Source organism: Harpia harpyja, chromosome 14 (genome assembly GCF_026419915.1).
Source record: "Harpia harpyja isolate bHarHar1 chromosome 14, bHarHar1 primary haplotype, whole genome shotgun sequence".
Lineage (NCBI taxonomy): Eukaryota > Metazoa > Chordata > Aves > Accipitriformes > Accipitridae > Harpia > Harpia harpyja.
Genome location: NC_068953.1, coordinates 8,204,651 through 8,270,941, shown reverse-complemented (window position 1 = coordinate 8,270,941; position 66,291 = coordinate 8,204,651). Strand labels below are relative to the sequence as shown.

Genomic DNA, 66,291 nt, shown 5'->3' with positions numbered 1-66,291 from the left:
CCATACCTGTGCAGCTGAGGAGTGCCAAACTGACTGTCCTGTTCCACGTTAATCTCTGTTTTGTCATGAATCACTCTTATTTTCTTCTTTTATTAGGACTCTTGCCAGAGGCCAGTCATGTACAGACAACGGAACAAATGTCCATGATTTTCCACAGTTGACAAAGGTTTGGCCACACTGTAGTTTAAGAAAGAATGATTATTTTATTTCAGTTTTTGCTTCTCCAATAACCTTCGTTGTGCTGAAGAAAAGAGGAACACATCTAATGATCTATGTCAAATGAATTAATAGTAAATAGTTAACTCAGTTTCCTAGGTATCCAGAATCACATTTCGATCTATATGAACAACACTGGCTTGCAGGTTGAAAACACATGATACTGAGTAGATGCTGTATGGCTGAGTAGAACTGAAAAGACCACAACTAACTGTTAACCAAAAAAAAAAAAAAATTAACTCAGACAAGCCACATTGATACTGCAGTACTAGAATCTGTACAAGCTGAGCTGATACGTAATTAGTAGAAAGGATGCAAAAATATAAGCCCCATTTTTTGTGTTTAGTTATTATTCTTCCCTCTTTTATTTGAGCACTTGTCTCTTAACAAACAAATAAGTACTTGGTAAATTTCAATACATATCGTAATTACAGTTAAATAGTATCTGATTTTCCAGGGGCTAACCTTTTAAATTTTCTGCAGTGCAAGAGAAGGACATTAAGGAACAGATCATACTCAATTTAGCCCAAATAGCAAAATGTATGAGGAAACCAGCTCTCATAGCAAATAATGTCTGTCCTTGAACAGCTCTCCTGAAATCTTACTGGAGAGAAGGCTAAATAAATAAGGGAATTAATGAAGAATGGGAAAAAGAGAGAATAAATAAAGTGGTAGAAAAAGAAATATAATAGAGTGGACAACAACAATAACAATCCAATCTTGTAAACTGATAATCTCCGCAGGAAAAGGCAGCTGAAACTAGGTTAACTTTGTAGCATAAGTCTACATTTCAGAATTGCTTCTGAAGACATAAAATACTGACAGAAGATTGCTTTTTTTTTTTTTTTTTTTTTTAGGATAGCGTATGTTAGTTGCCCACAGCAAAAGGATTTTGAAATCATTATAACTGATTCTACATCAGGATTTTTGTTGATAAATAACTGTACTGCGAAAACACACTGCATAAGTCCTGGCAAATGTTTGTATGCCAAAGAAAACTCCTAATGCAGACCTGGTGCATGTCTGTGAAATTGCCTGACTCCATCTTTTCTTTTAGTATGATGGAGCTGGTTTTGAATGGTGTGTCAAATACTACTCCACTATGTAACAGCATCTCCACACAACTCCTCCCGAGTGCACTGTTATTAGATGACAGTCTAGGAAAAGTTCAGTATCTGAAGTGTTAATCAGTATTGCTTATCTCTTTATCCTTCCTCTAATCATAGGCAGGAAATAAAGGATATAAAAGTGCACAAAGGATTAGTCCTGACCTTTCAGCCTGTTGGAAAATATCACTTCTATCCTTTCCAGTTATAAAGATCCTTTATTTTATGAGTCAACCTCTTGTTGCTTCAGACAGACCAAAATACCACTTGTGCTCCAGACTCCACTTCTACCTATTTGTCTGAATGAAGTGCTAATGGCAGAGCTTGGTTTTGATTCCCCGGTCACTAAACACTTCAAGGCAAAGGTCCAAGCCAGAAAACAGTAAGAGCATAACTGAAAGGAAATCATGGACCAGAGAAAGGAAGACTTGGAGGTGAATGGAGGAAAATGGGACTAAGGAAAAAATCTTATACCAAGAAAACCCAACAGTCTGCAACATCTTTCCAAAGAAAAAAAGGTAAAAAGCCTCCTGTTAGGGGCATTTGTAACTACCTTAAAGATTACATTAGCCAATGACGGGCAAGGAACAAGCTAGCACACAGAACACAGGGAAATTCCATTATATATTTTGTCCTCTCACCTCTTTCTTTGTTAAACTCTTCTTTCCCCTTGCTCCTTCTTTCTCCTTCTCTTTGTTTTTCAGCCAACTCCATAGATTCTCTACAGGCAGAAGAGAAATTTCCACCCATCATAGCCTTACAATTTCTCTCAACAGGTAACAGAGGACCTAGCAGTCAAGATTTTGTTCCTAATTGCTACTGTCATCATAACTCCACAAACCATTAACTTATTTATTTAAAAGCTGACATACAGTGTCTGGAAGCCTTCAGTCAGATAGTGGGCTACTGTGGGATGCTGGCAACGTATTTACCTGTCTCACAGCTCTGAACCCTGCATCTCGGTGACCATGGTTGCAGCATACAAGCTCTGACAGCCATACCCAACGGTAATGGGGACTGCAAAGACGCACAAGGGCCGGTGGGGAATTCTTGAGAGACGGGATTGAGCTGGGAGGATTAGCTATACTATATGGTACAAATGTTTTCTTCCCCATAATGGAAGGTAAACCCTTGCTGGTTATTGTACACATGCTACAAGCCCAGAAGAGTTCTGGCCAAGATTTGTTGAAACTTGCTTCCGTCCACAGGCCTCTCCTTGCCCTAAGGTAGGGGGACAGGGGAAGAGTACACAGTCAAGATTGCAATTCAGCATAAAGCTTTAAATCTTTGCAGCTACTATAAGGTCTGACAACTAATGAGAATTTTTAACATTTAGTACCTCAAGAAGACAGCCTACTCTGCTGGATGGAAATCCATCCACTCTCCAGAATACCTCATGACTTCCTTGCAGACTACAACTTGTCCAAGCATCCTTACAAGTTATTTAAAAACAAATAAACCAACCCCCCAAGCCGTTAAAAAAATACATTCCAGTGCTCTGGGAACAAACTGGTAAAGAACAACTCAGTGAATCGAAGTTTGCCTCACCTTAATCACCCCAAGGAGGGCAGCAAAACCACATTTGAGATTTACACAGTCCAGGAAGGTTGATGCTCTAAAAAAAGCACACTAGGTATATATAAAGCACATTGTTTTATTGCAAATGGGTTTTTTTTGCATACTACCCATTTTGTACTCTTCTGCATGACAGACCAATCTTCTGCAACTGGAAAAAACAGTATCTCCCTTTTCCTCAGTTGCAACTCTGACGCTGAGCAAAAAGCTGCTGCCCTGACAGCACTGTTATGTACAGTTAAAGGTTTCTCAACAATCAGTGTCTTCAGTGTTCCCTCTAAACTTGCGTTTTTGCTCTGGTCTAGAGTTGACACTATTCAAAACATCTTGGACACATACGTTGCATAGTACAAAGTTCATCTCTTAACATCAAATCCTCTTCTTTTATCCCTCTCTTTAAACAGTACTCTCTATAATACGTAGGTGTCTGGTCACCTTATTTCAGGCCTCCCTCCCCGTTTAATATACCAGTACTAGTGGCCTAGATCTCTAAATCCTGCAACAAGACTTTTGTTACTGAGATTAATGGTAGCTGAATTAGACCCTAAATCCTAAGTACAGAATAGTTGTTAATATTCTATCCTCCTGGGGGCTTAATGTTGATACTGCTTCTCTACAATGCCAAATGCAGTAGAAAAAAAAATTTGAAGGTCTGCTTTTATGCGCTACTGCTAGATAGTCATGTGACTGGAAAGCTAAAGCCTTCCACAAAACAAAAATGCTGCAATACTTGGATGATGAGGAAGATCAGGAACACTGCCCAAATTTGTAGGGAGTTTAGACACAGGACTTCGGTTTGACTCACTGTGAAGAAAGGACTCCAAACTCTGAATCTAGGTTAGAATGTGAAAACCTAGAGTTCACAATTCTTCTGAGACAGGGTTTTAGAGCATATTGTTTTGTAACACCACTGTTATTACTGGGAATGGTAAGATGAATCACTGCTTATATAAACAATTCCTTTGACATCAGACCTGCTTTGATTAACTGGCCTGGTCCATCTGCCTCCTGGACACACTGGAGCAGGTGAAAGATCCTGCTCATCGTTTTTTCAACTCCCCTCACTATACAACTTCATCTAAATCACTACAGGAAAAAGAACAATTCGATTTTGTTCTTCCCTTTTAGAAGAAATAAGAATACTTTACATCAGAGAAAGGAGAACCTCAGTGACAGAACACAGCATGAACCTACAGACAAAAAGAAGAGCTGATAGCTCATGCTGTTATTTTAAGACTAGTAGAGAAGTGAGTCTAATCTTCCCTAAACACAGTGGTTTCTCCCAACTCATACAGAGGAAAAAGTACAATTCTTAATCTTAAAGGGAAGTGCTTGGAACTTAATTCTTAACGGTTTCTATTTTCATTCACCTGTACAAATTGCTCAGGCTCCTTCTTTATCACTCTGCACAGTAACTTTTTCAACATACCTATGCTGTCTGTCCTGATTCCGGTGAGCTTCTCAGTACCGCATATCATAGGTCATATTCATGTATACGGTAACATATTCATTCTCCTGTGCCTTGTTTCCCTGCAGCCTCGAGTCTGTTCCAGCATCCTTGCAAGCCTGCCCAACGTTGCAGTCTAACATCAATTCTGGCTGGGCTGTGCCCAAACAGCAGCTGATTACAGGCATATGGAAGGAAAGTGACATCAATAATTCAAGCTTTCTCATGGTACCTTTGAACTTTTCAACCAGCAATATCACCAGCTGGTTGGCAGAGTTTTGGATAAAAGAAGAGGTGGGATTTCAGCTAGGCAAGAATCAGGCTCGGATGTGGTGTGATTAGGTACATCTCCAAAGAAAGACTGAAAAGGAGAGGTCATTTCCAATACCAAAACATGTCTGCTATAACCTAAGAGGCTACCAGACAAGGCACCGTGAATACTATCTAAATAAGAGCTTAGGCTAGTGAAAAGGATTAAATCATAGGCTTCTTTCTTCTGCATCCCTGGAGTTTTATTTCAGGAAGCCAAGCATGGATAGCTCAGCCTCTGCTCTCTTCTCCTTGCCAATACCAAGCTCTCTGCTGACAACAGAAAAGTAGTTTCCAGCTCAGCACTGAAAAGACAGCAAAACTGGCACCACTTTTGTCCTCATTATGCCTAAATCTCAGTCCAAATCAAGCAGAATGACTAACTCTCCTTTCAACTTGAATTTCCAAATAAAGCCACGATCCCCTTTAAACAAAACTTTTGCGGACAGGTCAAGGTTACTTGCAGCAGGTGATTATGTCCATGCAACGTTGCTGTCTAATTCAGTGATGGTTTTCCCCTTCCTAGGTCTTTCTCAAGAAAGCAGGTAACAGGGCAAACACAAATGCACACAGTCTAGTCTGTACACGCAGTCTCCCTCTGCACTCACCAGGTTGCGAAGTGTCAGCATGGTCATGCAGGATTTAACTACTCTGAGGATGACCCTGGTTCTTTAAGGCAAAGTCCCCTTCTACCCCCTATCCCCTCCCAAAAATGTTTTCCAGAGGAGCTGGAGATTAAACAAGAAAAACTCAGGTGTGGCCAGCAACCAGAACAAGTGACCCTAACATAAAATGTGATGAGTGTTGTTAAGATAAGATATCAGATTCTTAGCAGCATTAGTTTGGGTGGAGCCTGTTTTCCTATCTCCTTCCAAGAACCCCCTGGCTGTTATGTACTGTACTTTGCCTTTGCTTCTTAGTGGACGAGCCTTCAAAAACTGGGCGCTGAGCTGGAGAACTTAAGAAACACACTTTACCTAAGGTTTCTGTCACTGGATGGTCCACTTCTCGTAGCTTATAAGAATGAGGCTGTAGAGCAACATCTTAGTTAACTATTTCATCATGTTCTTTATTCATTATTTATAAATAACTCTCTATCCCTCTCTGCAAAGAGAGATCTTTTTTGTAAAGCCCAGAATGACTGATGTTATCTGGATCATGACTTCCTTATCCAATCTTGGGAAAAAAAGCTGCAGGCCTCTTAGCTCTAAACTTCTAATATGTGCATGGCGGGGAAGAGAAACCTCTCTGAAAAATCCAACCCTTCACAGTTCCTGAGGATGAAGTGACTCTAACAAACTCTATGTCATTATTAGCTGGAGCCTCTTCAAGGCTGTGTATACCCAAGGCAGAACCGGAGCCCGCTGTTTCTTTGATTTCTTTGATTTGTCAGAAGTCTCTGTCTCAGACAGTATGACTGGGTTCTGCCTGAGGAGGATGACCAAGATGAAGGTACTGATCATGTTTACTTTCTTATCAGACTACTGTCTGCTTTGAGCTACACCGAGATGAGAAAGGCTAAATTGATGCTGTGCAAATATTCCCTCTCCACCTCAGTCTCAAGCCTGTCTGCCTCAGCACCTCTAACCTGAATTCTCTGCATGGACTAAACACTGCATTTTTTGTCTTTTAAAGTGCTCCTAGGAAGATGCTGGCAGTTTGTTCATATCTTTTTAAGGGAGGAGGACATAAGCACCAGGTAAGATGAAACGTTTCCAGATTTCAGCTCTAGATCCCTGAGCAGACTGGACAGTGGAGTTTGTGGCCCGAGACTTGGGTTCAATGCCCACCTCAACCACTGATCTACCATGTAGTTTTGCCCAAATCATTGCTTCAATAACAAGACAGATTCACTTCAGACAAGAGTATGAATACTGACACAACTTGCCCTCATGCACAGCACCCTCAACATTTGGTACATGCAATGACAATTAAGTCATCTTTTGAACTAAAATCTTGTTTGCACTGCTCCAAATTTACTGCCCTTCTCTGCCCATTTCTGTCTAGACACACAGGGTTGAGAAGGCAGTGCTGGGTGCAGTAAGGAGCTGGGAAGTACACTGGCTTTGCCAGCTATGTGCTACCCAGTACCAAGGGGAATTTCCAGCTGGCCACGTCCTCTGACTTAAAAGCCCTTTTACCTTAAAGAAACTGCTTTGAGTGGGGAATCCAGCAGCAGATGGAAGGAACACAAGGCTACATTCCTTGAGAAAGTACAAGGCTCCCCAGTTTCCTAAAGATTCCTTCATTTACACAAAATACAATGTCTTTTCAGTTAGTATTCAGCCACTATTATTTTAAAATGTCATTAGAGAGTGGTAACACATCAGACCCACCTTTTCACTGCAAATTCTTATGTCAGCTACATAAAATAAAAGCATTGATGCTATTGCAGAAAAGAGAGGTAAGAAGGTAACTCAATTTTAAAGAACGGCTAAATCACATGAATAAGAGAATAGAAACTGGTCATGATTGATCAGAGAAATGACACTGCATAAATTCACAACAACCTTGTTTGTTTGGTAATAGTTCAGGTAACAGGGCTGGTCAATGAAATGTTATACCTAACTATTTTTAAGATGAAACTTGATAAATGTATAAATAGAGTCTTCTCTTGGTTTCATTCTATAGCAAGTAGAATTAACAATCCAGTCAGGACCCTGCAGCCCATAAGGCTAGTTTCTTCCTCTCTTTTGTGTTGTTGGTTTTTTGTTGGGTTTCCCCCCCCCCAGGTCTCATTGCATTAATATAAAATATCTGCTCTGTTCCTTCTGTATCACATGCTGCCTCATACTGACAGAAAACATTCTCCCTTGAGCGTGTACCCGAGGCTATTGAGAGAGAATTCCTGGCCTCCTACTGCTTCAAACCAGTAAGGCCTCAGCTCTCTCCTGCCCACTGTTTTAAGATGAGCTAGAAGGTCTCCAAGGTCCTCTTCCCCAGCAATAACCTGAGGAAGCCAAATAAACTATTCATGACTGCAAGAAGAAACCAAGACAATTAAGTTACATACGTTTAAAACAGCCTCCTTGAATATTTCAGGAGCACTTTGTTGCCCAATTGTCTGCCGTTCAATGAGGCTGGATGATCCTGTTACACTGGAAGCCAGCATCCCATGGCCCCTACCCAGAGGTCAGCCAAAACAACAGACCAACACACTGTACAGATGGTATTACACCTTGCTGGAGAGACGGACTTTATCCAGGTCTGAGCTGAAAGACTCTGCACTGTACTAAGACACAGCTCAGGCTTTCTCCTTTTAATCCCCTGACCTACCTCTGTAGTTAGTGTCTAAAAAGAGCAAACTGAAGATGCAAGGCCAGACAAGCCTGTACTAACTTTAATCTTCCTGGTTTGGTAACCAGAGCAGGTAACAACAGCGAATAACTGGTAGAGTAATGGCAACAGCAGGAACTCTGGCATGATTAGAAACCAGCAAACAGGCCCATGTGTTATTCTACTGCATCTTCACTGCTATTGTATCCTGTACTAGCTAGAGTATAACTAAAGAGGATGTGATCTTTGTGATTCCATCATACTTTCTTTTTACTGAGCACACTGAGGTGCTTGAGTGGCCTCAAATAAGGAGCAGTCCTTGTTCCCCTTCCCCTTTTCTGCATAGCTGGGAACTGTGGGTTTGATACAGAACTCATCTGAGTCAGTGAAATGCCCAGGATTTGAACTGGTTTTCAAACCAATTATATGTGAATGCAAGACTTTCCAATGGTGTGGGCTACAGCCTTGGTGTGTGGCTGCCCACAGGGCCTGTTCTCCCATGAGAAATGACTTTCTCTGCAGAAAGCATCATAGCCCCCGAAGTATGAATCAAACAATCAAAGTGGAAAGTTAGATTGTCCAGACTGAAATGATTACACCCAGGTATTTGAAAATCCCCAGCAGATGCTAACAAGCTTGCAGAGATAAAGATAGAAGGAATCATGCAGCTAAAGGGGAGGTTTCATATTACAGCTAAACTGACTTTATGACTGTGTCCTGGGATAGAGTTAATTTTCTTTCTAGTAGCTGGTATAGTGTGGTTTTGGCTTTAGTATGAGAAGAATGTTGATAACACACTGATGTTTTCAGTTGTTGCTAAGTAGTGTTTACACTAAGTCAAGGATTTTTCAGTTTCTCATGCTCAGCCAGCAAGAAGGTTGGAGGGGCACAAGGAGTTGGGAGGGGACACAGCCAGGACAGCTGACCCAAACCGGCTAAAGGGATATTCCATACCATGTGATGTCATGCCTAGTATATAAACTGGGGGGAGTTGGCCCAGGGGGGCAGATTGCTGCTTGGGAACTAGAGGGGTATCCGTCAGCAAGCAGTGAGCAATTGCATTGTGCATCACTTGTTTTGTATATTCCAATTTTTTTATTACTATTATTATTATTATCGTCTTCCTTTCTGTCCTACTAAACTGTCTTTATCTCAACCCATGAGTTTTACTTTTTTTTTTTTTTTTTTTTACCAATTCTCTCCCCCATCCCACTGGATGGCAGGGAAGCAAGCGAGCCACTGCACGGTGCCTAGTTGCTAGCTGGGGTTAAACCATGACAGATTGCCATCTGAAAGGGGCCACTCCTTCCTTCCAGTGTCTTCTATATTCCTCAGGTGTTTCCTTTGCACCAGTTCTGGTGGTCATCTTGGTGCAATTTGACCTTACAGGTTAGTTGATCTAATGCTGAGCTTCCTCTTAAATGAGTGGGCCTGCTTGCCTGCAATTGCCTGTGCTGATTATTCCCTTACTCCAGATCATAAGGCAAGATCATAAGCCATTGGTTCAGTTGACTGATTCAGCAAAATTTTAACATAGTTAAAAATAAAACTGAAAAGGACAAATATGTACTAGGAGAAGAAAGGGAGTAGGAACAAGTGACACAGGAGGGCAGAACAGCTCTTAACAGCAACACCACAAATATGAAACTCTTTTAGGACTCCTAAGCTCTGGAAGGGAATAAGGAGGAGAGTACAGGGAGGTTAGAGTACCTAGAAGAAGGTTTGGTTTTGAAACTTTGACAGATTCTCTGTCAAAAGCAGATTATCCTATAGTAGAACAACAGAAACTTTTGTGTGATATTGGGCCACTCCTGCTTTTTGTGCCCTGTTATGTTGCCTTTACAGTTTTGCAAGCACAGACACTCTTATTATGCTTTGCTACCAAAGATCTGGGACAAACTGGGAGTGGTTTGCCTAGCCAGGCATTAGAAGACACACTCAGACTCTTCTCAAGGGGATTGCCTCCAAAACTTGCCATTTATTTTATAGGATGAAGAACATTTTCTCCCACTTAATATTAACAAGCCTATCAGTACCTCATGCTCTATTCCACTGCAGATATTTAATTTCTTTAATCTTCTGTAGATAGATCCCCATTCATTTTACGAGAGGTCTCATCTGTCCCTATGCACAGGAGATAGCCTCGTAAGTAATAAATACCTCTCAATAGATATCACTTTAACAAGGAAATGATTTATAGAACTTGAGTCACGTCCATGCAGCATACGTTCTAATGGAAAGTTTCCTTGCTGTGCATAAGCAGTCTTAAGACAAGCACAGCAGTGAGCAAGTTAAACTGCTGAACCAAGTCTGTTCAGTCTTGTGAAACAAGAAAAGATCACAGCTACTATCTACTGCTTCTTGTCAAAGAAAATCTACCAGTGTTAATGGTTCCTGCTTCCCATGTTATTAACTAATGAGGCACATGGAGCTCTGATACATTCATTCATGGCTGTGATGATAGCTGCTGAGAAATAAGCATTTTTCTTGTGCGCTAAAAAAAAAAATCGCTAGGTTAAGATCTTACCCTCAAGCAGGGTTTTCTAATGGTTTAACAAATCAGCCTCTAAGTAACAGCTGAATGGGCACAGAGAACAGTAGGGAGGAATCTGCCTATGTGACATCATTAGAGTTGAAACAGACTAGGAGTGGTTTCTATCCAACCCAAGGTTAGAGTCTTTGAAAGTGCAATGCACTTCAGAGAGATGACATGATATTATTTCACTTTGAAATTCTTACATTCCACTTACCATAGTCAAAACAAGCCTTTTTCAGGATGGACCCTGAACATTGCATGACAGAAATCATAGCGCCTCGACTCTAAGTCTGCTTTTAGTAAAGTCTTTCTGTGCTTCCTGAGCCTTTCGGACTGAGGCATTGCCACCTGCTGTGGAGTCTCCAACAAGTCAACTAAGTATAAAATTAAACCAGTCTTTTTTAAAGGTTAATTCCACAGTAGGTAACTACCACTTAAGTGCTTAAGTTTTATTATTTCCAGAAAATGTGCCTCACAGGCCTAACTTGACAGAACTGAATTTCCTTGAGATGGATTTTTTTTTTTTTTAAAGTCCTCATCACTCTTCATTGGCATTCAAAATGTGTTCCTATAATGAAAGTACAGGCAAATATCATCAGGTCTGAACTGTGAGCAAAATGTCACAGCAGTGACAACTTCACAGGCCATCAAACCAATGAAGGGCTATCACACCTCCTTTTGTCACAAGCCTGCATTTCATCTGCTCTTATCTGTGTCGGAATAAAGACAAGAGGATGTACTTGTCTGTAGAAAAATCACACCCTTTAAGAATACGTCTCCCAAATTCCACTCCTGTGGCCAACAGGACAGACGCTCTTCCAAATCCAGTAATCTTCCGACTTTGCAGTTTGGAATAAAGCTCCCTCAGCAATAGCTTAAACCACTATCAACTCAATATACTGCCTAAGTTAGCAGGTTCTCCTAAAATAACACTAAGCCTTTATGTGAACCTGCCATATTCTCTGCTTCCTTGGACTCTTACCTGCATCAGGACTTGAGTTGTAACAGCTGACTCAGAGATGTCCTTGTGTAGCAGATTTGTTTTTTTTAAAAGCTCAGCCTGTTTTTCAAGGGCTCAGCACAGCAATTTGATAAAGCTACGTTCCCTTTAAGGAAGGAGACTGTGAGCAGAATCCGAGCTTCATTTTTTGAAGTCCCTGCGCTAAGCAGAGAACAGGAGATTGACTTTAAACAAATGAACAACATTCAGAGTTTTTTTAGGAATAAGCACATAATACACAGAGTCATTTGCCACAGGAGCATACAGTAAGAAGAGATCCATATCTTTTGAAGGGGAGGAGTCAGTGACAGGCTGGGCTCTGCCTATGGAGATGCAGGTCCTTCCTACCTACGGTGACTCTCCCTGCTGCTGTCAGCATGTGTTAAGGACCATTCATCTTAAAGAGAACCCCCTCACCAAAAAGCTATTTTAAAATATAAATTAGCTCTAGACACAAAAGAGCTGGAGAGCAGCAGTCTCTATGCATTTAGCTGGGGAAGAGGTGTGCAGTGGTAACAGCCACACATCAAAGTACCTTTTTAGCTACTTTACTGAAACAGGCCACAAGTGGAGGGAGCCTTTTAGCTCTCCTGTCTTCGTTGTGCTCCCAGCAACCCTCCTCCTATCATCCCCAGAGTTCAGCCAACATTTATAAAAAGCACACCTTCATGAGATGCAAGAGGAAAATGAGGAGTTTGTTTACACAGCCACGTTTCATTACAAGAAAGTCAGTCCCTCTGGAGTTCCTGGCACAGCTGACTGACCTTGCAGGTATAACTTTTGCCAGCACCAGGGCAGTCTCCTTTTCTGCTCAGAGGTGGTGGTGGAAGAGACCACTTGCTTGAATTTCCCATCTCCCACCTTTGCTGCTTTGTAGCTTTCACAGTCCCATTTTAGGCAGCAAAAGCAGAAGTTGCTGCAAAGGCAGTATAAGGAACAGCATTGCTGACCCTCTGCTGAGCAGGGGATGGACACCAGGGCCCAGCTTGAGGGTAAAGGATCAGGAAGGTGGAGTATTTCATGCATGTACACCATGCTCAGAAGGCATTCAATGGTGGCAGCCATGAACAGCATCTGGACCTCACCCAGGACACGTCAGCATGTTTCTAGGTGACAAAAGTGCTTCCTGGGACTGCCCTGGACTCCTGTAGCCCTTGGTCCACCATTACCACAAAAGACAAAACTTTTCAGTGGCTCACCCGTAGAGAGACGGCAGTGCCATGGCCCGCATGCACGGGCAAGCTGTCCTGAAGACACTCCCGCCGCCCTGCGCGGAGCCGCCTGACAGGAACGGCCATGGCGGACGGCAGCGCCCTCTGCCGCCTCCGCCAGACGGGGAAAAGGGCGGGAAAAGGCGCCGCGTCCCGCTCTGAGGCGAGGGCAGAGCCGCCGGGGAGGGCGGCAGGGAGCCGGGCGCACAGCACTCGAGGCGAAGCGTTTTCCCTAAGCACCGCCAGACCCCTTAGCTCTTGGCTGTCACGGCTCGGAGGCGAAGCAGCAGGAGAGGGCTGAGACCCTGCAACAGCTGTGAGAGGGCAGGTTCAGCCCTCCCACTCGGGAAACACGTCTCTCAACAGAGGCCATAGTGACAGGAAGCATAAAAAGCAATGAAGACTCACCTCTCAGGTGGCTGTGGAGCACCGAGCCAAGAAGGGAAGAAACTCACCCCTCCCTGCTGACATCCAGCTGTGGCCTCAGCCCTCTCTCCTGACATGTAAGCCTATGCAGTCTTGCGGCTACATGCAGCCAGTCAGTGGAAGATGACCATTCACACTGAGAAGAGCATTTACTTCAGTTGCTTACTTCCCATGCCACAGGGAAGACTAACTAAAGGATAAAGTAGTTAAATGGAGAGAACAATCCCCTTTCCCTGCAACCATTTACTATTATCATCGTAGAGCTTGCAACTGCCACCAGAGAACTCCAGGCCACCTCCGTCTACCCACCTCCACAGGCACAGCATGAAGAAAAGGCCCTTCCTCAACCAGAAACCACTACCCAGACATGTTTGGCAAGGGGCTCTGCTTGAGAGGGACCATTTCTACCCAGGCAAGAGTTGGAACAAATTAATCAACAGCAGGATGATCTCAAGGGCCATCTTACTGCTACAGCAGCATTTTCACATTGGGTTTCACATTAGTCCTCTTGTAAGTTGCACCTCATCTGGAAAGCTTGCAGAACACCCCGTCGTCATCACATCAGAGGAAGAGGTTGATGTGCTTGCTGCATGGAAATAATCCAAGCACTTGGGGCTTGTGGCTGACAGTGAAGGCATCAAGTTTTCTGTGACCAAGGGCCTGTGGCAGCTACTGAAGGAATCGGTCTTCTCCAGCTGGCTTACCTCAGGGAACCAGCTACGTTTGCAACACAACCTTGGCCTTTGCTTGAGAGAGATCACCAAGTCAAACAATGTGGTTTAGCAAGGACTGTTGGGCTTTAGAAGAAAACTTCCACTAAAGTCTGTCTCATTCTTCAGCCATGCCAATTCAACACTAGATCCCAGTCCTGCTCTTATTAAAGACATCCCAATTCATGAGGCCACATAGGCAGTGACGTGCTTTGCAGGCTGAATTTAGGATTACGGTCCAGGCATGCATTTATTCTAGCTGCACTAGATACAAACCATATTCTAAGAAACAGACCAATTAAGCTGTAAAATAATTTCATTCTCTCACTAACCAGACATGCCTCTGGCCTTATGACTAAGATGAAAAGTACTTTTCCTTCCAACATTATGTTCTTCTAATAGAATTGTTAGACAAATTTAGCAAACATTCAGTTGCTAAACATCTCAGGAAAGCTTGCATTACTATTGGGGAAAAAAAGAGCCTCAGGCCAAGCTTTTCTAGGACTAGAGAATTTTGGCACCACAGATGCAACCCTATAAAAGAGCTCACATTACAAGAAAGCATTTGACCTAGAACTCAGGCCACTATTAAACAGTGTCCCATATTAGGTACCCAATATGTATTCAGATGTGGAAAATTTGGGCTGTTCTTTAGTTGTGATCCAAGACTTTCCCCTCTTGCAGAGAAACAGGTCTGCAATGGTTAGGGAACATGCTGCCAGCATGGCTACAAGAAAGGATTTTTTTTCAAGCACTGGCAGCCAGTGTTAACAGCAGCTCAGCTCCTGCCGTGAAGGGGCACTTCACAGTGCCAGACCCCAATGAGACTGCATAAAGCAGAAGGGGAGAGCACTGCCAAAGCCTGACTGGCAGTAACATTAATAAGGGCCAATGAGCCCTCAGAGTGCTTCCAAGCATTAAGCGTTAGCTCTTGGAGACAGCAAGCTTCTACGAGATCCCAGACAAGAGGAGTTCAAGTGAAAAGTAGAGGTAGGCACAAAACTTGAGCTTGGCAGCAGCTGAATCCACTGATCAGAAACAGGCTATTATTATTACTGTCAGCTGATGGGCAGACTAAGGGTAACAGCAAGGCTCAAAAGGCAATTCCTGTAAGGGAAGAGATGCAGAGGGATTTTTTTCCCCCATTACATTCAAAAGCTGCTTACAGACGTTCACTGAAGACTCCATCCTTCATGAACATCTCATTCCATCATTGATTCTACTTGCTAGTGGTTTTCTGACAGCACAAAAAATACACCCCAATTCTGAATGTCACAAGCCTTTCCATCCTCTCCTGCTCAGCTCAGAATATAATTGAAAGCACAACACATGAGTTCCAGTCTTCCCCTGCTTTGACCCTTTGCTATTTCTCCTGCATTTTAGGCACAGCAGCTCTAAAAGGATTCTTAATGCCTCTGCTCACAACAATTAAGTCAAGCAGCTTACTCCAATGAATCCTTCAGCTGTAGGTTTCAAAGCATTGCTAGGAAAAATCTGCCATATATTAGCACACATCCTAAACTACTCAATCCCATTAACAGTCTGGCTTGTGCTTTAAGGAAAATAACAAGAAGCCTGGATAAATTTGTTTTGTTTTTAAATCTAAATTCACTTTAAGGTGTACGAATTATGACAGCATTTGTGACTTGTCTAACTCTTTCAGTGGACCCATTGGATTTTTCAAGTTATGTGGGTGAAAATGGGGAGAAGTTATAAATTGCTTCTGCCCTTTCTGAGCAGAACTGCCATGTCATTTACCCCAAGCCTGCCAGCAAATGAAATACTCAGAAAAGGCATTAGAATCAGTCCATCTGCAAGGAGCAGAAAGAAGCAGCTGGGTGCACCAGGATGATACACATGCACAGGATCACACCAGCTCAGAAGCTGCTGATTAAACCATAACTTCCTGTAAATTTGCAGCATCAGTGCCTGGCACAAGAGGTAGAAAGCAGCAGGCCACTTTTCTGTTAGCCTCAATCCTGCAGCAATAGAAACAAGGAAATAACGAAGCTAGTAGAAATAAGGAAATGGAAACTAGTTTGTCAGACCATGCTGAGTAGGAGAGAAGGTGCTCTAAAACCTCATTAGCAATAAATTAAGTCTCAAAGGAGATACTAATACTTCTAGAAGGAAGGGTGCCTGAAACACCACTTGAGCAACAGCAACTCTGCAATCATATTCTCCTGCAGAATAGAAAGTGTCACCCTAGTACTCCAGGAGACAAAGGATCCCTCCGCCTTGCTCAGGAAGATAAAGACAGAGCAGCCCAAAACAAGAGGGCTTCCAAGGAGAGGTTTCCAAAGCATGTCAAGGATGACAGCTCAGCACCCAGTCTGGGAGGATTTAGTGCTTTCTCCCTGACTCTCATAGTACTAACAAGCAAGTTAGAGGAGAGAAATCAGAGAATACTCTGATTTTTTTCTTAGCTGGAAAAGAAGAAAGTGGTGTTAGGTGAGGGACAAAGGAATCAAAAAAATTAAAGGGTAACAAACTGCTCTACGCAGAGTTTCACCAGTTTCAATTCAAAATCCATTGGCTGACTCGTACAGCAGCATTGCCAGATCAACTGTTTCTCCCTTCAGTGTGTTATCGCCCAAGTTATTTCAGGAAAGCTAGCAGACCACCTTCCAGGGACTATAATCTGAACCAGTGTCCTTTCCTGGCAACACGATGTATGGATTGCAGGACAGTGACACAATCAGTTTGCTTGCCACAGGCATCTTCTCCAAACCACCACCTTGCTTAAATGAGGCCACTTAATCTCCAGGAGTGCTCTCTGCGTCTACAGCTCAGAGGGGGACAGGTCCACCTTCTTCAAGGGGTAAGTGGGCATGAGCCTGTTTGTTGCCAATGTGAAAGAAGCTGCTGATGGAAAGAATAGATATGAGCAGACAAGGATCACAAAAGGGAATTCAGAGTTTTATTTCCAAAAAAGAGCAATGTAGCATTGAAACAAAAATCAAGTTCAATTAGTTTTCCTCTGATCTGAATGGCTACAAAAATAGATTCTACCCAAATCCATAAAGCTAGTTAACAGTACCATAACAAATAAAAACCAAAATTACTCATTCAGATACCACATACAGCAGTAACAGGAATCTAGCATATATTATTTAATGTTTTTTTTTAAAAAGTAAATTTCTAAAATGTTTCTGTTAAAACTGAAATACCCATAAGATTTTAAAAAATTGTACAAAAAATAATTTTAAACCAGTTGGAGGTAACAGTGTGCGTTTATTAAAATCCTGCACCAAGGCAGTAACATTTATAATTTAAAATCCAGCCCAGTAGAAAAGAGAAATGTGCAAACATTTAAAAGTTAGATGTACTCAGAGGCTTGTGGTGCATCAGACCTGGCGATCCACTTCTGTCCTAATGCAAGGCGGGCTCCAAGAGGAGATGTCTCTAATGAGGCACTAAAAGGGGAGGCAGAAGGCAGGCATGCATATGCATGCAAGTTGCAGCTCACTAGCCTGCGATGCAGGGAGCAGTGGTGCCCTCTCCCCACGGACGGTTTGCCAAATCAGTAGTGTTATGGCACTCAATCCACTGCCAGAAAGTCCTTGATGAATTCTGGTCAATCTGCTTTGGGATAGAAGAATGCAAGAGCCATTTTAGAAAACAGAAGTTGAAAGCTAATGAGAGCTAATGAGTTGATATACTCAACAGATTATTGCTATGAGCTCTAGCTACTTCTCCAGCTTGCTTTCTGGTAAGGCTAAGAGTTAAGCAGGAGCCTTCAAAGGATTTTTAGCTCTTCCTTTAAAGCTGATGCAGCATATTTACTTATGTGGCACAAGGTGCTGAACAGTGCTAGTACATCACTCAGCCAGCAGATTCCCATCCTGAAAATTCAGACCACAGTTCTGCACTATTGCAAACCATAAAGAAACTTCATTCTACTTTCTGCTTCCTTTGGCTGTCTCACTGGGCCTGAAATATCCTTACCCTCACCTACCTCCTCCATTACTTAGTCCATGTCCTAATGGACTTCTTGCCAAATTTCTTTCTGCATAGCTCCTGCAATGACACAAGAAAAGATTCATTATTGCAATGCAGTATCATCCCATCCACTCCCAGCTGCTGACAGAAGACCAGGATTAGGTAGTGTCCAGAGGAAGCACGCACAGCAGAGCATGTCAGGCAGTCACTTATCCTTACACACCAGCAGTTACCAATCCCACCAAGCTTCCTGCATCCGTTGCAAACAGTAGTCCTTTGTCTACACTTCCGTAGCCCCTGTCACCTGAACATCAGTATTCTAGGGAGACAAGATAAAGCCCCGCACCCACGGTGGTAGCTTAGCTCTATTGTATAGACAGAATGGGAGCAGAGATACTGAACACGTCCAAGTGACAGTGTCAAGCCAGATTAAAACTCCAGAGTCCCATCCTCGGCCAACTAAGCCCATGTGGCCTGCCCTTAGATCAGTATGGGTTGACATGAATAGAAACCTGTATGCGAATACTCAGAGTCCTGTTCCTTTGGGATGTGGGAATGTGATCTCTCCTGCTTTTCGGAGAGAAAGAGACAAAGCATTATTCATAAAAAAAATGTCAAGGGACAACATGTGAAAGAGAACCTGCCTCTCTCTTACTATTGTCCTTTGGTAGTTTGTGGGACACATATGTGACCAGATTCCAGCACAAGGATCCCTGCCATCATGTTGGGCATCCCCCTGCTTTCCAACTAGAAATGCCCTCCCTTGCCAGCCCCACCCACTAGGAACAGAAGTTGGTTGATACTCACCCTCTGCCCCCCTCCAGAGTACTCTGGATCTCCTTCAGGACTTCTGGAAAGCAGAGGGTTAAAGCAGTGAGCCAAACCAGTGGAGATCTGCTTTCAGGCAGCAGCCTAGCCACGTTCCACCTCCCGGCTGAACAGCCTTTAAAACCTGCCTCCCACAACACAAGAGGTCAGACCTTATAATATCATTGCCTCTTCAACAGTACCAGGTTTTTACTGAACAGGCTGGCATAAAGGACTGAAGCAGTCATTTGCCAGAGCCCCAAAGGAACACTCTGTTCCAGCTGTCATTTTACACAAGTCCTATTGGAAAATAAAGACCCTTCTCTTATCACAGCAAATGCAGCTATGTGGAACAACCCTGGCCTGAGGGCATGACTATCTGTCCAACACCTCACTTCTACTGATTCATGAAAACCCAGTATTTCTACCAGTCTTGTGTAACTGCAGATCCCTTGGAACCAAAGACTGGAACCCACAAAATTCCCAGCAGCTTTCTTCTTTTCCCACCCAGAAAGGCACCTGCCCTGTCAGTAGCACAACTTCATCTCACTCACTTTCATCATTGAGTAAGGCATGTTCCATCAGCCTCTCAGACTTCCTTTCTAAAAAAGAGTAGGAAAACAGCTGTTACCTAACAATATTTTCCCCTTTTCATGAAATATGTGCAGTTTTGGAAACCTACAATAGAACTGGATTTCTTTTTTTTCCCATTAAGTATATTTTGACTTTACTGAATGCTTCACAACTAATCCTTAAAGCCTTGCACATACTGAATTGTATTTTCCAGCAATACTAGTTTGGCTAACAGAAGATCTCATCTGTAATTTCAGACCCTATCTTCCCACAGCCTCTTCCTTCCAGCAGAAACTACATCCTATCCTTTCAAGGCTCTCTTGCCACATGCAACTTACTTTAGAGCTAGCAACTACTGTGTGCAGGCAGGTCACAATGTTTCCCTCATGTCTCTCCTTACTTTCCCCTTTCTTAGTTAGAGAATATCAACTGTAGCAACAGGAAAGATGTTTCAGAGTTTACACATCACCATGCTACATTTACTGCAAATATTTTTTGCTTACCATCTTCTCCATAGTCACCCGAACTCCTTCCTGATCCCCTAGAAAAGGAAAGGAGGCAGAAAACAAACACTGACTCTGAGGCATAGAGGCGCCCAGAATTCATGTATACTCTTGGCAGCTAAATTTTGTTGAACAAGGATTTAAGAAGGGCTTCATCACATGTTGGTGATGCAGAAGTCTGCAGGCACCAGAAGACTTTTCTGAACTTTTGGAATAAAATTCCTATAGGATCTCCATGAGTGTCAGATCTACTGTTATTCACTGATGTTCCAAGAGGAGAGGAGGAACACTGGGTTTCCCTTCACAGAGCAACAGTTCAGCCTCATCAGTAACACACAGCCCCTGAAGTATGCAAGAGTCAGGTGTCAGTCAGACACATCATTAGGGAACAAGTAAAGCAAGCCAGAGCTTACAGTTTATGACTCTAGCTTAGGGATACCAATTCCAGTGCTTCACTACTTTGTCCCACCAAAGGACTGGACTGTACTGCAAGTAGTAAAACCGTCAGGGACAAGGTTACATTTCCTCATGCCAATCCTTTTAGAAATGTTGTTAAAAAAGACTTCAAAGTCTCTTTTTTTTAATTTTTTTTGAAAGATGACATTCTCTATAAAATAAAAAACTTTGTTGGAAACAGTCGAGTAGATCTCACTACTCAGACACAGTCAGTGTGCAAGAGTTTTACAGACTTTACCTGGATTTTCTTACAGCATTCTCCATGCCAGACTTGTTGTGTACATGATTGTTGCTTGTAACTTCTGGCATGTCCACAACGCACCGGGGCTCCACTAACCATTTGGTAGAAAGGGAAAACCTCTCAAACTCCGACGGTGAGATCAGATAGAAACCTAGAGATGATTGGGAATTTATAAGCAATTCTCAAGTCCAAGAATACAGTTCCAGAACCAGAGGTGATCCAAAAAAAGAACATATCTAAACATCCTCTATGTTTGGCAGAAAGGGTTTGCACTTCCTCCTATGTAAATGAGGAGGAATCATTGAGGAAGATACTAGCCCAGTTTCCCAAGGATTGGTTAGCCTAGAAACTGGGCAATTTAAGATTATGCTGAGAGATAATTGTATTGTCCTGTGCTGGCACTTATGAAAAGCAGCATAGAAAGATGTAAAAACTGAACCACAAAGCAGCGATCCACCTTCAGCAGCCATAGGGTGTTGGATCCCAGTTTTGCAATTTGAGCGTTGAGCCACAGGCATGTATAGGAGGCACAATGCAGCCATTTCCCCAGTGCCTGCTGCTAAGACTCTGGACAAGAGGAGGGCGGCCACATGGAAGCTACCTATGGGGCACATCCAACCTGTTAGCTGAAAACCACTGTATTCATTAACAACAATGGAATAAACTCACTTCTGCTTCTGCTAATTCACACATCAGTACCTGTTGACAACTGGTACTGGCCAGAAACCTATAATGGACATATTTAGGTAATATTCACATGTATACACAGCCAGTTCTAAACACTAAGCCCCATAATCCCCTTTCTATTGTCTCAAACACACAACAGAGGTAGACAATTAGGGAGAAGCACACCTTACCTTGACCATATTTGGTGAAGACACAGGATGCAATGCCACTCACATCCTCTTTGCGGATGCAAGGGTAGCGGATCTGTAACTTGAGGAAGGGCAGCGAGATAATCTGAATGTCTCCCAGGTTAGTCAGGACAGCCAGGTCATTCTCACTGTAATCATCAGTCTTGCAGCTGCCAAAGTTTGCAACCGTCACCTTTCGTACCCTACAGCCTTCCAGGGCTGTCAGCTTGAGCTTCAGTTTGGAGCTAACCTTGGGTAATGTGAATACCTGTCAATAGAAACAAGACACTGACATCTTTCCCACACAATGGGCAGCAGCCACACCCAGGACATCTGCTGCTCCCTCCTTTAACAATGTTTTCATTCACAGTGAATACACACAGGTGTAATCTGAGTCAAGCTGGCTCCCTGCTAATGGGACAAGATGTAATCGGCCATAGACAGTGTTAGAATCTGTTTCTGTTCTGACATCAAGCAGTTTTACCCTTCAGGCTGCAAACTGCATTTCTCCCCCAGTTCTTTCAAACCCCCTCCATATTTGGCTACAAATTATTACAGAAAGAGAATGGGGTTTACACTAACTGGGTGCTCTTCCGCATTAAAAAGCCAGGGCCAGCCTCCAGCAAGCTACTTCAAGTCTTCTCTTTTACGCTGACCGGTTAGTGTGCAAAACAAGCAGCTTTTTAGTTGCTTCATAGAAATGCCTACCAATTCCTGCTTCTGTACTAACCACAGCAAAAGCTCTTTCCCAAAAGCAGAAGCAACTTTGTCCAAAGAGTACAATGAAATATAGGAATAAAATTTCTATGATCAGCACGTGCATCACTATGCTGAATACCCAATTTGTCAGCACACACCTGATTTATGGACTGCACCAAACAGAAACGCTGTCCTAGGTGTTTTTCAGGTACAGAAGAATAAGCACTCCCAAGGGTTATCTTTCCGCTAAGCACTGCTCAGTGCTTTAGCAGATTTTATGAACAGTCCATAGGCACCTCCTGGGTGACACTTACCTTAAATTGCTCTTCAGACACCACCAACAGCTGATGGCTTCCTTGCATATCGGGACTCTTAGAAAGGTCATGTGCTACTTCTAGAGGTTCTGGGAGGGGATTGCTCCGTCCATCCAAGACAAGTATACCCACAACAGGAGCCCTGTGCATCAGCTGAATCTCTTTGGCTAGACAAGCAAGATAAGGAGGAAAATAAACAAACAGAAAAACCAAACAGGAGTCTAGTCAGAGACACTCTATTAGAACCTCACTCACATCCTCTCAGAGCTGGAGACCTATACAATGTGGCTACAGAAACCCTGCCTAAAAAGATTTAGTAGTTAAAGTGTATTTGGACTGAACTGGTTCACGTTAAACAGTAACTATTAGTACATAAAGATAGCAGGTCCAACTGTCCAAATAAGGTCCATGTGTACTGAGGCTTGACAGTAAACTTCAGTGACAGCTGATGCAAGTTTAAATTTCTGAAGTCAGTAGGAAATGAGGCTAAGGCATGTCAAGTAGTGCTGGAGCTCACTTACTCTTCAGTTCAGTTGCTGCAGTGAGCATTGCTTAGCTCAGACACTGCTACATTTAGCTCCACTCTCACTGATAAACAGCAGTAATTGAGCTACCTTGCTTTTCTGTATGTAACTTGGTTATATGAGCAATAGCTCAGATCCATTAGGACCTTGCTTTCACAAGGCATACTTACCCTGCTCTGCCCTGACAGGTTCATCCATCCTCCTCTCTGCTGGAGGAACACGTAAACAGAAGGCATAGACTGTACCTCCATTGGTGCCTGCCCACAAGGACGGGCAGTGGCGGGAGCCTGGAGCAACAAGAAGGCTCATGAGCAAGGCACCATCTGAGACATCCTTGGATAACTGCTTTCCACTAGCTATACACATCCTCCCACTGTTTACATCCTAAATATCTTTATATTAGGGCAGACTTGCCAGGGAAACTACAGGTTCTCAGCACTTTTCCCAATACGTGTCCATCAGCAGCCCTGATAAAGGACGTGGCATGTGAGTAAAGGGAACAGGGTGCTGTTTCCATCAGACACCACAATTGCTGCATCCAGTTTTCATGTATTTATATCACATACAAGCAGCGTAAACTTGTGCGTGATATCAGTTTGGGTTCTGATGCAAAACCAGCCACCACCCTCACCAAAATTAAAAGGTTTTGCTAGGGGCAGGGGTGAACTTTAGCACAATGAGACAAGGAAAAGCTTATACTAAAAAGTCAGATGTCATTCCAGCACATTTGAAAACCATACATAAAGGCTGCATCCAAAAATGAACTACTACTTGCCTTGGGTTAGCCAGCAGCCAGAATGGCTAAATAACAATTCTGCATGACAACATATGCTCTTGTTCTATATTAGTTTTTCAGCACAGCACAAAGTAGGACACAGGAGGTGCCAAATTTTCCTGGCAGTAAATCCTAATACATTCCTTGGCAGAAGGAGGAAAAACCCATTTGGAAGAAAGGAGAGATGCTTTTTCTACTCACTGTCTCTCAAGAAGGTATCAGCAAAATATAAAGTTCGCACAAAGCCAGTGAAAGAGTCTTCTGCAGACCGGGCTTCAATCTTCCGCTGGACTGGAGCCAGTTCCATTTCCTGCAACGTGTCTTGGTCAAATTTGGCATTTGCTTCTTGCACCTTCAAAGATGAGGAGATATTTTGTCAATCAGGCACAGACATAAGGGAGAGAGTAAGAGTGGCAGCAATAGAGAGGGAAAGCACCATCATACCAGAGAACAGGTATATTCTGCATCATATGTTTAACTACAGAGAGCACATCTTCTCTAAAAATGTGACTGTTTTTATCTAACAGATAGCAGCATCAGAAATTGCCATTTTTGCCCTTATACCAATAGCTACTGACACCATAGCAGGACTGCAGGCCACCTCCTGCTCTAGGCAGTATAATCAGGACTCTGCATGCTCCAAGCTGTAAACGACAGGACCCCTAAAAGGTGGACCCCTCACCTCTGAGGCATTTCCACTACCTCCTCGTCGCTTCCTACCAGACACCCGGCTTCTTCTGATCCGCCTGAATGACTGACGGAGGGACTTCTTCAAGGATTTCACCCGAGACAGTGGGCCTTCTAAGGCCAATTGGTCACTGGGATGCAGTGTACACCTGAAAGAGGGAGAGAGTAGGCACGTGGTCACTTTTCACTGGATGGCGATCACTCCCAAGAGTCCAAAAGGACATACACAAATGTTAGAGCATGCTTATGTAATTCTTGGAGATCTTCGAGGACAGAGTCCAACGGGGTAGGGCTTCTTGCTACACTGACTGCTCTTGAGAAATCACTTATCACAACTTGCTTTGTTAGCAGTTGTAGGCCATCTTTAACAGAGGATTACCACAGACCTCCTGGGAAGAAGATACTTACTTGACAAAGACCAGTCGTTTTTGCTGGTGGTCAAAAAGCCCAAAACCATGACTGGTACCAAAGGCCACAAGCTTCCATTCAGAGTGAAGGGCCAATGAGGTGACCACAGCTGGTGGTTGACATTGGACAAGGACAAATGGCTGAAAACCAGCTTCAAATCGAACAGGTCCATCTCGAGTCTTTAATTTTTCGTGACCTTTCCATCGATAGCCCTCTTGGTCCTGCAGGAGATCTGCTTCAGCATGGTCCACAACATGTTCTGCATCTTCATCATTCAGTTCCATCACCAGTACCTGAAAGGAAGAGGGCAAACCTTGCTACAGCTTTTACAGTTCAAACAGTCCTCCAAGCTGCAGGCCTTCTCAGTAGCTGCAAAACTACAGCATCTCTCAGGGCTGATAAACAGCATTAGATAAGCTCTAAAAATACAGATTAGAGAAAGCAGAGAACCATGAAACAACATTTCCAGCAACTGGATTGATTTGCCAGTATAGAAATGAATATTTCCAATTTTAACACATCTCCCAGTTGCACTGTGACAACCTGCACTAAAAGCAAGGTTTATGATGACTATTTGTATTTCAATACCTGTCCTGCTGTACCAGCTACAGCCAAGTATCCACTGTATTTACACAGGTAGATCTTCTGGATCCCAAGTCTAGGATCATCACTGTAAGGGTCGAAGGTACCAACCTAGGAGAGAGAATACACAGTGGCTGGTCTTTGCAGATGCATTAACTAGGACAAGAATCAAAACTCCTCAGGTTTTCAGAAAGCTTGTACAAGCAATAGCTATCTTACCTTGCGAAGTGGAGGCCATTCGTCCTCACCCAGGGGGTTCATATTGTCATTGGGATCAGCATCTGTGAGAAATACTCTCACTGTGCTTAGCTTATAAAGGAGATGTAAGCAAACACCAGATGCATCCCAAAACCGCACAGTGCCATCTTCATGCCTGTATGGGGGAAGGTTAGAGAAACACACATCATGCAGGAGAACAGCACATCACCCAGATGAGGATGATAAAACAGAGGGGAAAAAACACAACCAAAGGTTAAACCACACTATTTACGAAGCCCTGAGCTGTGGCAACTTTGAGCTTCAAAAGAAAAGTTTTGGGGGTTTTTTGTGGGTTTTGTTTTTGGTTTAGGTTGGGTTTTTTTAATCCAGTTTGCTCTCGATGATCTGACACTAGTGTACAACTTAAGATTACTCTGAAAAGCACTGGAAAAAGAGCTTAGCATACAGAAGGAAAAACTCATCCTGAAAAAAATACTAATACTGGGAGGAAGGGAAAGAAATCAAGCTTTAATCTTAGTTCTCCAGGTGAAAACTGGCAACATTCTTCCAACGTAAGGGCAAGGACTTCTAACAACGTGCTGCATCAAGAATGAAGTCTGAAGAAGAGCCCACTGCAATTTTTAAAAGTGCTTAAAGAGAAAATTATACATTTTATGCGATGAGACAATCTCTTGCTAGCTACTTCCACCTCTTAGCTAGATCTGTTCATGCTGATCAGAGCAGACAGGAGTCCAAACTAACCTCTTTTTTGAGATTCAGAACAGTGTAAGGTAGGGGGAAAAATGCTTCAAAATCTGCAAGATTAAGCTCCACTTTTACATTGTTCCCTTTGAACCAGTCAGGATTACTGCCTGCACTTCTACATTGACGTGGGGGGGGGGGGGGGGGGGGGAGAATGGTAACACATCAGAACTACAAATAAGCCAATTTCATAGGTTATCTGTGGACATTACAACCTATTTGCTCAGAAGTAGCAGAATCAGTTAGCTTTACAAAGCTAGCAGTCCAGCTTTGAGAAGTTGTAAAGTTGCAGCCTTCTCCCTTCAAGATGAGCAGACTTTAATCTCACAGGAATGCCTCAGTTCAAAAGGAAGAACAGAAACTGGAAAGTGCCCCTCGATTGTTATCAGTTAAGTACATACCCTGTTAGAAGCAAGTCCCTCTGTGGAGGATCTGGAGCTATGTTGGTGCCACCATCAATCGGCCACGGCTACAAATACATTAAGGGAAGACTGTGACTTCCTAGGCAGTGACAGTGTGAAGAGAATATGCAGTCAGCAGGAGAGCATGAACTTCAGTGCAAGTGGCAAGTGAAACAGTCCATGCTGTTAGCTTTTGTTTGGATTAGATGTTCCTGTTCTGACACCAGCTGTGCTTTTTAGAAGATATTCTACACATTTCCTCAAGAAGCTGTGCCGAAAGCTTCATGCTTCTAAACAAGAAGTTTGTTACCACTGACAGCTGGGAACACTCAGACTTTCCTTCTAGCTTGTCAAAGCCTGAAAAAAATATCACATTTTAATCCCCCAGCGTGAGTAACTGTATTGGTGGTGCTCTGGGAAAAAGCCTTTCTTGACCTTATTAAGAGGCAGGACAACGTCTGTTGGGACTCATCCCTCCACAGGCAGTCAGCAGCACAGACCACCCACATTCTGAGCAGTCATGCTGTTCTTAAATGCATGGGAACACATGTACATTTAAAGCTGCCATACCATACTCGAGTAGTGAATGTTCTGCTTGCTCCCAGCACTGATAATCCTCTCCCACAGTTTCAGTGGGATGTTGGAGACATGGTGCGAGCAGGTGATGGCTGAGCAATGGAGAGAAGCCAGGTATGGAGGATGGACTGCTGGCCAGCCTGCAGTTTTCAAGTCTATAACTACCAGCTCTTCTTCTGCCAGCACCACCATAGCAGAAGGGTCATCAAACTCTGCAGAAACAAGATGCATTGAGGCTGACAAAAATGACCATCCAAGATTAATAGAAACAAGCTTCCTGTAAGGCTTATTTGAAAACTGTTATCACAGAGCTCTACACAAACATTTCTGTTGGCAAAGCCTCTAAATGCTCCTGTGTTAACTGAGCCTATTGAGGCACTAATATTAATAGATTTCAAGATACTAACAGATTTACTGCAAGTTCATGTTTCTTTACACCACACTCCTGGGACTATCAGAGCAACTTTTTATAGATTCCACTGCAGAATAAAAAATTTGTTAACAGCATAGATGGCTAAATAACACAAGTTCGTATTCACCATTGTAACAGCTAATTAACAGCATGGGGTGGACAGACATGCATACATCCCAGCAGTGACCCATTTAGTACTGTGTTAGGACCACAGTCCATCTAGGCTAAGCTGCTTAAACACAGTAATGCCTTGGGTTCTGCAGAATGCTTCTCTGCTTGAACTGACAAGTATTTACAATTCAGCTCTCTTATTTTTCATTTTTCCTGCTTCTCATATGTTGTGACAGCCTCTGGACTTTCTTTTTTAAAGAGCATGTACATAATCTAATATATATTCATACGTATGTTAGACAAGATTACAAACAAAAAAAAAATCTGTTAATGTAACTTTACAGATGACACCTGACAAGAATTTAAGATTTTTCATTGTAACTGCAATTCAAGTGAAAAAAATTTAGTCTACAAGGACATTATTGCAGTAACATTCGCGAGACAGCCACAATAGCAATTGGTGGGGAAAACCAAAAACCACGAATCAGTTCACACCAATAATGATTAACACAGCTACAGAAACCTAAGTGAATGCATAGCTGTAATGTGTCACATTGCAGGGAGTGTGATAAACAGTAAGCCATAAGCAAACTAGCAGCTTTTCACTGACCTTCCCTTCTAACCTGTACTTTCACTTCCCTTCTTTAGCTGTTTGATTACCTGGAACATACTTGCAAGGTGGCACATCTATAAGCAAGCACGTACCAACGCTGTTCACTCAGCAAAATTAACTTCAAGTAATTAGTACATGGCACCACTCTAGTTAGACACCCCAAGTTTCAGTTCTGACTAGCCACAGCCATAACACGCCACTAATCAGTTCAGTTTCTTCATGAAAAAATGTTTTCTACTCAGTTTTACTTTGCTTTCCTATGTGCCATCATTTGCAGTTGCCTACAGGACTTCTGAATAGAACAAATAATATCATACCTGTACTACATTACGCATGATCAGCCCTGCACTCTGACTGCTGCTGCCAACATTAACCAAATATACTGTTTTAACAATAATTTTTTTCCTGCAAAGGCACACATCTGAGTTCATTGCTTATGGCAAGAATTTATTTTAAGTTGCTGAAGTAGCAAACATACTAGAATTTGTCATGACTGCCATACACTCATCCACCTGCTAATTTAAAAAAAAGAAAACAGGAAGGGCTAGCCTTTTAAAAATTGTTTCCACAGCATATTCAGGGTAGTGGAAAGTCACCAGCTACCACCATGCTGCAATGCCTAAGCTTTGTGCTTATTAAATTAAGTGGCTTTGGTATACAATTAATACCTTCGTATCGCCATTGCAGGGAAGACTGCTTAAGGGCAAACAAGGCAAGCTACGTAGATCCACTAAGCTTAGGCAATCAGCCACAAGGAAGCTTGTCAACCACAGAAACCTCATTTTATTGTAAAAAAAACTTCCTCATCTAAGTGCAACAGCTTCAGCTTCCTGCAGCAGCTCCTGTCTGTAAGTCACATTAACCAGATAATTCAATCCTTGGGAAGTATAAATATAAAGCCTGTTAAGTTTGGTTACTTCATCCTAAAGGACTTCTAATCACATCCAGGAATTGAACTTTAAGTAGTCAATCTCTTACCTAAAAAAACCTCAGATTTCTTTCATCTTTAAGACTTTTGTTCCATCATCTAGAATCTCAGCTCTGACAACTTCATAGAAAGTAAAAGGGTCTAGTTTATTTAATGATAAAAGCTAAACAGTACCTCAAGTTTAATGGCATTGTTAAGCTTGAAAGTTTAGACCTATAGGTTCTGCACATTTGGAAGATGCTTATAAAAGGCAGTGTTGTGTGGGGAAAATCTATAACAACAAACATACAGGCACTTCATCTCAGTTACACTCTGAGATACATACAGTTAAATTCTGCCTACTTCTTTACTGGTTTTTCAGTGACTAGAGAGGGTCTGTTAAGGTCCAGGGAGAGAGGCGAGGGAATCCAAAAGCTGTTTCTTTATGCCTATTTTCCTGAGACAGTCCTTGCTTGGATCTGTGGTCTGCTTTGTACAATAGGCCAGAGGGAGCCAACCTGCATCTACATATTTGAATCCCCATGCCTGCACAGTGTGCAGCTGGGAACTGTCACCACCACCACTGGCAGTATACAAGACAAATAGGTTTGGAAACTAGTCTAGTAGGCAAACCAGAAACTAGAAAGTCTGAGAAGATTCAGCAACAGAAGATTTGCCTACAAGCTTCTAAAAAGCATCTAGACTTCTGCGATTTGGTCTGATCCAAATTCCAATAATGCACATTTGTGGAGCCTGAAATAGCATTTTATACTCAGTTACTTCAAGTTAACCAGAAGCAAGAACTACTCCAGCATTAGACAAACAGTTCTTCTGGAAAATCCTTTACAATTCCATGAAAAGAAATATTACAGCTACTGTGCAAGTAAGGGCAACAAAGTTCTTCAACAGAAGCAAGGATCTGACAAGCTGTAAGGAAGCTGTGGAATGAGTGCTATTCAGTTTTAGAATTGTTTACATTCATGTTCACCAGTAGTAAGTAAATTAAGTTCTCTACATACTGACCCTTGCTTCTATGTCACCCTTTGCTGATTTATTACGCAGAGCCCTAGTCATAAATCCAGGTAGTAATTAAAAGAAACAGTGTCTCAGTGGGAGTAAATTCTGTTTTTAATTATTGCCTCCTTTGAAGTGCTATTTCCAAACAACAATATTCAGATCCTCATTTCACGACCTGGTTGTGTCCACTGTCCAGCTTACACAGACATGAGCCCAAGAGATCTTTTCTCATTAATGGAGTAGCTTAATCTTTTTGAGGAATGTACGGCATTTGTAACCAGCCCATTTTTTATACCAGTATTTTACACTTCACTTTTAATTGGCAAATCTCTTTTATGGTTGGATTCAATCTTAAGGGTCTTTTCCAACCTAAACGATTCTATGATTCTCTGTTAAAAGTCTCAGAAAACCCCCAAACAACTGACCTCCTTATCACATTTCATATGCTATTTATACCAGGCAGATTTCCACATGCGTACACAGCTATTCTAATTCCCCAGTATTGCCCTTTCCTCACATACCTGCAGTAGGCTCTGAACTGAAGATTATAAAGAAGTCTATCACCCGTGATGTGAAGTCAAAGGCTGTTTGCTGACTGCCATGGACAACTGAGATACTGTGCCGGTCACCATAGCTAGCCCGGGGCATCCCTCCTTGGAATATAATGTAAGGAAGCCTTAAGAGAAAGAGAGTTAGAGTGTTGTATGATGAAGTGAGGAGTAAAGAAAACTTCAAAGACATGAAGCAAGTCAAACTTTCACAAAAAATTCTGACAACGTTACTCTGAAGGGCTCTTATGATATTGCACACTGCACCCTTTAAAATGCCTTTAAACAGGTGAGAGTGAAGGGATACACCACGAACTTACCCATTTTTTGTTGTCTGCCAGTAGATCTTGGAGATGGCCTTGCAAGGAAAAGGACCTAAGAGAACAGAGTTATTTGCCATATTTCAAGAAGTGCATCTTTACATTAAGAAGTTCTTTACTCTGCTTCACCTAGGTCACCTCAGCCTCCAAGTCAAGGGGAGCCACCTGAATTAGTAGGCACCACCACCACCTCCCCAGAGCAAGCCACATCAGACAAGTCTTCTGGGACACACTGACCACAGTACTCCTCAGCAAAACAAGGCTTAGGCTCAGGGGAAGTTTTGAACCACGTTGCTGACGGCTAATAGGGAGTGGAAGTGCTGTTGTAGAAGGTGATTAACTAGAAAGGATTGTTAAAAACACAGGCATTCCTGAAACTAATGTAAAGGTGATAGAGCTTTAGAAGTGTCTATATGCTTGAAAGATGAGGTCATCCCCATTTGATGGGCTTTAGCAAATCAAAGGCATCATTTCATGACTGCTCAGGTCAACGAAAAGTACACTTAGCTCACTATTAATTACAGAAGATCCAAGCAACTCCTGCTGAGCAGGACACTTGAACTAAAGAGCTGAATCACCAACACTTTTCTTCATAAGAGACACTAATTTCTTTGACACATTTGCTCTCCATGCTCAGAACAAACCTCAACATTATAAAGGAGTTTAAAATCCAAGACAAAAACTGGACTAAAATTGCTAAGTCTAGGCTCACAACCCATTCAAAAAGCAGCTCTGCATTTTGCCATTAGGATTAAACACTGGGGAGAACATGACTTAAATATCCCATAAAAGCTCAAAATGAGTTTTCGTTTAGACAAATATGCAACAATTAAACCTCACTTACTGACCATAAGGCACAAAGTTTTCCAGAGGCTCAGGATGCCTGTTGTCACTGGATACTGGCCACTGGGTGTAACTTCCATCATAGTGACAACTAATGAATTTACTGCCATCCCTCTGCCAGTAGAGGTTCTCCAGTTGCTGAAGAGGAAGACACACAATGACTGCTCTCCAGAGAGCTGTTAACCCCCCCCAAAACCAATGCATTCTTACTAGAAAAGAAGCTGTGTAAGGCTGTCCCTGCACCTACTTGTCTTGAGAGTGCTCTGAGAGGAGAAAGCCCTTCCTCCCCTGCTGAACTGACTTTGGATTGAATTAATACCTGGCTGCCCAGGAAATGGTGTGTCACTTTGTTATTCTGTAGGTCCCAGAGGACAATCAAGCCCCTGCTGTATCCAATCAGGATCTGGTCAGGATTCTTAGGATGCTCCCGAAGGGCTTCCACCAATTCACATGATCGCCTGTTACAGTAATCTTCTGGTACCCTGCAGAAGAGAAAACCAAGAAAAGTTTATTCCAGGTACAATCCAATAGGACTGTAATAACAGTTAAGGTATAAGAATGAGAAATTAAGCAACAAAAAGTTCAAACAGATGAGAATAAGTATGATCTTTTCACAAATCCTTCAAGCAGCAGAAAAGTCGTATGTAAGACATCACACCAGGCCTGCCACATGAACATGCACCCCGTCCTATTTTCTTCAGGGAAAACCCAAGGTTTACAATGAATTCCAGGATTGGATGCCAGGAGTGTAAAGACAGTCTGAATCACCCCCGCCCCATTCTCCTGTGACCCCTTACAGAATAAAGGTAACATGAAAATGTCAGTAGGAAGCAACATCAACGTGAAGTAGGACAGTTTTCAGCAGCACTTGAATCTCCAGAGTGACAAAATCTTCATTTGGACAAAACAGCATCCAAAGTTCTGCCAATGGTCAAAAAAATAAACAGGTAATTACAGCTAAGCACAACATTTTTTTGCAAAAGTAAACACAACGGACAGGGCACAAGGTTTGCAGATTTACTCCAAGTGCCTCCTGTATAGTTTTGCCTATATACTATGCCTCCACAGTGACAGTACTGGGTTGACCAGGACAGAAACTGTTACTTAACACATACCAGGACCAAAAGTTAGTTTCACAGGAGTCATGCAGATTTGGACAATGCTTAACACAACAGTGAGGCCCCAATACATAATCTAGGGTGACATTTTAACAAAGGATATGTCTGCTAATGGGATTCCACCTCTACACAGCAGTGCCTGTTTGCTCACTCACCGCTGCAGCACAGCCTCAGAGGTTATGGTCCTGTCCTCTAGCACTCTGAATGATGGAAGCTCCACTACAAAGATGTTGCCGCTCTCTGTGCCAAGATACAGGACTTCCCGTGAGGAATGGGGAAGGACAGCTGTTACCTGTGTGGCACTCGGCGGAGACCTGGGGATGCAAAGAGACTCTCATCAGCTGCATGCAAGAAGATTATTATTACCAAACTTGAGAAAGGTAACAACTCAACAGGAATATTTACAAGTGTCATTCATTTTATAGGCAGAGATTTTGAGCCAGGCATTATCTTCCTGAAGCAGGAAAACACTAGCTTTAAGGTAAATTATGTTGAAAGACTTCTGACAAGCACGTGGGCAAAGACCCAGATGCCTTTTTACAGAAGCCTCTTTTATTAAGTGTCCCCAAAGGGGCTAAAAATAGCTCACCCAAAACCAGCAAGATCAAGTGAAATTAAAGCCATAGCAGTATTTTAAACTCTGACTTAAGGGATGCTTAGATTTACTTAACCTTAAGATTTACAGCTCCTGTACACACAGAAGTGGATGCACAATATTAAAAAAAAAAAAATGTCACCCTTTACATTGGTACAACACTCTTAAAAGGTGGTCTTCCAGGCCCTAACCAACTCCTGTTTGGTTTCCATGATGCCCCTTTCATGGATTCACAGGAGTGAGAGTCTGTAAGAACAGGACAAGCTCTAGCTAGAACAATAGCAGAATTTTCTTGCTTGCTTGCTTATCCTCAAGACTAGCTCAAAAACACTCTTGTGGATTACCCAGCTGGCCCTTTCAACGTGAAGCGGTGCTCCTCTCGCAGCTCAGATGCTCCACTGTGCTGCTTCAGGCTCCAGAGATGCAAGCTGTTATCATCTAGCAGTGTCACCAGCTGGCACTACAAAACCACACAATATGCTTTTTTTCAGAATCACAATATTAAATATAACACAGTAAATCTAGCAATAAAGTTGCTGCTGTTCATAATTCTCTGCTAAAACAGGACTGAGGAGCCAGCCACAGTTCTTTACAGTGGTGGGTATATACTGCAGCGATGCTGTTAGCTAACAGTGAGGTATTTGGGGGGTGGGGGGGAGACGAGACGTAGCCTAAAGGCTGAAAACCCTCTTACATAGGACAAAGGCACATGTTATCACTAAGGGGGATGACAAGGATTTAGGCTCTTGAAAAAGATCAGTCTATGCTGTAAAGCTCAGCCAGGCAGCTGCAGGCTGTTAGCTCACCACCTTCTCACTCAGCATGGTTTGCTGCAACACACCCCAGCTTTGGGTGGGGCTGATACAGTCTACTACACCACACTGCTTGCATTCTTCATGTCCAACCTCATTCTGCAGGGTTGTGTCAGAGTCCTTTTATGAGCCCAGCCCTGCTGGCTGTATGTTCAAATTGAAGCATTTTACCTGCTGAAGCCACACCTGGTGCAACACTCCCCATGGGAGTTTCAGCTTATACCACTAGTTAAGCAAACAGACACCCAAAACTGCCTCAAGAATGAAATCCCTCTCAAAGAGGCCACTCGTGTTATACCAGGGGCATCAGGCAACAAAGTATGTGGCCAAGTCACCAGTCTGCCAGTCAAGGGAAGGGAAAGTGGTTAGACAGCCACCAGACATTTGGAAAATTCTGCCTTCCTATTTTTAGTTTGTGGCAATAACTGTTCAGCAATCCCCAGGAGCAAGATTCAATACCCCAAAACACAAGGGCAAGAAGCTTAACAGCAGGCAAGGTTAGCAGTATTGTTTTGAACTCCTGAAAATAATTAAATCAGTTCAGCAGCAGCTACCGTTCTAGCTGTTCAGCAGAAGACAGACCACCTACTCCTACTGAAAGGATAGGGGGCTGCAAAAGGAAAAGAAAGTTCTTGCTCCTGCAGCAGATTGTCTGAACTATTCTGGCCTTATTACCATTCCCAATATGTTGCTTGAGATAAATGACTAACAGTTACAAATAATAAAGCTACTCTTAAGTTTTACCAAGCATCTCCACAGCAACAAGTGCTGCTGAGAGCACAAAATACACTGGAATAAGCATTCCCAACCAAGCAGCATTTGAATGTACTTGCTAATAGGACCCCACTCGCCTGGAACAAACTCAGCACCTGTTTAAGAGAGGTCTACATAAGTTGCAGAGGTACTGAAAATACACTTACCTGATCAGGTATAAAGTGAATCTGCATTACAGTATTGTTTTCTTCATGTAAACCCATGAACTCCACCCCAGGAGCACCATATCTGAAAAGTTTGTTGAGGATCTACAGTATCTAAGATGACCCACAGCTACAATTAATTGATAAGAAGCTTGCTAGCAAGCAAGATGAAAAGAGATTAGTTTGAAACCATGTTTTACTCTTAGTGATCCAGACTGAAAAGAACCAATGCAAATTTACTTTAATTTTATATGCTTGTGGCAGGTTACACACATTACAGGAGAACATGGAAGTTTACTTCATCCTTTGAGCATATGCAGAAGAGGTGCCTGGACCCTGTTTTTTCTCAGAGATGTTTAGTGGTTTCCCAGACACTACAATCCTGCTTAACTAATTTGTAACCAAGAGACAGATGGCTACCACCCGCATGTGGAGTCCAGCCTCTGAACACAAACAACATCAGGAATGAATGATTAAGCAGGCAGAGAGCACACCAACTTTTCCTTTCTGGGCTGATATGCCTGTTTTACAGTTTGCCTAGCTGGTACTGTGCCATGGGAATCACCTCAGTGCCTCACGTATACACAAAAATCAGACTGGATATCATTAGCTTGAAAAAAGTCACCACCTTCAATGTTCAGGTCTTTAATGCCTGGATGGTCAAAAACTCGAGAAGCTGAAAGCATTTCTGACTTCAGTTTTAACCTCTGAAATAGAATTGCTTTAAAAAAAAAAAAAAAAAAGGAACCCTGCCCCAAATATTTAAACAACCCTGGAATTTACAACATGACAGATTGCTAACTTAAGTCAGATCTAGTCTGACCTTCTGCATAGCAAGAGCTAAGAGTCTTGTCTAATATCTGCATCAGCTCAGCTTCTGTTTGAGCTGTAGTTCAGCTCTTGGCAAGATAATCTCATTCTGATCAGACCGACATCACTTCAAACCTAGGCAAACTGTTCCAATAACCCTTGCTTGCAAATTTATACTTAGCCTAATGTTTCAAAGTTGTACATTCTGATGTGGTAAGAGAAATCTAGCCAAAGTTGTTCAAAAGAATACAGTTTGATGGCTCCGGATCGCGTTCCAATGGCCATAAGGCGGAGAAATGGGCTATAGCCCAGTGCACTGGGTTGATGGGGAAATCCATGTTCCACAGTCTGGTAGAGAGAAAGAAAAATCATCATCAACAGCATGTTTCATGGGCATTGTTGTATATAGATAAAAAAAAGAAGTTAAATATGGCATGGCAGTCTGAAATACAGCACTTAACAGCAGTTTTTTCTGTTGAAAAGTGTTCAAACATGGGTTAGATTTACTGAACAATAGCCTAAGGATTAATCTATTCCAAGAACCCCTGGCTCTGCAGCCAGGATATGCAGAAGTATAACAGAAATATTCTGAAAACAGTAACCCAAGCAGCAATTTACGTTAAGATTATAAATAACTCTGCATAAGCACAGCTTACTCAGTCACCACAATACACTCCATCATTCCACATCAACTTTACTTCTGTAAACCAACTGCTCAGCACAATTTCAAAGCCTGACACAAATACTGCGTATCGTAAGGTCAGCTTTATCTGCCAAATTCCACACAGGTCACCCTTCACAACCTCCTCTTGTTGACTGACATCAAGAAATAGTGCTATGAAGAACTATTGAGTGAACATCAGTGCTCATCGAGAAAACTAAACAGATTTCCTATGGGGCAGTCAGGAAAACTAATATAACTGATATCCATTTTCCAGAAGTAGCACAAGGAACACTGGAATTTAATGAGAACAGGAGCCTGCTAGGTAACCTCAGACTAATTCAAAGCCATCTGGTAATAAAAAGATGTCAGTCACTATCATAGGGAGCACTATGTTGCTTGGCCTTAGTGGCTTCCCTGAAGTACAATTTACACTGCACAAAGAGGAAAATCTGGAGCATGTTGTACACAGCACACTTAGCATGGCTGATGCATTTACACACTATGGAATAATATTCTGCCATACTTACAGGATGCAACCGAGCTGCTTGTAAAATAGCTCAGTCAAGCTTTCAGAAGTGCTAATGTACAGCTATTATCATTGTTTAGACAAAACAAGTATGCATGAGCGTTCAACAACATATAGCCATGTAAAGAGGGATTTGTGTGCCCAAAGATTAATAGGGCTACTTCCTGGAAAACATCCTTATCCTTGCAGTCCCAGCTTCTGGAAAGTATGTTTTTCTAAGGCAAGCTGGTCAGCTACAGAATAGGAATTTGTTACAAAACAGCATGAGGACCACTCACGCAAAAAAGAATACTTGCACCTCACTCCCATCCTCGCTCCATCACGTCTTTGAGACAGAGCTACCACATCACTTGGCTTTATGGTTTATTCAAACTAAAAGTAACACCTGGACTTTCTTTCCTGCATAGTGATTTCCCAACTTAACCTCTTGCAGGAGAATCAAATAGAGCCAGTTTCATTTCTGCTGTCATGCCATTAGCCTGAGGTGCTGCTCCCAGCTGCTAAAGTAGTTTAATGTCCTTCTACTGTTCTGGTCAAAGACACAGGCATAGGAGGATATGGCTGACTCCATAGTATGCCAGATTGCTTCAGTTTTAGCCATTTGATCACAATTAATAAATTGTAAAAATAGACTTCCTACCTCTAAATCATCAGTTACCCCAGTCTGAGGTCCTATTAGGGGAAGATGAGACATTTTAGAAGATATAAAATTGGAAATATTGGAGCATTTCCCAAGTTTCTGTTTGCCAACTCGTAAGACTGGGCAAAGGAGTAGTTACTAATTTTTAACCTTTTATATGTAGTAAATTAAAGATTAGTACTACTGGCTCCAAGACCACTGAGTTTACTTCCCTTTATGATAACTTAATCTCCAGCCTTACTTATTTATATTTTAAGAAGGTAATTTAAGTTTGTATTATTAAAAATAAATTTAGAGAAGTCAATCTTTTTAATGTCACCCTTGGAGTTGTCACTAACCAACCTTTGCTTAGCTACACATATAAAATTTCCTAGAGGAGACTGTATGAAATTAGGAACTTATCTATGGACTCAGAATTGAAACAGGGCAGTTTTCTAATCCAGCACAGGCAAAGAGGATTTTCTCTGTACCATGATAGCTACTCAGACAACACAGAAAACCTTCCTAGTTGTCCAAGCTGTGGGAGTATGAAGCTATGGTATACAATTCTGGGAAGAAGATTCAAGGTAACATGTTATCTTAACAACAAATCAGACATTTAATTGAATCAGGTGTAACATGGGCAATAGACACCATTCCACTCTCCCCCAAAACAGAGTGAGGAACTTGTTAGGGAGATACCAGTGTAATTCCATTGTTAGTTTTAGTTTCAACTTGTTCACAGTCGCTGCACTGTCATGTCACCAGCACAAGTAGGTGCCATTTTCAATGAAACATCAATTAGAAACTGTTTATTCTGAGATGTCTTCCAGCCCAGAAGATAAGGCTTTATCCATAATTCTCATAATAGAAAGCCATGACTGATAAAATACTGTACTGCCTGTTAGGAAGCTGTCAATACTAGCCTTAATATTGGCCTAATTATATCTTGGCTTTGATGTGTTAATTTGTAAACACATTAGACAAGTCAATAAAAGCTTTAATTTTCAAGTACGAGACCTATGAACTGCATAACCGAGTGTGTACCATTCAGTAATAATAATAGGTGGGTAATTTTTTCTCAAAGTCTTCCTTCAACAGAAAATTTGAAGTACCCCCCCATCCCATAGACAAATTTGCAAAAGCCATAGTATCTATTACATCCAGGAGTAAACTGTTAATAATAGCAGGCCACTGCAGAAAAATAGTACCACATGCAGAAGCACAAGAAGAGAGTATCAGCAACAACCACAGCATGTTACACAACTGCCTATGCAGTAAAGTAAATGTACTAATGGTTTCTGATAGCTTTGAATCTTCAACCAAGACGCCCACAAGACATAACAAAGATAACTCTCCCTCCTATGTCATTCATTTGTTTCCACAGCCAGGCAAGAAAGGCATCAGGGTGGCTTTTTGGCTGCATTTGACACCACCAGGGCCAGGCATTCACATTCACTATACTGATTACCCAGATCTTTTTCTTGTACTTATTTACACCCAGTTAAATCACATCAAGTCAGCTTTTCGGCTGGCCTCCTTTCCTCCCCTCTCAGGCAGCTTTCATCAGCCAATCCTTTCACCTGCTCAGCAGGTAAACCCAGCAAGGGGGAGTGAGGGGGGGGCAGAAGGCAGGAGAGGTTACAATGGAGCCTTTCAGCAGAGCTGAAATAAGAAACTAGAGTGCCCACAATGTGCCCTCCTTCTCAAAAGGGCCTTTGTTTCTTTGAGGAAAGGTAGGAGCTTTCGTTTTCATTTTCCTCAGACCACAGATTTGTCAGACTCAGTAAAAGTAAGCCTGGTGTCAGCAGCATTAACTAACAGAAATGCTTCATGTCAGTCATATTTACTGCAGGAAAAATGCGGCCAAACTTAACAGTTGTTCTCAGCCCACACTAAAGCTGTGCAGGTGAAATCCAGTGCTGTCTTCCTTCTTTCATTTCTCTCCGCTTCTCCTCTCAGATTGTTTTATGACAAAGCAGAGACAAACCCAACCACAGGCAATACAAAACCTGTACCTCTGTTAATATGTCTTTTGAAAAAACAATGAAGACTGTATGTGTTAAATCTACTTTGCATAGACACTAATTCAGATTTAAGGTAAGCTATCCATCACACCCATTAGCAAAGGGTTAGGAAGACCGAAAAGAGGGGAAAAAACACAAAGCCATAAATTAAATGCAATGTTCCCAGTTTGGTAACATTCAGCTGTAAGACAGGCTGGTTCACCTGTGTGTTACCCATCATCTAGTCTGACAATGCCAGCCTGAACATGTTTGTTCTGCAGGGCTTGGACTGAGCCAAAGGCATCCAAATACTACTTCCAAAAGCAGGATAAACTTAAAGAAGTAGACTGCCAAGTCCACATACCTTATCCTTCATTCTATCCACTGAGCTAAAAACAGATTCTTGCAACAGGTACACACAAGTATGGGAAGTTCTTACTCATACAGAGAAACAGATATGCAAAGCTAAGTGACTAGCAGAATTTAGGAGGGTGTTTTTTGAAACAAACACAAGTTTGAGGACAGTTTGAAGAGCTACTCCAGTGGTCAACTGGACCACTGGAAGTGGACCACCTCTTCCCTGGAACAGAAATGCAAGAGGGAAACAGTAAAAAGATCACGTCCTATTTATACTTGAGGGAATAAATAAACAAACAAAAAATCCATCACCACCAATTAAAAAGACTTGTTAAATTGAAGTCCATTACTGGGTCAGCATGGCCAAATACATTCCACTATATTAACACTAAACTTGTGTGGCATCATGCATTCATATTCAACTTCAGTGTAAACAATAAAATGAGGGCAGGAATCCCCAGCACTTTTCAGGTACAGACCTTCCATTTAGTCACTACCTGCATCACACACGAAGAGGTGCAAATACACCATGCAATTTCTCTGATCAGCAACTTTATAGTCCCACAAAATATTTCCCAAGCAGGTTCTTAATGAGAAGTGTTTCAAAGACCTCAAATAGCAAGTGTTTAAAAACTTGCTTGCCAGCACTAATGTGCTTGCTTTACTAGCACATTAGACAAGGACAGTCTTGGCACAGAAAGTACTATGTTTCTTGGCTCCTAAAAGCCACAAACTTCAACAGGTCAGAATTAAGGTCTGACTTTCCCAGATCTTCCCAGTCTACCCAGCTGTGAGTAGATGTTTATTGTAATAAAGGGTGGCTTTCAAATGATCCATTATCTCCAGAAATACTGGAATGGGACACCCAAGACTTGGAAAAAAAAAAAAACCCTTCATGCAAGAAAAAAGTATAATGTAAAAGATTCTGGTATAACGTAATGGTATAATATTCATTCCCTTTCCGATTCTTGTTAGAAAAGAACAAGTTACTGTGGCTTAAAAGCACAAATGCATTTTGCAAGGCCTTTAATTACCAAGTTGTTAATGACAGTAAACCATTAGGAAGTGTCCAAAGTAGTCGCCTCCCTAGAAATAAGATGCAATATTTACCTTCAGGACTGAATCAAATGGAGTCACAAATCCTGATGTCAACTTCTAATGTATTTGGAAGTCTCCCTCTGCTGCAAAACCTAGTTCTTTCAACCCTGTTTTGCATCATCCAAATTAGTCTGTCTCTGGCAGGTAAAGTTTAGCCAAACATTCTCATAAGAGAAAGGCATATTCAAGGAACAGACACCCCTGAAATAGCAAAGGTTTTTCCAAGGTATGTACAATTTTATATGCTTTTAAACAATTCTGACCCATCCTTGGGATGTCTTTTCTGAAGCTGACATTGCATTCAGCTAAATGCAAGCAACTCAATGCTGGTCTTCATTTACTGAAATTTTTACTGCATCTGCACTAGCATTTCCTCATGGTAGCAAGCAGAAAATAGGCCTGAAGCACTGTTGAGTTCCTTTTGTCTCCCCAATGGGAGGGACGTATGCATGGAAATGGTGTGGTTTAGTACCAAATCACATTAAATCATTCATCTCAAATATCCCAAGTTCCACTTTAAGCATATATCTACACTAGAATTTAATGAATCAAGGAGTTTGTTTCCTAGGCTGACTTCATTTATCCATTATACTTTTCAGCAAAATTCCATTTAAACCTTGGAAATACAAAACATGCAAATATATTTCTGATACCCAATGAAGGTGTAAGTAGCCATTAGCCTAGCAATTAATTAATACTAGGCATTTACAAAGATGAAAGCACTGTGTTCCTGGGCAGTGCTCAAAAGAAAAATGCCCAGCATTGGTAGATAGCACAGCCATTGCCGTTTCCTCTTCAGAGGGAAGGAAAAAACTAGATACAGATTCAGACTAAGATAATAGCAAATTCATTATTAATGGCCATTGTGCTGCCTAGATGCTACTGCATTTCTATCACAGACTTCTAAATTCACATTTAAAAACAGAGGTATACTTACAAAACCAAAGTATAATCATGGACAAAGAACTCTGGCTTCAGCAGCATCACAGGCTGTGGCTTATGCATATCTTTAGAAAAATGTTTATTTTCATAGCAGTACTGTGAAGACTACCTATAACATAAGTAGTCACAGCACACAGCAGGAAAAACTACAGAACACTCAGAGTATATAAAAGCTGCTGCAAAGATCTCTTCCTTCAGCAAGTGCCACTCAATAGCGTGGCAATATCTTTTTTCTTAAAAAAGAAAGCCAGAGTTGAGAACATGCTCATGAGCTTAAAGAAAACTAGTCAGGGAAAAAGGACAGAATTGAGAAAGAGAACAAACCATCTCTCCTAAATTTAACTTTTCCACCCACATTCAAGTAGTTTTTCCTTTCCTTTACACTGCACAGTGGCTCAGGATAGATTTGCCTTGCACACATATGCCTTGAAACTTGAGGAAAGCACTGTACCTTGTTAAACTGGAAAAGGTCGCGTTTAAGCCTCTCTCTCACTGGATCATGTCCGGGTCTTAAGAACCTTCTCATCTTCCTTGCTGTAGTATCTTGGCACCAAAAATCCTAACAAAAAAAACCCAAACAAAGCCATATAAATGGAAGCAGCCTGAGAAGAGAAGCAAGCAGAAGTAGGTTATTTATTTTGGTTTAGCAGGTAACACAAATTAGCCAGAGCAGAATGAGACAATATAGCTATCGAGTAACTAAAACCTGATACCACCACAGAGTGGCATCTCTGGTGCAGGACTTACACAATACCATTTTCACATTGCTAAAGCAAACCAGTACAGATAAGCCAAGAGGATTTTAGAAGTGTTTTCACACTTGGCCATTTTGTGATCACTTCAGTTGACCTTATCCAAAGAAGCAGCAAGCAAAACTGCAGCATTGGTGTAAACATTTAGACAAACCCAATCTAAAGGCTAACTCCCAGGCTCACAGGCATTATTGACTAGTATCAGTTTTCACCCCAGGTAACCCTCCAGCTATTGAGCTAGAAAGAGAAAGAATCACATTTTGAGCTCGCTCCATGGGTACAGCAGAAAGGATGCTGTGCTGCCTGCAGGGTAGGTGCATTAATTATTAACTTGCTTTTGTAAAATATCAAGCCTAACTCCCTGCTCAAGGTGGGGGTAGGGGAAGGAAATCTTGCACCTGCAGTTCAACGTGCAGCTAGAAGCACAAGCCTTTCAATATATCTCGCTGCCTTGTCTCTCACAGCACCAGGAGGATCCGAGCAGGACTATTAGACCCGATTTGCAACCTTAGCAATCACCCTGTGGATACCAGGCTACAGCCTCATATTTCATACAGCTCAAGAGATTCTTTGTCACATCTCCCCTCTGCAGAGGTGCTAAGTGACACGTAAAACTCTGCCAAGTCAAGAGCAAAGGTTTGAATCGCATCCTGACAACTTACCTTGGCATAAATGCTCCTGCCTGCCCTGGCCATCTTTCACAAGCTCCAGTTTCCACTGTACAGACAGCTCAGCTGCTCTTGAAGCAGCTACTGGACATTCCAGTCAGTATTTTATTTTAATTTGTTAGACAGGAAATTATAGCAATTTACCAGCTACTCTGTACAGAACAGACATGCACAGTGGGGGCCAGAACGTCTGAGGTGCAATGAAGAATAAGTGTAGATATTCTATAGTAACCCATCATCAGAAGAGGTACATAACACACGTACAGCAAGGTGGGGAGCAGGGGGGAGAAAGCTAGTGTCACAAGGGAAAGAGAGGCACCAGAAGCACCAAAGGGACTGTCAAGTGAACAGAGGGCCTTGGGCCCTTGTTCAAACTGTGGGGCTGGAGGGTGATCGAGGGAAGAGAGCTTTCACAGCCTATCTGTATAGATGGGAGCAGCAAAGCTGGCAAACAAGGTGGCTATGTGTGTGCTCCAACAATGATGGTCTTTGGTTAATGACTTAAATCAGCCAGCCATTCCTGAGGAGCTTGAATTGTTTTTCAAATGGTTTCTAGCAAGGCCTTACCAGCTGTGAAGGACCAAAAAAAGGAAATGGTATTATAAACAGGATGCTCCATAGCCATATTTTGAGAAGTCCCTTTAGAAACTCCCTGAGCTAGAACTTGTACCTCTTTGTTGCATTACTCCCCTTTTATCTTTCCTGCTCACACTCCAAAATCTTCAGCCATCTAGGCAGTACTGTCTGGAGCTCACTAAGAGGACTGCAATGCAGTCCTGGTTCAGAGGACCAGAAGATCACACCAGCACCAAGAGCCTGAGTGACTTAGTCCCCACCTAGAATCAGTAGCATCTCCACTCACCACAGAGAAAAGTGGCTCTGAGCAGGCAGCTACAGGCACCTGTGTTCGTGAACCATGCCATCAGCACATGCAGGGGTGAAGAATATGCACAGAAACACATATAGCAGGGGACCCCAAAAGAGAGAGGAAGAATAAAAGTGTAGTTTACTTGGAAAGTATATCCTTCTACAATGATTTAGGTACTTCAACTGGAATTTCAAAAATTGTATCAGATCATAAGTCTTCTTTCACCAGACATTCCTGAGAGAAAGAGGACATATTTACACAAGGCTATATTTACTCTAAGTTAGCAAAAGTTACAGAGCAGTGACAAGCTGCTGTGCTATGCAAGGAGAGCATATCACACCCATGTATAACACAGTTTGCCCTTAGCCAGACAAGGAAAGGAAAGTGCCAAAGAGACGCACCCTTTCCCCCTGTCAATCAATACCCTGGACCTGTTAAACTAGGCAAACCCACAGAGAAACTCTACTAATTATCCTCCCCACTTTAGAAAAGAGACCTCCTCAGCTGTGACAGCAGAGACAAACTTGCTGTTACAAGCAAAGAGAAGAGTGGGCTTGATTTGAGAGAGACACAACTTTATATTTAACACTCTGCTAGAATGTTTTATCCTGAAATATTAATTGCATCTAGAAGCATTCTGTTTTAACCTGCTTATGCAAGAGATCTAGCATTCACACTCCAGCCCACAACAACTTGCTCAACTGGCTAAGGAGCCTAGTAGTTCAGAATCAAGCAGTAACTCACTTGAAGAAATGCCATCCTGGCAAGCTGATGTGTCCATTATGATCAGAGAAGGCATGCTACAAAAGTCATCTCTCATTGACTTGTATCAGGGTTTCATGCCTGACCAAAGAATTCCCGAGTGTCACAGTATGGGAGGAGATGAGAGAAAAAGCAGTTTTCAGCAAAGGCAAAGAAAGCACAGCGAAGAGAATGGCATCCACTGTAGCACAGGTTGTCCAAGAGGAATTATTATTACAAGTTTACAAGGCTCTTGTCAATGAGAAGAATTTTCTTTTTAGTACAATAAGCAAGTGCCTTTTCCAATTCTAGAAAAACCAAAAGATTCCATAATCTGTATAATCTTATCTTCCAGATGCACATTTACATATTAGCAGACCAGTTTCTCTCCCACACACCTTCAGTGTCTTACATAAAACTCCAATCCCATGTGCTCTGCAGTTATCTGCCAGTCAGCATTTACAACCATATGGTAACAGTTGTGGCTACCAGTAGCCAGAGAGGAATTCTCCAGTAGCCTCTGAAGCCATGCCAGGTCTGCATGTATCTAATGTTCTTATTTTCCAGGGAAACAATTCTTTAGGCTTTCAAAGATGAGCCTTTTACCAGAAACTATGTGCAACATTCTCTTCTTCTAAGATGCACTGAGGTCAGCTGTTTATAGGCAACAATAGCCCAAAGCTGAGTGAATCCCAGTTTTGCTCTTATTCAGTACATGAACACCTGACAGCAAAGCTCAGAGTGCCCTGTACATTGAGCTCCTGCTGATTTGTTAGCTGAATGCTTAGCTAAGTATGATGAGGTACCCTTTTTCACCTCATTTGATTAGATCCAGCCACAAAACAAAAGCTCTTCACTGTTCATATAGAAAGGCAATGAAAGCATGAGTTGCAAGATGATCCTGTTTCCAATCAAAGACTAAGGAGCAGTTAACATCGAAACCAGATTTCATTCTGGCTTCCTTGCTCAGCTCTGTTCATTTTAGATGTTGAGATTTATGGCAAGTACACATGCCACGTCTCACGACGGACCCATATTCAATAGAAGGCCAAATGCTTCTTCTTAGGAGAAGCATTAATTGTTACTCACTGCTGTGTGTTAGCAATCCCATCAGAGCTCCACGTTTTGCTTTGTCTTCATTGCTTTTGCATGCAGCAATGTGTCTCAATGCCCATGCACCACTTGCGGAGACACTCTGGATTTTCTCCAGGCATGGGCTGGGGGGAATTACCGTTTGTAGAAATTTGTTGCAGTTTTTGCTTATGTCCTCCCATGATAGTGGAATTTCCAGCCAAAAGTATAAGAGAACCAATGTTGTAAGTCCCAATCACACAAGTTAATCCAGTATTACAAGAAGAGGAAGCCCCGGTCAGAAGTTTTTACTACGTAGACAGTATTAAGTGTGGATACAGTCCCAAGTTAACCCCACAACAAAAACATACCCATAATGAGTTTATTTTGCTCACATAGGAGAGTTGCAAGGTACCATCTGTGTGCTGCCTAGGCAACCTTTACTCAACTTGAACAGGTTTTCAGTGGGATAAAGTCCAACAGCTTTCTTTTCAAAATGCCATCAAGTATCTCAAGAACTCTTAAATCTTGCCCTGCTTTAGGTCTCCTTTTCATTCCTTCCTCATCACCCCTTCCTGCTTACAGGTCCTTAGAACTTCTACCTATGCATCTGACAACACTTTATCAACCCCGCTAAAATAAAAGGGGCCTTATCAACAAGCTTTGTTTGAACTATAAGCAGTTAGTGCTCCTATAACAAACAGTCACTGCCATGGCCTTGTCTGAACTAGGTTTCCTCCCGCACCTAGAAGTTTGCCTTGTTCCTCTTACCAACACAGTCAGCAGCAACAGAACAGAGGCCAGATCAATTGCACAGGAAAAAGCTATTCCTTAGCACCAATGATCTCACAGCAACAAAAATTATCAAAGCATCATTTAAATACTAGTCTTATCAATTTTATCGATTACAGGAGCCATCAGACTCATTAAACATGACTCAGTGTGAAATTCCAAGTTTAAGAACACTTTTAGTTTGAAATTGATGAAACTTTTAGCTTGAAATAGCTAGGGGTACTAGCTATTCTTTAACTTGGCTGTCACTGTAAAGTTCATCTCTACAATCACACTTGGCTGTAACACACTATCAAGAGAGATACTCAAGAAGAAAGCAGAAGCCAAGCAGAACAGCTAGAGCAAGGGAAAGAACAGTTGCAGTACATGGAAAGCTTGGAAGCGTAAGATACTACCCCATTTTCCCAGGATAAAGCTTCACTGGGAAGTTGCTCTAACAACAGTAATCTCACAGTTTAACAAGACCATTCAGAGATCTCCCTTACACAACACAACTGCTGATCAACAGCTAGCCCCCCAGCACTCGCAGTTCTATAGAGTGTTCAGATGCACCTTGCACACAGTCATCAGGCACTAGCAGAGAGGTAAACCAAAAGATCCTCCTATAAAAATGAACAACAGACTGCGTCAACACTACATGCAGGTGACCACCCTCCCAAAACACAGAAAATAATAAATGAAAGATCAGAGATAGATTCCCCAAGAAGTCTTGGAAAATAATTGAAAATCAATCACACAAATCAGGCAAGTTTAGGTACTTTCACAGCTTTGTGCTTGGAGTTACCAGGGACGGCCCACTTGCAATGAATTTACTAATTGTGCAAGCCTTGTGTGTCATTATGACTCCTATTGTGTTCTCCTTGTCATGGGAGCATGACAACATGAAGTTTCAAAACGCTACAGCAGAACAGAGTCTTTGCACTGAACAACATTATTGCACATGATGCAAAACTCTTTGTACGCTTCTACTAGGAAGCATGATTCAAATGGAAGAGTGGCTTGTAACTTTGGAACAGCATTTTACACCAAACATAGTGGGTCAATGGAATAAACCACAAAAGCATTTGCTTCTTAAAGCAACACAAAGAGATCCAGCTAGAAGAAACTTTTAGATGAGCATTGGAGTTTCCATAGAATTTCTGCACAGAAATCAAACTTTAAGCTATCACCAGTCCCTCCTTTGATAAACTGTTTTAAAGAAAGGTCAGGCTACTAGCAGCATCACATACTTTTATTGTCACGTACTAACTGTGTTACGTTATCTATGTTTAAAACCTCTTACCGTTTAACATCACTCAAGCCTCTGTGTCAACCAAGAAAAAAAAGCCACACCTCTTCCATAAGCAATGCCCAGTAATAATCACATTACTGTACCAAAAAGCCACTAGAAGATATAGGACTCTCAACTGGTTTAACTCCCCCAATAATTTTCTTCAGTCAGTAGTGACAGCAGATGCAATTTGTTCAAAACCAAATATAAGACGTTCCTCAGCACCATCCTGTGAAGATGTTTGAGAACCCTTCTCCCTTTTCAATACCGTAAACTAAATGGAGCCCCTCAAACGGCTACAAGCAGCACTGAGGAAAATTAGGGACTACTCACTACTTGCACAGGTCATCCTCATCCCCTCTGTGGGCCAGGCTGTCTTTACAAGGAACGTGTCAGGATGCACAGAGAAACCTTGGGACGTACCACCGCTTTGCATTCCGCTTGCCAGAAGCGCCAGCTTCCCAAATCAAAGCTAAAATCACCAGGCAGCTGCTTTGGGCATACAGCTTCACCTGGGACTTGGTAAAGCAAGATATTCCAGTTGACTGAAGTGCTCTCAGATGACTACAAAGAGCAGCATTCCCCATCAAGTAACACATTACAACGGACAACTTTTGCTTCTATTATCTCAGCGAAGCTATCCTATCCTCCTTCCTGTCACTATCCTCACACAAGCGTAAAGCTTTGTGCCACTACACTGCAGAAACACAGACCCAGAAGTCTACTTCAACTGCTTTGCACCATTAACAACACTAAATATAAACACACACAACTTTCTCCAAAGCCAAGGTTAGCCTCACCTTCAGGAGAGATGTCAGTAACCAGCTTGTTCCCATGCCACAACTGCAGGGCAACCTGAGAGAAAGGCTAAACAACTTGTTTCACCTGCTCGTTGCCTGTTAGAAGTAACATGCTCCCTCACCCATCAATCTCTTACAACTTCGGGGAGGAAAAAAAAACAACCAAACAGTAACATGATATATTTAATATGGGCAGGGATTTGAAGGAAGGAAAAATAAAATGCTAACACAGCGTCCCCAAGGAGACATCGCAATTCTTATTAATCACATCTGCTTCGAGCCAGTTGTAGCAGATGGAGACCTAGAAGGCCAGGTTGCAGGCAGGGACACCTCCCACGACAGGACGAGGCAGAAGCAGTCCGAGGGGCCGCTCCGGGACGGCTCCCGAGAGGCCGCGGCTCTTGCAGGAGCCTCCATGACGGGGCCGTTCCCAGCAGCCCCCCGAGACGGCTCAGAGCCCCGGGAGCGGCCCCGGCCCGGACCCACTCCCGCCGAGGGCTAAAGCAGGAAGTTATGGAGCAGGCGGCCGCTGCCGCGACCTCCGCCGGAAAAATCCCAGGATGTAAAGCTGCCCTGGGATACCCCCCAGCTACACGCTCCGGCCAGAACAAACACAGTACACCAAACTTGATAAGCCAAAAAAAAAGAAAAAAGCAAACAAAAAAAACCGGGCAAACCCAACCCCTCAACGCCAGTGCTTGAAGTTTTATGGGCGAGCCAAGCCCGGTGTCCCGGGGTGCGCTGGGGCAGGGGGGGCTTCAGGAGTGGGCAGCCCCAATGCGTCCGGGCCGGTGCCGGCAGCCGGGCTCGGGGAGGCAGGCGAAGTGGACCCCCCTCCCGTGGGCGGGGGGACCGGCGAGCACCTGCCAGCCCCGCCGGAGGGTTCCGGGAGCAAGCTGCAAAACCCAGGAGGAGCGGGCAGGGTCGGGTGCCGCCCCGGCCCGCAGCAGCGAGCCCTGCCGGGGCCGCGCTGGCCGGACCCCCCCCCCGCTACGCGAGAACCCCCCTCCCCAAAGCCTACCCCGCCAGGCCGGCCCCTGTCCTGCAGCCCCCGCGGAGCCCCAGCGAGCCACGCTCACCTGCGGGGCCTGGAGCCGGGCCGCCCCGGCCTCGCTCCGCTCCGCGCCCGCTGCCCGCTGCCCGCTCCCCCCTCGCCTGCGCGGCGGTCGGCGGCGGCAGCGGCCTCCCTCCCTGGGCACCTCAGGGAGGGGTGCGGCGGGGCGGGGCCTCGCATGCAAACCGCCCCCATGGGCGGAGCCCCACAGATGCACACCGCCCTCCCGGGGCGGGGCCTCGCGTGCAAACCGCCCCCACGGGCGGAGCCCCACAGATGCACACCGCCCTCCTGGGGCGGGGCCTCGCATGCAAATTAAGTTCAGCCGCTGCCTCCGCTCCCTTTCATCCGGCGCGGTCATGAATAATTCAACGCTCCGCTCGCTCGGAGCCAATCAGAAAGCGGCCACCGCCATACGGGCGGCCGCGCTGCCTGGCTCGGGGAAAGCGCGCCGCCGCGTCCCCCCACCCCGAGAGACCCGGACACCGAGCACCGGCCGAGACCAGGGGCAGCGGGCCGGGAGAGCCGGCTCCCATGCCGTGTCAGGCCCCCTCCTCCCGGCTCCGTTCATCCCCCAGCCCCGCGAGGGACAGGGACCTAGCGCGAAGCGGAGGGAAGGTGCCAACCTTCCCGCAAAAGAGATGGAAAGGCTTAATAGAAAGTTGAAGCCTTAGTTGGAAAGAGCTACACAACTGCCGCTATCTTGCTAGCTGCAAGCACACAAGCTACACAACTGCTCGGCTGCAAACAGCCTGTGTCCTACTGCAGGGAACAACAGCTGGGCGAGGAATCGGTAGTTATGTGGAGCGCAATGGCAGTCCAAGGTCTGCCAACCTCTCTGCATCCATGCAAAAGCTTGAAATTACCTCTGACAAGGGGCCAGTAACAGTCAATGTTTCAGCCAAGCTTCCAAAAGTGATGTTTTTCAAATAAAATACTCATTTCTGTCATCTTCTTGCAACATCCAGCCAATCCACATCACAGGCCAAAATCAAGCAGTGGTATCAGTCTGCATCATAATCCCATCCTGGTAAAGGCACTGTCAGATGTTGTGGTGCTGAGCAAGGCAGCCACAGTTTCTCAATCCTCCCTGCAGTGGTTATTAAATTGTAATTGTTTTGTGCTGAATCAGGGAGTCTCTGCCCCAGCGAAACTCACTGGGTGGCTCTTGTAGAGTTCATCGATACAATTCCACCTTGGCATAAGCAGATGAGACTGAAATCAACAGGAGTTTGACCTAATTCCAGGACAAACGTGAGCCCTGTGGGTCAGACTGGAGTTCTTCTGGCTGCACCTGTTCTTAGAAACTCTCTTCCCACTGCCTTTAATCTGCAAAACAGTCTGGGAGAATGCTGAGGGCACAGACTGGAGCTGCCAACAACCCTGGCGTTTGAAAAGGACTATCAGAGCAAAAGCACTGCTTGAAGGAGGGAGGAAGAGGAAGGGGAGGGCGTGTGGGAGGAGTTGTCAGACCCTCACCTCAGCAGAGCCCTGCTGACTTCCAGCATCTGATAACAGGGGTGTGTGCATGAAACAGGACCAGGCACAGTGCTTGCAGCAGATCCCTGCCACCTTGAGCTACGATACCTCTGACCACACAGGAGGAAGATGAGGATGGCAAGATGTTGTGTGCAGACAGAACTGTACGCGGGACATTGGGACTCCTCCAGGCTCTGAGTCACACTGCCCTCCCACGGAATGGGGCAGCAGCTGGATCCAAACACAGATGGGCATGGGAGCGGGGTTACGCAGCCACAGGGTTGTATGACCATGAGCAGGCATTCACCAGCTGGTGCTACTGGGGACCCAGTAGCCTCCCCAAGAATGTCTCCCTCTGCATAACTTATTAACATTTCTGCAGGAATTAAGAACCACACTGAGGTGCTTGGACTGCTGGAAAAGGCTTTTTTATTGCTTAGCCTTCTCCCCATCTCCAAAAGGAACTAAAAAATTATCAAATAAAATGCATCTAAACCAGTTGCTGTAACAGTTCTGAAGAAGCTCAATACCAAACACAGCCATGCTCAGCATACTTCTATTCACTGAGCAGACTTTCTGGCACTTATCACTGGCACTTTTGCATAGAGGCTAAAGCAAATTTGGTACCTGGATATCCTGGTGGAAAGCTCCCACAGTACGGCCTGGAAAGCAATGATGTCCTCAGTTTGGAGCACAACAGCCACAAGACTGGAAGGCTCATGAGGAATTTGTAGCTTCTTTCTTTACTCAGGGATCTCTCACTTGCAAAAGACAAAGATCCACAGCCAGGAAAGAGGATGCCAGGCTGAAGCAGAGGAGGCTGCAGTACAGCCTTGGTGAGACTATCAGATACAGTGTGCTGGTATTGGTGGCCAAACTTTAACATGGCACAATGCTGCATGGCAAAAACACATCTCAGCACAGCCACTACAGTGTGAGGCTGCGGTGCCGTCTGCTACGCTCTGGGGCTTTCTGTGAGCTCATGCTGATGAAATTGTGTTCAAGGCAGCTTCCTGCTCTTGAGTGCCTGGAAACTTCACTCCAGGTGGCTGAGTTTTATGGCTGTGCTTTTTTCAGATCAGAATCTGATCTGACGGTTGTTGGCGTAGCTGAATGACAGAGGCTCAGGACACCACCACTGATCTGATCAGCTTATTCTGTTCCTGACTGACCTCAATGACTCTCCAACCATTCCACTGGTGTAGCACAGTGGCTCTTAACATGTGACAAGAGGATCACCAAGAAAGTGTTTTCTAATGGTCCACAGGTCAGCCAAAGATGACACGGAAAAGGCAGACTAGCGGTCCACAAGATGAGAAAGCTGGAGAACCAGCTTTAAGAACAAAGCAGTGTGTATTCCAGTCCAGAAATGCCCAGCTAAGCCATACACACTTGTTTGCTGTAAATTTTGCTATTATGCCTGAGCCATCTGGTTGGGTGAAGTCTGTAACAGCAAATAAAGTGGTCAACTACGCAAGGTTCCAGTTATCACAGGCTCTATTTTCTGTAGTATTTCATTAATCAATAAAACAAAACCTGAGTAAAGCTCTTCCCTTCATCCTGTACCATTTCTGCAAGTGACAGCAACTTCAGTGATTAACATCAACTGGCAGCTTGAATTCCTTTAGCGAATAAAAGGCAATTTCTCCATGATCCACCAGTGCAAAGACCACCGGGACGTCCTCACTCTGATATGTAACCTGCTTCAAAGCCCGAAGGGATGGAATCTGCTCATCAAAGCTGCAGAGAGAAAAACATCCCATTGTTCTCAAAGCAATAAGAATACAGAGACAAAGCTGTCCTGGCCAACGATCACAGCAGCTCACTTGGATCTTAGGAGTTGGTAGTGACCCTTCCCACCCCTTTCAGTCAAAGCAGGAGGCTGCCAGCCCTGAGAGAGTACACTGCATGCCGGGAACTGGGAGCTGTCAAATCCTTTGCCAAAAACAAGGGCAACTGCACACTGCTCCATGCTGTGCCTATTAGATGCGGCTCACAGGGCTACTGGCAAATTGCCAATCCAGTGCCATCTTAATACCTTTGTGCTAGGAAGATCTTTAGGCTGCTGGGATCAACATCTGACCTGCTTTTCCTCCTTTTAACTCTGCAGAGTCTGTTTGCTCATAAATGAAAATATTTATAAAGCAAGGATCATCCTACCCACTCACGACAGACCTTTGTAAAACTGCATTACCACCTTCCATGCTCTGGCTACTACAGCTGCAGAGAGCGGAGGAGGGACAGTTTTAGTATATATCAAAATTAGAAAAGGCAAGAACTTTGTACCTGCCTATGGAGTTTAGGTATCAGATTCTGGACCCAGCAAGAAAGGGGACACCTATCCTCTGTTCATACTGATCTTAAAGTTACATTTGGCAAAGATCAAAATACTAAACCCATGCCCCTGAGCCTGTAGTGAGTTCTGGGGAGGTACATCTCTGCAGAAATCCATAGTGATCTGCACTTGCTGAGGATTCAGGTACCCTACAGCTCCCTGCAAAACTGAGCTCTACATGTTTCACAAGCATTGCATAAATACAGCTGTGGCTTCTTATTCCTGACTCCAGTAATACTCAGACATGAGCAGCAACCAGATGACCAAATAGTGTGGGCTGAGCACAAGGGCTGGGGGAATTGTCAGCCACAGCCTCCAACAAAGGAGGAAATGGAAGGAAAAAAAAATTCTGGGCAGGACCACCCTCAAGGGAGACACTCTGATGATCTGTAAAGCTCACAAGATGCTGGGTCATTTACAGATCATTAGTACTTTGTTTCCACAACAGCAACTGCTATGTTTCAGAACACAGCATAAGACCCATGGATACCTCCTAACACACATCCTGACATACGGCTTCCCAGGGTTTGTCTTCTTAAACTTGGCCACAGCATCAGCTTGATACACATTGAAGTCTATCTTCATGCCCTCTGGGTCCTCCTGCAGCCTACAGAAGACAGAACACATTCACGTATGTATAGGATTGAAACATTGTAGGGTATAGACACAGCAGAGGAAAGAGGGAGCAAAAGCTCTTGAAGCCTGGCTAGTTTGGGGCCTTTGAAAGGCTTCAGTCCTCAAAGGACTGATCCTGCAACTGTTCTAATTAATTTCCAGATCTTTCCTGTAGTCAGACCAGAGCAAGCTCCCACCCCACATCTGCCACACTCCCTTCTCTGCAGACCCCCTTGCAAGAAGGGCCACTAACAGATACAGAAGCAAAGCACTGCTCTGCCCTACAGGGACTGCACACTAACACCACACAGACTCTTTAAGGCAGGAGCAGAACCAAAAGTCCAAAGGCACGGTTTTATAATCACTGCAGCAGGGATGGCAGCACGTTCCAGGGATGAGGCACAGGTGAAATCCAACCAAACCTCTAGGGGAGATTACCTGGCTGCGGTGCAGAGAGAGAATGGTAGGAAAAGAGAGCAACCCCAATGTTTTAATTGGCCTGGAATGCCCTAGCTCTGTTGCTGCAGGACCTGGTACTTCATGGAAATGTCAGCCCCTCACTACGGATGCAACTGGGTCACGGAGCAGAGCGCTGTATTCTCTTGGCACCCCAGATGCCAGGCAGCTCCCAAACTGCTGCTGTGAGCATCTCACAGACCTCACAAGCAGGGACAGTCACAAGACACCCCTACTCCCTAACAGCTACGAGCTGGCTGGCTGGATACTAACCGGGAGGCTCCATCCAGGATGTGGGAGGGCTGCAGCACGCTGATCTGCTGGAGGAGCGCAGCTGGAGGGAGAAGGAACAGGAAAGAATCAGACTAGCTATTTCTCTCCCACGGCACTCCAAGCACTCCACCACCACCCATGAGCCTTCCTCCTCCAACAATGGCTGGCAGCACCACAGTCACCACTGGCTACTTCAAAGACCTCAGCTTCCTCATCTCCTGCCAGCACACAGCCCAGAACACCCTGCAATTGCTTTGCATCTTGCTGGCCCTGATTTCACAGGCCTAACAGCCTAGCAGGAAGGATTGCAATACAGTAGGACATGGGGAATGGATTAGAAGACCTCCCAAGGCCCTGTTTATCCTGGCACTTGAGTAGGCTATAGAAAGAGATGGAAAGGCAGAGTACAAGCTTTCTTGTCTCTCCCCATGTTCATAGCTGGGCTCCTCTGTGCCTGCTTTGCCTAGGCCTTCTAATGAGATTCTCCATCTCAAGGTACTGTCCCCTAAACTGACATTCAGCTTCTCCATGTCACCCCTTTTGCTGCTGCCTAACAGGCAATGTTTCACAGAGTTGGGGGGGGAGAAGGGGGTCCCTGTCAAGTTCCCAGAGCCTCTACCTGATGAGGTAGCTTCATCTGGCCTCAAAAGTGGTGTGACAGCTTGGTCCCAGAGATGTGGTGGTCGTCTCCAAACCCTCTGCTGGCTCCTCTGCTCCAAAAGGGCTTTGTATTCCTTCCAGTTGGAGCAGCGCCTCACCTCCCGGTCAGCGTTGACACTGCTCCTGTACCTGCTCTCCCTCTCTCGCTGCTCCCTTTCCTTCCGTGACAGCTTCTCCTGTTTCTGATTGATGCGTGCACACCAGCAAGCTGCATCAACCTCCCTCCCTGGCACATTCTCTGGCAGGAGCCCGTTGTCAGGTGAGGGCAGATGTGTGCACGGCTGGTCTGGGGCCATGTTTGGCAAGACGATGGCGGTAAAATCCCAGCGGGGTGCATGGGTGCCAGTGCTGCTCTCCCTGTGGTCTCCAGCCCAGCTCCTGGAGGGGTTCAGGGAATCCTTTTGTCCTGTATCAAGAGGAACTGGGTTTGACTCCCCCTCTCCACTGCCAGCATCCGATTCCTTTGGTTGCTCTGACAAGGGCTTTTCATCCATCAGAAGGCAACTGGAGTCTCCACAGTCATCTCCAGCTTTTTTGGAGGTCCCTTCAGCTTCTGGAAGGTCCTCAGATATCTTATGTTTCTTCTCATGTGACCTAAAGACAGAAGCAGCAGCATAAAAGACAGGGACAGTGCATAGTGGAACTTTATTCCCTTTGAGTCCTGCCTCCTCCCTGCTAACAGGAAGAATGCAGTCTGCCAAGCCTGAAAAAAGGACAGCAAAGGTGGCAGGAACCCCCAGACAGATCTGCAAACCCTTGACAACAATCTCTTGGCTGGAAGGAGGGCGTTTGCTTGTGTGACAAAATGAGAAGGGAAAAAAGCAGGCCAGAACAAGCAGTGAATGCCAAAGGCAGAATAAACTTCTCGGCAGTCCTGCACGAGGTTTGACTTCAACGCGCAGGAGAATCCCAGCCTTGATTTGTGTAGACACATGTTCCCAACCTGCCATGCAGCCTCCACACACCCCATGTACAGAGCCAAACACCTCCACGCAAACTTGATGGACTTCAGCCAAACCAGCACAGGCTAGGCAGAAACCCTCCTGCCAGCACCTCTTACTGGTAGAAGATTCAGTCCCTGGTCCCAGAGAAGATGGGGCAATTCTCAAACCAGCAGTTTTATCTCCCAGTTCCTAAAATGTCTTAACTCCTCAGGCACTGAGTTACTTGTTATCAGGAAAGGACTTGCAGACCAGTCTTGTCCTCCCTGTTTCTTAAAAAGATGACGCCACCTACTGGAAGCTGTCATAATTAGCAAAATTACTAATTATGTCAGCTTCTGTTTGCATTTGGCAACATCTCTGCTGTACAGTCCTAGCATGTAAGCTGCATTGAGGGGGTAGATAAGCACAAGATGTGCACTGTGGTGTCTGTGCTCCCTCTATAAAAGAGCAAGAGGAGACATCTGCCACGTGTTTCTTCTGCACCGACCTCTCTACCCTCCTATTTTGGCATCTTACCACTGCAGTTGGGAGGCTCAGGGGCAGTTTGCCCCTATTAGCCCTACATGAAGTACAGAAGTGACAAAAAGGCACACTGCAAAGAGTTCAGGAAAAGCACTGAACTGCTTGAGGACAGCCAAGAGCAGCTGTGCCGGACAGGTCACCCACAGCACAAAGGGCTGAGGTTGCTGTTCCCAAGCTGCAGAGCCTGGGAGAAGATGGAAGAAGGCTTTGGGCCACATCCTTACCGGGGGCTGGAACTCCTCCTCCTTTTGCGATGGTGTTTCCCAGAGCTCTGGCAGTGACTTTCCAGGTTCAGTTGCCTCTCATAAGGAGACAGGACAGTGCTGTAAGGAGACACCAACACGGAGGCTGACAGCAGGGCGGGGCAGAGAAACTACCCTTCTGCTCAGCCCCCAGAATACAGCAACAAAAACCTTTTCTTCCAGGCACAGAAAATCCACAAGCAGGACCACGATGGTCCTCGGTTCACGCCCCATTTCATGTTCCCAATCACCTCCTCAAGAGGGAGGAGCAAGGAAGGGTAGAGTGCCACTTTTAGCCTTTAATCCTCCCGAGAGACGGAATGCAGTGTCAAAGTCCTCTTCTCTGCCATTCCACTGGGGCCATGCAGTGGGCACAGAGCTGCTCAGGGTCTTCAGAAAGGAGAAAGCAGCGTGGAAAGAAAAAGCTGGTTACCTGGGGTCGAATCTCAGTACAACATAACCCAGTTGCTTCAAGTGGCTGAACACCTTAGAGCAAAGGAAAGCAAGAGGGTTAAATGACTACCCTAAAACCAAACAATTTACTTCAGCTCCACAACTGAGTGAACACAGTGTGGCACTGGCAGAGGAGAAAATGCCAGGGTTAGGACCCAAAGGAAAGGTGGGGAAACAAGAACTGATCATCTGGGAGAAGGTGAATGGGAAAAAACTGAGAATGACTCCCCTCCCTAACTGTTGTACTCTGCTCTCAGCCACTGAAAGAAGCTGTGCGGCAGAGGCTGGGCTCTCTGCCTTCATCCTCCCTGCAATAGCTGGAGGTCCCAACACACCTGGTAATGTGGCAGGCTCATTGCCTCCTGGGACAGCAGGATCTCGTAGGCTTCCTGGATTGACAACGGCAGATCCCTGTAAAAGAGCTGAACAGAGCCCTGCAGAACAAAAGCTTGGTGTTGAGAATCACAGGGAACAAATCTATGCAAGCTCACACCAGTCTCTTCCCATTGGTCCTCACAGCTGGTCCCAGCACCCTCCTTGACACGACATCCATGTCTCCCCACGTGCCACCTGGATGACTTACAGTCCCTCTCCCATGCCCAGTTCCCCCATGCTCTGGTTTTAGCAGCCAGTTAAGAAGTTCCCACCCACAGCTGTCGGCTCCTGCTCCAGCGCTGCATCTGTTTGGGAGATAATTTTCTTTAACTTTGATGATCTCAGTGATTCAGGACACAGTGCAACTACAAAAACACTTAGGACCTGCACAACTGAGAGAGCTGGAGCAGAGGAATTGATAGCATCCTCAGAAGCATTTACTGCAACCCCAATGATCCCATAGGCAGATTCCCCAGGCAATAGCAACTAACCTGCAGGAGGCAGTTTTATAGGCCACGCCTCTTCTTCCTCCTTTTTTTTTTTTAGAATGTGTTTACTCATAAACAAAGAAAACAAAACACTAGGAAGGACACCTCTCCCATGGGATGGGCTGAAGACATCTAACTAGTCTTTTCTGCTTTTAGGGAGAGATTTTGTACTCAGCAGCTAACGAAACAATTTTATTTTCATCAATTTGTTTATGATCTATTTGTCAAAATGCCAGAGGTAAAGCCCTACCTTTGCAGTTAGGATTTAAGGGATGGCATCAGATACCCATAACCTAATTAAGTTTTGCTAAGAGAAAAAAGTTCCCCTTTAGATCAGTGCACCTATTCCACTGATAACAGGCTTCAGTGGAAAGACAAAAAAACCCTCTACAGCAAAGAAATCCAACTGAGCCTTAACCAGCATTTCTGCAAGCAGAGGAGCACTGAAAGCAACCCAGTCTCACTCCCCTGCTTGCGACATTTACATTTCTTTCTGCCATACATACCAGGAAGAGACGCCAAGTAGCAACCCCAAAGTTCTCTGCTTAAGTGTAAAGAACATACAGTACTGGCTGCTATATAACTGCCTCCCATGCCAACACCCTTCACACAGAAAGATCTGATTTAGTGCCTAAATGTGGCCCTACCAAGCTGGATAGCATTTCACTAATTCCTATCAGCTTCTTAGAGAAGCACAGAAAAACTGTGCTAATGAACTTATGAACCCTGCCATTGCAAAATATGCAAGATACGCTGGGGATAAGGGAGGAAGTCAACTTATGACCAAAAAGGCACTGACCAGTCTCAGATTTCCTAATTAACTGTACACCAGTTCTGAGGAAAAGAATTTCTCAGTGTCAAACCTTTTATTCCAATTAACTCTCACAAGGAACAGAAGATAATGGTTTGATCTCATTTCCAGAAATTCCCAGAACAGTGAGCTTTCCTGGATTGTGGAAGTTCAAGTCCCCATACACAGATTTTGGTAAAGTAACTGATATATAAATGTGTGTTTCATCAGCCCCAGAGCGAGAAAGTAGAGATCTCGATAGAAAACTTTGTAGCATGCTCCTCATGCTTCTTTCACTCTGGTAAGACAGCTGACTTACTACTGCTTGTTGTGGTTTAACCCCAGCCAGCAACTAAGCACCACGCAGCCACTCACAGTGGGATGGGGGAGAAAATCAGAAGGGTAAAAGTGAGAAAACTCATAGGCTGAGATAAAGACAGTTTAACAGGTAAAGCGAAAGCCACGCACACAAGCAAAGCAAAACAAGGAATTCATTCACCACTTCCCATGGGCAGGCAGATGTTCAGCCATCTCCAGGAAAGCAGGGCTCCGTCCACACAATGGTTACATGGGCAGACAAACACCATAACTCCGAACGTCCCCCCTTCCTCCTTCTTCCCCCAGTTTTATATACTGAGCTTGACATCATATGGTCTGGAATATCCCTTTGATCAGTTGGGGTCAGCTGTCCCAGCTGTGTCTCCTCCCAATTTCTTGTGCATCCCCAGCCTGCTCACTGGTGGGGTGGTGTGAGAAGCAGAAAAGGCCTTGACTCTGTGTAAGCACTGCTCAGCAGTAATGAAAACATCTCGGCATTATCAACACAGTTTTCAGCACAAATCCAAAACAGCCCCATACTAGCTACCGTGAAGAAAATTAACTCTATCGCAGCCAAAACCAGCACACTGATGTCCTAACAGCTAAAACTCTCCTAGTCTCTATTGTCATATTTGCCATAGGAGTGGGTTAAACACGATACCAGCTGAATAAACTGGCCACCAATCCAACTAACACTCGCTGTCAATGACACAGAGGCTGCTTTAGAGTACAACATATGAACCCATGGCCTGGAAACAAACAGCTCCATCAGCAACGGCTAAAAAAGACAATTTCTTGAGAACCAGGTGTTTATCAGCTCCTCAAACTGCAGCAGTGACCAACACAAGTCAAGCGATTTCAGACTTCAGTCTAAAGCTGCTACAGCTCCTCCAATCATTCAGGAAAGACCCAATGCCCCCATCCACACGCAGGTATCCTACTTACACACTCCAGCAAGTACAGAGCTTCCTCAGGCAGCAGGCACTGTTTGCCGCGCTCTGTGAACCCCATGGTGTGCCAAAACTTCCCCTGGAACAGAAGCACAAATCCATGATGGGCTCGGGCCGCTCCCTGCTGACAACCAGGCTCTCTCCCATTTGAAGCAGCAAATTAAGGAATCTGCAATGGCCAGCAGGAGGTGATGGCACCAGAGTACACTCTGCAGCAGACTCACCGCAGGGGACTGCAGCTCTACGATGCCCTGTCCTGGCTTCCACTCAGCTTTCACCAGATTCCCCCTAAGAAGGTTAAAGATTAGTTTGTTATTACTAGCATGTCCTACAATCAACTACAACAAGCTCAGGAAGGTATCAAAAGGCAACAAACTTCCAGGTGGTATTTTTACACAGTAAGGCCTTGGAAAAACACCATCCACTGGATCTAGCAGTACTAGCTGAAGATTTTATCACCGCCAATTAGTTAAGAGTGTCTTCAGTCAGCACCGCAGACATCGGTCTGTAGGCTACAGCAGCCTGCTGGAGACGCATGGCCTAAGCCGTGAGGTATCATATGATTGTTCAGATGCTGCCAAGACACTCTCAGATTGCTGTATCCCACCCACAGGGACTCATAGGAAAAAAATTAATAGCTGAAAAGTGGAGGGTGACTTTGCAAGAATGTAAACATACATTTTTAGCAGCTGGCTCAGGGAAACAGAAGGAAAGACCTGTAGGGTCCACCATGGACTTGCTCTGCATCTTTAGTCAGTACCACAATTTCTCCATCTGAAAGGAAACCTAAACCTACCCAGTTGCCCTCCCAGGCTGTGGGTCTCCACTGCTGCCCCGGACACACATTTACAGATGTATTTGAACAAACCCAACTGTAAAAACAGGGGAAGATAACGGTCCACCCTGTCTGACCTGCCTGTCTGCTGGAGGTCACCATTCTCTCTCTAAAGTCCCCAGTGGTGTGATTTTATGTGAACTGCTACTGATCAGTGCAGACAGAGAAACTGTTACCAGAAAAGAGCAGGCCAAACAGGGAAAGTGTGTGCTGAGAGGTAGTGCATGAAAATCTCCCAAGAAATGATAAGCTCTGGAAACTGGTAGCGCTGTTGAAACCACCAAAACTGATAAACCAGAGACACCAAGAGTCAGCTGAATCTGCACAGCGCCACACGTGAGCACCATCAAGGGGCTGTGTAACTCAGACCGCGCCCAAGAAGACAGTGGCTGCTATTTGCAAAGGCTACAGGATTACGCACGCACCTGAGAAAACTAAGGGCCTTTTGAGGGACTTTCTGAACACCCACATTGAAGCTGCTGGTGTACCAGTATGACCCTCTGCTCCCGAGGGAACGGCCGGGGTGTCCCCCTTGCAGTTGCTCCAACCAGGGAGCTGCGAGCAGGTGAACTGTGGGGACGGGCAAGGGAACTTACTGTGCTAACACCTACCTGTTATTAAAAGCTCGATTCTACCCATAACACCTGAATGGACAGCAGCTGTGCTCTGACCCCCCCCGACACGATCCCTCCCAGGGAAAAAGGAATTTACAGCCCCGTGCTCGGTGGCTCAGCACAGCTCTGCGACCCCCGGCCGCTCCAGCGAGGCAGCCGGGCCGCCCCCAGCCCCGGGGACTTACAGCCGCTCCACGCGTTCCTCGGAGAGGAGCTGCCACTGCTCCTCCCGGCACAGGCGCAGCTTCTCCGCCTGCTCGGCCGAGCCGTCGGGGATGAAATCCTTCTGGCCGCGGGGACGCTGAGGGGCCTTGCGGCCGCGGGCCGCCAGCAGCTCCGCCGCGCTGCGGGGCGAGAAGGGAGGCACGGTGAGGGGGGAGCCCTCCCGACACCCACCCTGCGGCCGCAGTCGCCCACCCCGGGCACCGGTCCCCGGGGCCGGGGCGCCGGCGCTGCCCGCCCGGGCGGGCCCTACCTCGGGCGGCGCGAACCGCCGGGCTCCATAGGCACGGCGCGGGAAACCGCTTCCTTCCGTTGCCGGGCCCGAGCGCCGGCAGAGCGAGGCGGGCGCTAGCGCGCCCCCTGGGGGCTCGGAGGACTGCGAACGGCAGGGGACCGGCACCGGCGAGCGGCACCGGGGAGGGGACGGGAGCGGCCCGGGGCGCCGGGACAGGCAGTGGAGTGTGCTGGGGGGCTGGGGGCCGAGACACCCATCAGGCGTACACCGGGCCGTGCACTGAATTGCAGGTTGGGCTGTGTGCTGCGCCACGCACAGAAACCGGGCACTGCGGCCGTGCACCGGGGCCAGAGCGTGTGACAGGGCTGTGTCCCTGGGCCGTTGGGGTGAGCTGACCTTGGTTGCTGCCAGCCGCCCACCCAGCCGCTCTCATTCCTCCTCCTCAACAGGACTGGGGAGAAAGTATGGCGAAAGAGCTCGTGGGTTGGCTAAAGACAGGGAGATCACTCACTGATTACCATCACGGGTAAAACAGACTCGGCTTGAGGGAAATTAATTGATTGCCAATTAATATTAGTCACAGGCATGGATATCTGCTCTGGTGGGGACTCCTCTGGGGGCTTTTGGGGAACACCTGCTCCAGCACCTCGAAGACTTCTTCTTCCCCTTCTCCTTCCTCCCTGACCATGCTGCTCTTAGGGCCATCTCTCACACTTTTTCCCCTCTCCTCTCACTGCCAGACTGCATTTTGCCCTTTCTTAGATACATTTCCCAAGAGGCATCACCAGCATCACCAGCCTCACGGATGGGCTCAGCCATGCCCTGTGATGGGGCCATTGGAACCATCTGGAACCAGCCAGAAGCACCTGGAAGTGGCTGCATCTGGCACGGGGCAGCCCCATCCTCTCCTCACAGAGCTCCCCACAGCTGGTGCTGTGTACTCTCAGGCACGTGCCGCAGCCCCCAGAACAGAAGCAGCAGTGCTGGGGAAGGAGGTTTCTCCCTTCAGCGGGTGTCACTATTTCTTGTGGCTTAGGCTCCAGCAGTGGCCAGCATGGTGCTGGTGCCAGTGCTGGTGCCACCAGGCTGTGCGGAGCATGCAGCAGCCCAGCTGGGCTGGAAAATAAGAAACCTCCCCGCACCATGGCCTCGTGCCTCTGCTGACGCAGCTGGATTTGCTGCTTGGGGAGGCATGAACAGACCTGACAGGGAAACGCACCAAAAGTTCAAGTTTCACCTCAAGCCCATCTCCTGTTGCTGCGGGATACCTCACAGGAATCAAGTAGCCTCAAGTAGCAAAAATACAGCTTTCCCCCCACCAGATTCCCTGGTTCCCATCGCGGTTTCCCAATAATAGTCCTTTGACAAGATGCCAGCATAGACAGATGAATGCAAAAACCATTCCCCTCCATTTTCCTCTGAATGATTTAATTTTCACTTCCTGCCTGATTATTTCCTCCTCCTGAATTGAGCCTTCATCCTGCAAAGGGGGGCAAACAATTTTGGTCAGCAGTGCCTGTCCACGGCACATGGGGAGACAACGACTCACGGATGGTGTGAGGGGCAGCACGCTGTGTGGTAGCAGCACTTTTCCCCCCTGATTTCCAAAAAACATGTATTTTGGAGGCTACTTGGACTGCCTGATTATAACATAATCCCAGGACGTCGCATCTTGCGGCTTTCAACTTACGGGCTGTCACCCCTTTGTTTAACTCAGTCTTTCCTTAAAATAGATGTGTTTAAATTGCTCAGGGAAAGGCTCTGATCCAGCATTTGCTTTTGTCACCCACTGTGATTACAAGACCCAGAAACGTCAAGACTAATTTCAGTTCACGTTTCTTTTCAATAGTGGAATTTTAGCTGTCATGGGGGGAGGGGGGAGGGTATCCTGTTCCTCACAGAGGCACCAGCAGAGCCTTATCCGTGGTGGGACTCATCCCCCCAGCTGAAGCCTCTTATCAGCCCTAATTGACTAAGTGTCATCAGCTGGGTGTGTGTGGTCCTGGGGGGCTGCAATATCTTTTCCTTGCTTACAAATGGAGGGTGAGGTGGGATTTTTTTCCTTTCTTTAGATCTTTTTCTGGATTTGAGTTGGGATTTTTAATGTGAAATTTCTGTGTAACTACCTTGAAATTGTGACTGTGGTGCTGATGGAGACTGTCCTGGGCTTTCTGCAGTAGCTCTTTGTGGTAGGGTTGTGAGAAGGTGGACAGCTGCAAGATGCTCCTCTTGGAGCTAAAATAATGGTTATTGAGCTGAGCGGTGGCAACATTTGGCTTTGTGAGTGAATGGTCTGCTCAGGGGATCCTGTGAGCTGAAATAAGGATGGATGTGGCACTGCGAGCCCAGTGGCTGCTAGGGAGGAAGAGTAATGGGTGTGTGGCACCAGGTAGCAGAGCAGGATCCAGCCCTCGTCATCTAGGTGACATGTGCAGCCATCAAGCAGCCATGGAGGAAGTCGATGGTGGAGGCCAAGGCTGCTCCTTGGTCCGCTGTGGGACATTGCTTTTGCCCCAAGGGAAAACAGGCTTGATTTGACTGGAGAGACACAATGCACTAGTGCTGTGTACCAGGACCATGGGCTCTCAGAGCAGGTAAGTGTGGTGGTTTTGCTCACTTATCTTTTTTTTTTCCCCTCTCTCTCTTGGGGATGGAAAGAATGTTGATAAAGTGTAAAAAGATTCTCAGGATTGAAAATGTGGGTTGGCTGCCTCTTCTGAGGGGGAAGTGGAGCAGAACTGCAGTGCGAGGGGATGGGTTTGAACCCTTTCAGTCCTTTTCTGTTGTGTCCAAGTCGTCCCTGTAGTCACAGGTTCCTTGTGGTTAACTCCTGGATGAACTTGGTGTAAATAGACTAAGTATTTTTTGAGAAAAGGGGAGATAGTGTGGCCTTGGGATTGTTTTTCTAGTTTCATGTAGCATGCAAAGCACAGCCAGGTGGGAATCATGTGCTCTGTGCTTGAGCTAAGCAGCTCTGCCAGGTACGGCTACCTGCTTTAATCCTGGTGTTAACAACTCCTGCAGTTCCTGGCATGGTGTTTGGAAATATTTTAGTAACTCTGCAGAAACCAGCTGTGCCTCAGCTGTTTGTGGCTCAGACTTTATCTATTTGCCAACAAA

At 44.7% G+C, this 66,291-nt stretch overlaps 2 protein-coding genes across 4 annotated transcripts; both read right to left on the bottom strand.

Moving 5' to 3' along the window:
* Positions 1–16,710: 16,710 nt before the first annotated feature.
* On the bottom strand, positions 16,711–50,500 carry LLGL2 (LLGL scribble cell polarity complex component 2). Of its 3 annotated transcripts, XM_052807340.1 has the most exons (27): positions 50,391–50,500; positions 42,801–42,908; positions 36,388–36,485; positions 35,331–35,412; positions 33,943–34,058; positions 33,159–33,317; positions 32,205–32,367; positions 31,891–32,023; positions 31,043–31,097; positions 30,696–30,850; positions 27,109–27,326; positions 26,539–26,606; positions 25,397–25,550; positions 25,184–25,288; positions 24,596–24,888; positions 24,183–24,336; positions 23,702–23,852; positions 22,896–23,012; positions 22,202–22,368; positions 21,192–21,456; positions 20,332–20,485; positions 19,638–19,675; positions 19,116–19,163; positions 18,562–18,604; positions 18,267–18,321; positions 17,771–17,832; positions 16,711–17,397 (listed from the first exon to the last, which is right to left on the bottom strand). In XM_052807340.1, the coding sequence occupies exons 2-26, from the start codon at positions 42,873–42,875 to the stop codon at positions 17,779–17,781; spliced, it is 3,120 nt and encodes a 1,039-aa protein (XP_052663300.1). In that variant the 5' UTR covers positions 42,876–42,908; positions 50,391–50,500; the 3' UTR covers positions 16,711–17,397; positions 17,771–17,778. The 3 variants fall into 3 exon arrangements, with proteins under 3 accessions (XP_052663300.1, XP_052663299.1, XP_052663298.1); XM_052807339.1 differs by lacking the exons at positions 18,267–18,321; positions 50,391–50,500 and adding an exon at positions 43,764–43,781 and having other exon boundaries at positions 16,711–17,394; XM_052807338.1 differs by lacking the exons at positions 18,267–18,321; positions 50,391–50,500.
* A 1,756-nt stretch (positions 50,501–52,256) lies between these two features.
* Positions 52,257–63,256, bottom strand: TSEN54 (tRNA splicing endonuclease subunit 54). Its single transcript, XM_052807341.1, has 11 exons — positions 63,190–63,256; positions 62,900–63,058; positions 61,490–61,553; positions 61,261–61,344; positions 58,680–58,778; positions 58,325–58,377; positions 57,874–57,972; positions 56,143–56,777; positions 55,524–55,584; positions 54,670–54,786; positions 52,257–53,584 (listed from the first exon to the last, which is right to left on the bottom strand). Exons 1-11 carry the CDS (start codon positions 63,216–63,218, stop codon positions 53,434–53,436), a joined length of 1,551 nt encoding a protein of 516 aa, XP_052663301.1. The 5' UTR covers positions 63,219–63,256; the 3' UTR covers positions 52,257–53,433.
* Positions 63,257–66,291: the final 3,035 nt, after the last annotated feature.

Bases quoted from the DNA above. Each gene is read 5' to 3' on its own strand.
- LLGL2 (XM_052807340.1), bottom strand. From the start codon at position 42,875: ATGAGAAGGTTCTTAAGACCCGGACATGATCCAGTGAGAGAGAGGCTT. The intron at 34,059-35,330 runs GTAAGTGTATTT...GTGGTTTTGTAG, and splicing joins TTCACTTTATACCTGATCAG to TGCCAGCTGGTGACACTGCT. The intron at 32,024-32,204 runs GTATTAATTCAA...CTTCCTCTTCAG, and splicing joins ACCATTTCCTGGGCAGCCAG to CAACTGGAGAACCTCTACTG.
- TSEN54 (XM_052807341.1), bottom strand. From the start codon at position 63,218: ATGGAGCCCGGCGGTTCGCGCCGCCCGAG. The intron at 61,554-62,899 runs GTAAGTCCCCGG...TAACCTTCTTAG, and splicing joins GAGGAACGCGTGGAGCGGCT to GGGGAATCTGGTGAAAGCTG. The intron at 58,779-61,260 runs GTAAGTAGGATA...TTTGTTCTGCAG, and splicing joins CTCTGTACTTGCTGGAGTGT to GGCTCTGTTCAGCTCTTTTA.